The following is a 71,312-nucleotide window of genomic DNA, read 5'->3' on the forward strand; positions in this document are numbered from 1 at the left end:
ATAGGGTTTTTTTTTTATTTTATTTTAGTAAACATAGTCTAAAGCAATGATGAGAAGGTATGACATCGTTTCAAGGGTTATTCCAAACGTAATCAAAAGCCAACCAATTAGATGGACGTCAGTGGCCAGTAGTGCCAACAAAGATGAGGTGAAACCTTTTGAAGAGATCCCAGGTCCTAAAGGACTTTACAATATACCCTTCATTGGATCTGTTCTACATTTCAAGCCTTTCGGTAAGCGCTTACAACATTATTTTATTTTATTTTTATTTGTTGCCGGCACTATACAATCATTGGCTTCATATATATATATATATATATATATATATATATATATATATATATATATATATATATATATATATAATATTGTATATGTGTTGACTGAGCATGAATAAGGTTTGTTATTTAGACATTTATTCTTTTACAAATTATGCATACTGTGCTGTTTTAAATTATTGGAAAATTGCTATGAGTATCTAAATTATACGTATAAGTGGGAATTAAAGGTAGAAGAAGGCATCAGCATTTAGAAATGTGAAGTCAAAGCTGATTTGGGACTGAATCAGTTGATGAAGTGATTGCTGATATGTACGGTCACAGATTAGGGTCTCGGGGTCCACAATGTAATTTTGTTTGTTTCGCATCGTAGATTGTTGGATGTCATTTTGAGAACGTCAAGCTTTTTAATAATGATAGTTGAAGAATATGATCTTAAATGCCCTATGTTATTTACAATTGACACACAATATTTAAAAAAACTTGGTAGAACATACTTTTACGTTTGTTCAGGTCGATTTACACCCCAGACTACACACAAGCTTATAGACAGTTTACACGACAAGTACGGGCCTGTGGTTCGAGTCCAGCTTGGAGGGGAGACGGTACTGTTGGAGGATTTAAAAGACATTGAGACGGTCTTTAGGAATGAAGGCAAATATCCAAATAGACCTGGAATTGATATTTCTAAAATGTTCTTTGAGAGGAATGGATTTAAGCTAGGACTTAGCCAAATGTAATAATATATTGACTTTAATTACCTAACTAGTTAAATTAACATTTATTATTATAACATGAAAATGTTTCTGTTAATCGGGATAGCTAAGTGTAATTATTCAGTAAATTTTATCTGAGTTTCTGAATCAATCTTGATTGCATATGTGTGCGTGAATAGACTTGGTGAAATAAATTCTGAGTTTTTTATATACCAGAGCTTATCTTTCCCTGTGGATTGTTATGTCAATATCAATGCGTAATTCGTATGTATGTGTTATGAATTTATACCGTTGACCTTGACTGCGACACATAGCAACGTTTCTTATTTATTCTATGCCATCAGCCAAGGAGAAGAGTGGCATGCCCTGAGAACTCCAGTCAACAAAAGACTAATGAAAGCTGACTCGGCCCATCATTACCTGGTCCCACAGAACGCCGTAGCTGATGATTTTGTCAACATTTTGGCCACACAAAAGTTAACATCGGAAGAAATGAAAGATCTTTTCTTTCGTTTTGCATCTGAAAGTTAGTATTTGCTTCGACAATAAAAGTATACTCTGAATATATTTAAGAATTTTATTTTTAAACTTTTATCTTATGATTATAGTAAGGTATGATAGTTAATTTAATATTTAATCGTTACAGGCTCCCCACACTTTTTTTTCTAATGTCAAAGTAAAGCAATAATAATATTTTTTAATTTATAGGTTTGTAGAAGAAAAACAAATCAATACTCAGATTTTATTTATTTTAAGGGGAGACGGATAAAAAAATGGTTTTAATAATCTGACGATATTTAATTTATTTTTTATAGATTTTTTTATATTTTTTATAGGCTTTATATTTATATATTTTATTTACACATTGAATTAAATTGATGTATCGTATTATTAAAAGAAATTTGAACTTCCAAATACTTTTTAGTTGCACTGATTACCCATGTTTAGAAATGAAAAAGTAATAATAAAATTTTAGCATAATCATTTTCGAATTACATTCAGGTATCGCAGTGGTGACATTTAACACCAGACTGGGATTCCTGGATCACTCGTGCGATATAGAATCATCAGAGTTTCTTGAAGCAACTAAAAGAGTGTTCTCTATAATCGCTGATACTTTGAGTGGTAAAGAATTCTCCTATAAATTTTACAAGAGCAAGACCTACCTGGATTTGGAGAGATCTTATTTTGCCATACGAAAGTAAGTTGATGATAATTTCTAAAAACGCTCAGTAACATATTTGCCTCATGTTTTATCTAGAAAATCTTTTTTAATTATATTTAATCTATATATATAATTCTCCTCTTCGAGCCGTTAGAAAACAAGCTGCAAACGCTCTCCCTACCTCCCCACCCCTACATGGTTTTAGTGAGCTGTGTTCACTCTAAATGTTTACAAGCAGAGCCAACGATTTTAAACGTAGGGGGGGGGAGGGGGGGGGGAAGGAAAGGGGGGGGGGGTTATGGTCCTTAACGAGCTACTTATAGTGTTTTAAAGAAATATTTTCAGTGTCAGCGTTGGTACTGTCGAATTCACAAATTATGAATTATTGAAAATTAGAAACAACTAAATAGCGGCGTATGTTATGCCGCGGGCCGGCTCGTTATATTTAATTTCAAGTCAAGTTTATTTTATGTATCTCGGCATTATGAAGCCAAAGCAAAAAGTGATAAAGTTGTCAAAATAATATTAAATTATCAAAATAAAAATCATAAACGATAATTTAAAAAAAAAACGTTTTTAATCTGCAATATTATTTTCCCAAGAAATGCGAGGAAACATGCTTTAAAAGCACGTGAAATAATTGAACAGCAGCAGAAAGATGGAACACTGAATACAGAGGAACCAAACTTACTTCTCTCCCTTGCATCAGAGAAAGGTTTGGAGAATGAGGACATCAGTAATTTACTGGACTCACTCTACATGGCTGGTACTGACTCTGTAAGTCTAAAAATGTTATTATTAGTATTTATCTTTTTTTTTCCTAGAGATCGAAATAAGCAAAATATTTTGACCCTAGAATAAAAATAATAATACACAAAGCTTAACTAAAAACTCATTTATTCAAAAACAAGAAACCATCTATTGTAGGGTAAACTACGAAAACTAATTAAACCAATTTACATAATTTACTGTAATTTTAACGATTTACGAAATCATAGTATGATTATGAAAAAAAATGTAATAATAGTTGTTTTTTTTAATTTAATTTTTAATTGAACAGTTCTCTTGTGTCATCATGGTATGTTAATCAATATGAAACTCTCAAACCGTTGCTGATCACACATAAAGCACAATGTAAACTCCTCAAAAACTTTGCACACATTAGGCCCACATGTAAAATCATAAAATGGTAAAAAATACCAAACCAAATCCTGTTAAATTTGGGTGCCCAAATGTAAATAGTGGTCGTTATTCATTTGTAGGGTATACATTTCATGGCCATTGCAATCTACAGACCGACAAAGATATAGTTGAAGACGAAATGTATCGGTTACTTCGTTTCCCTCGGCAATATAACATGGTATTTCAGATTGTGTAAAGACTGGGTATTTTAAAGTAGAAATATAGATATCGATTTTTAACTGTTAACAGACAGCAAAGAACCTGCAAGTTTTCTTCTACAACTTGGCTAAAAACCCAGACAAACAGGAAATTCTTAGAAAAGAAATTCTGGAAGCTGTTGGAGAATCCGGTGTTGTGGATGCTAAAGCCCTGTCAAAAATGTCCTACCTGAAGCATTGTCTAAAGGAATCTTTCAGGTAGATCATTGTTGTAATCAACATCCGCGTGTAAACGTTAACTTTACCCTTTTGTTGGAGACAAGAATGACGGGATCTCACTACTGCTAGATCACTGTCGATATGCCTTGGAGAGTTCTTGTTGATGGTCTATCATCATAGAACAAAAGCCTAACTTCTAAGACGATACTTTTTAAAGTTTTTCTTTTTTAATTCAACAGATTGAACTACCCAACCCTCACGGGTACTTTGAGAATTCTGCCGAAAGATATCGTAGCTAGTGGCTATAACATTCCTGCTGGGGTAATTTTATTTTTCTGTTAATTTTTTTTATATTCTTCCCCTTCATAGATTTTAAAGCTGTATCAAAAGTTATTTCTAATGCTGGTGGAAAAAAAACGTTATAGCATTTTTTTAAATATTGAAACACATTTTCAATAAATTTGAGTCTCTCAATCGACTCGACCTTATATACCAAATCACTGCCACCCTCAATATAGGTTTCACGGGCTCTATTTTTTTGCCACTGATTAAAGTCTTACTTCTGCACGCTATTATTGAATCAATTTCTCACAGACAAGAATAATCATGTGCAACCAAAGAGCCGCCAAGAAATGCTTTGAAGACCCAGACAAGTTTATCCCAGAAAGATGGATGAGAGCAGACGATGGTCGTAAACAGGACAACACAAACAGCATGGCGGTTATTCCGTTTGGTCACGGACCGCGGAATTGTATCGGCAGACGTTTTGCTGTTCAGGAGATTTATTTGGCGGCTGCTAAAGTGAGATTTTATTACGATATTATCTAAAAATAATTAAAAACTCCATTTAAAAAGCGTATAAGAATTTTGATTATGTCCCTATGTTTTTTATAAAGGTTCTCCAGAAACTACATATAGAAATAGAACCCGAATCATGGAACACAGAATTTATCTACACGACATTTATTGACACGGAGAAACCAATCAGATTTAAGTTTACAAAGATTCAGTAGATAAATTTGGAATCTTTTTAGAGTGGTATAACCTGAAACTTTGAAATTAAAAAGTTGTTTGAAAGAACGTTGAAAAAAATATCTAAAAACACTTAAAATTTAAAAATAGTTTGATGATGCATTTAAAATGTTTAAAAAATAATACGAGTTTTAAATCTCTTAATTAGCCACTGTATACATGTTCATAAAAGCGTGGGTCGCTGAAGAAGTTGGGTTAATTAATGGCAAATCTCTCACTATGTCATATATCTGGAAGAAAATTTGTTTTTATTTGTAAATGTGTACTCTAATAATCAATATTATGAATATTTAACCTATTTATACAAATGATGTTTTAAATGTAATACAAGATGTAAACACAAGCTGTTAAGAAATATTTTTTTAATTCTTAAAAATTTGTAATATGTGTTGGTCTATCAGTCATTATGTTTCATATATACAAATAAAAAATGTAAAAAAAAACAACTCTCTTTGAAAATATATTTTATTGCCTTAAATCGATTTAGTTTAATGATTTATCCTCTTTCAGTTTGTGTATAACATGCGGCAGTGGTTGTTTAACAAAAATGTTTATTTCAATTTTATAAAACGTTACTTTTGCTTTAATTTTCCCACTTTTCAGAAAGATTAGTTGAATATCTGGATCCTTCGAGTTCAGACAATACTCGTTCATTTCATCATGATCATCTCCTGTTCGTGCGCAAGACACATGGGCAGATGAATGGATAGTGTGGTCAGCACTATGCCCAGCAACCCTTGTTTATCTAACGTTAGGTACCCATCAGAGTTGTGGGGACTCAGGGATGTTCCACTGATTTCACCCAAGAGAAATTGAAGAGATTGGGCAGTGATCATAAACTTGACAACACAAACAGCATTGCGATTACACAATTTGGTCACAGGCTACATAACTGTATCAATTATATTTCTCTTATCTGCCTACTATTAAATTCTACAATTTTAAATAACGACTGCTTATGTATTGAAATTGGGTTGAATTTTTTTAATGACAAATCATATTGGATACCTAAATTACGTTAAGGAAACAGGCGGCTACGCAAAGTGCTGCCCACGGTATATTGAGGTCCCTGAAGCAGATGAACTTTACTTCTTGTGCCCCAAGTGTCTTAGGAACGAACGGGAAATGATGATGATGAATCATAATTGCGCACTTAGTCAGAAACCGTGTAAAATGTTACTAGCTTCTTGACCCGTGTTTTATTACGTCTGGTATTCCACAGTGTCCCAACCTGTTATTTCGCCACGATTCTTCCCCTTCTGTCTCTATTCTCTCAACAGCTGAACTACACATGTATTCAATTGCTTGTAACCTCCACTGGTACACACATATTAGTGTTACCTTTAACTCTGTTGTTACTGTTCAGCATAGGCGGATACCAGTAAGATATCTTTCTAAACAATATTACATATTCTGAGATTAAAAAAAATATTTTAAAATCGCATTTAGTGCTTATTATTACCAATCAGGATAAATTAACATTAACACGGTTAATACTATTAATAACGAACACGCAAATTTACTCACATTTTTTTACATCATTCAACGGCTAAAGAAACATTCAAAATGTTATTTTGATAAGTGTACGCTTAGAATTATATTAACCCTTAGCGTACCAAAATTCTATTCAATGTAGATTTGATACGTGGAATTTAACAGTCAAAACAGGCTTGCATTCTACATTAAACAAAATTATTTAAATGATTTTTTTAAAGGATCGCATTCTGAACACGACACTGCTGCAATAAACGTAGACGAATTTTACGGTCTGTGCTTCACGGGTCACTGCACATTCGCTGCTGGTGCTGGAGGGTTAGGGATAGAAAATAGGTCAGTGTTAGAATGTTACATAAGAACACTCGATTTAGAACTTTACGTGTTTCATCTTAAAGGTAAGAGTCGTCTTCACTAGTACTTTTTTTTAATACATAAAAGCGTTAGTTATAAACACAATAGAATGAAGGTGTGTACATTCTTTACAATATGTTTTTAAATAAACAAAAAGAATGAATAAAGAAAGATTAAGTTTATGTTTGTTTGAAAGTTTTTTTATAAAAACGAAAAGTAAATATTAATTGTGGATTTTATGAGCTATATTTTTACTTTCACTGTACACGAAGTATAAATGAAGTATTGTAGTCGTGGAAAAAAAATCGACATCAAATTTGACAAGTGTCGACATTTTACACCTCCCTGAGTACGGAAAACTTTGTGCTGCAATTTTGTTTGTATGTGTGTGTGTCTGTGTATGTGTCTGTCGGTGAACACGAGAACTAGATTGGTGCCGTTTAAGTTAGGTTGATTAAATTTCAAATATACCTATTACATTGTATGCACATGTTTCTATCAAATTTTGAACCTTTTCGCGTTAACAGAAGTTGTACTTCATTTCCGTGTAATCACTATTATATTAGTACTGTTTCAGTTAGGTAGACGAAATTTTATATATAAGATCTTATATTTGGATTACTTACATTATTTAGTGACCTCTGATAAACGGAAACGATACTTCAATCTGTTTTTGTTTGTTTTTAAATACCGATAACTAGAGTATCGTTGATTAATATATAGCTTTCTTCTACCGGACCGATTTCTTTAAAACTGTTCATATAGTTCTAGAATCGATTACAATGCATTTTGATATAAAAACAGTCATCAAACCAAGCAAATTAGTTTTTTTAACCACATTTATTATCATAACTACGCACCCGGCTTTTAAAATATTTAATGAACCATTGAAGACTGTTCACGTAAGGGTCTATTCCGTGCCACGAGTCAGCTAACCATTATAGAACGTATTCTTTAACACTGGGCCACGCCATTCCATATATATTTTTCAAAGATTCACCATATTAATAAAAAAGCTTGCATTTGATTTTTTTTTCTGAATTTCTAGTCTAAAACAATGATGAGAAATAGTGCCGTAGTTTCAAGGGTTATTCCAAACTTTATCAAAAGCCAACCAATTAGATGGACGTCAGTGGCCAGAAGTGCCAACAAAGATGAGGTGAAACCTTTTGAAGAGATCCCAGGCCCAAAAGGAATTTACAATATACCCTTCGTCGGATCAGTCCTTCATTTCAAGCCTTTCGGTAAGTAGCCTTTAAGTAATATAACGCTTTTTTTTTTCATTAAATTTTGTAATATGAAGAATAACCTTAGTAGCGTCTCTAGGTCGGGTGTCACTCAACGCCGCCACTCGCGTAGGAGGTTGAAGTGAGTGTAGATTGGGATCGTAACTTACCTGCTCTTCAGATCCAATATCCATTTATAGTTTGGGTGCTCTCTCCACTTTCTTTGTTTGCGTCGGTTTTGTTCCTAACATTAACATAGTTTTGTTGTCTCAGGGCTCCAAGATAAAATGATATGGGACTAACATAGTTGTTAAAAAAAAATCTAATTTTCTTTGGGATTGTGAGGAAGAGGTGCTTAGGTTTTAAGATAATGTTTACCCATGATTTTTTTTTTATCGAACAAGTTAGTCCCGGACTTTTTTATCCTGTAACCCTGATATCATAAACCTGTGGTATACTTGCATGCCTAATGGAGGAAACAGATGGAATATTTATCAGTCGGAAATATTCTCTAGCAGAAAAAACTATGTTATTACTCAGAGGCGTAGCGAGGGGGAGCGGGAGGGGGACGTATGTCCCCGGGCGCCGACCTTAGGGGGCGCCAAAATGGGTTGGAAAAATAAATTGAAAGCTTGAGGTTGGGTGCAAATCGAAATCTTGAGGAGGGGGGGTGCAAATCGAAAGTTTGTCCCCGGGCACCGGGAAGGGTCGCTACGCCTCAGTTATTACTGAAAGAGAATGGCAATAGTTTGGGCTGTAACCAAGTTGGCAAAGTACTTTTTATGAGCACCTTTTACTTTGATGATTGACCACGCACCCTTCGTTGCACTAAATAGGGAAAAAATGTAAATTAACTAGATGGGTATTAATACTACAAGACTACAATTTTCACACGAGAAAAATGGAGGAAGGATACAACGGGCGCTAGGCTGATAGTGCTGTCTCTTTTCTCTAAACTAAAACCAACCCACAAGTCTGAAAGAAACACTGGTGTCGCGCTTAGCCACTACCCGAAGAATTGCATTAAAGAAATTGCAAGAAAACCACTTTTTAGATTAGACACATTAATTAGGCGGTAATTTTATTATAGAATATCGATGAAGAAATTTCTTTTGAGTTAGGGGGGGGAGGGGGCTCAGACGTTCTTACACGGGGGTGGGGCTTCGCCCCTACCCGAAGAATTGTATGAAAGAAACTCTTCACGCAAACCACTTTTAAGATTAGACAAAATTGCCTTTTTATTCAATGTTTACTCGAGAATTAATGACGTCATATTACTGTGTGCACTCTCCGGCTTGAGATTATTTTCTACTCTGTGCTAAATGTGACCGCGTCATACTTCGTTTTTCGAATTACTATGCATGTTTTTAATTTCCTTGTGTTTTCTCTAGAGCGTTCTTGTCAGACAGAGCGTTCTTGTCAGATACATACACAGACAGCGAAACTATTAGTATTAATGTTTTATATCCCTGCCGTACAGAATAAGATAGCCGATACTTTATTTAGGTAATAAGAACACAAATAAAAGCCATGTTATTATACAGAGATAATAACTTAGGTTTTTAACAGCATGACTGGAGGTATAAATGTTATAAAAACTTGATGGGTTAAATAATAAATATAAAATATGAGATGATATATTGGAATAAAATAAAATAGGGTTATATGACGGTGTTGCGAGTTCACAAACATATGAAATGAGGTTTTCAAGAAGGTTTCAAGATATATACTATAATTTAACAAGTTGATTTGTTCACTGAGAAGTTTTGGCTGTCTTATTATCTCATAATATAATATTTGCTCTGCTGCTCCACCAATGTTAGAACTGTGAGATGGTTAAACCAGACGTGATCCAGTACCAAGTAAGAATGTCACTACCATAGTGAGCCATTACAGATCACAAAGATACGGGCGATAATTACTTGACAAAATGCGCATTATTTTCTACTTTAAATATTTATTCAACTACTGGCCTCATTAAATTCGTATACAATTATCATTGATATGGACATCACACGGACTGCTTCTTACATTCACTATCTAGCCCGTACTCACTAGATTTCATTCCACAGCAACCAGTTTCTATCACAAAACGTCACTGTCTTTCATCCACGTCATCATACTATGCATTCAATATCTCTTACGCACCAACATTAATTCTCACCTAGCAAACCCAACTCATAGCAGCTGGGAGTGGGACAAAACACATGATTGCTAATCCATGGGTCACTTGAGTTGTTGAAGGGGGGGGGAGGACATGTAACGTTTATGGATGTGGGGTGGTCAAACGTTCAAACCGAGTGCGACATGTTTTATTGTTATTCCAGGTAAATTTACCCCTCAGACTACTCACAAGCTTATTGACAGTTTGCACGAGAAGTATGGGCCTGTGGTTCGAGTCCAGCTTGGAAGGAAATGTGTCCTGTTGGAGGATATAAAAGACATTGAGGCGGTCTTCAGAAATGAGGGCAAATATCCAAATAGACCTGGAATTGAAATTACCAAAATTGTATATGAGAATAATGGACTCAAATTCGGACTTGGCGACATGTAATATTTGTAACGTGCTTAATAATTGATATTAACGTTTATGATTTTTAACTTGAAAATATATTGACCCATAAGTCGTACATTTACAACACGATCATGCTGTCACTTAATTTTCATAACTTAAAGCAGAGGGTGGTTGAGGAGATAAGCAATAAAAAGCTCACTAGGCATTCTCGAGGCTGGTTTGTTGACATAACTGAGTCAACACAGCTCTGTTTAGTACCTGACATGATTTTGGAAAAGTAAATCTTTATTTCCTACTATTCTTTTTGCAAAAGGGTAGTCACAGTGTTGTTTTCTTTACCACAATATCAATCTAAATGGATTTTTATGTCTTATGTAATGCATATGTATGCATTATGTACATTATAACGTTAAACCAGTCCATTTTTATATTTCTATCTTGTTAAAGTTTTATTTTTATTGTCATCTGTCGCGGAGAAGAGTGGCATGCCATGAGAACTCCCGTAAACAAAACAAAAATGAGAATACAAGCCAACTAGTTTAAAACAAGCTTTAATTGTATTCTTTTTTATCAGACAAGGAGAGCAGTGGCATGCCCTGAGAACTCCAGTCAACAAAAGACTAATGAAAGCTGACTCGGCCCATCATTACCTGGTCCCACAGAACGCCGTAGCTGATGATTTTGTCAACATTTTGGCCACACAAAAGTTAACACCGGAGGAAATGAAAGATCTTTTCTTTCGATTTGCTTCTGAGAGTATGGAGTACAAAAATATTTTATAGCTAAAACTGAAACGTATACTTTTGCTACACTTTTAATTTTTTTAAAGGTTTTACAAGCCATCGCAATAATCATATTTTAAAATAAACATGTTTAATCAACAACTAAATTCAACCATTAAACTGATTAGAATTATAACAGGGTTTTGTAAGAATGTATTTTTTATACTCTTCTTGATATCCAAAACCCAAATTCTATTCCGATATTAGCTTATTTCTACACAGTGAATACAATTTGCAAAATATATCATTTAAAACATTTAAAACTTAAAAAATCAATTATCCCTTAACACGACTAATCTAATTTTGAATTTCTAGAATACTTCAATTCAGATTAAATCAATTTATTATATATATATATATATATATATATATATATATATATATATATATATATATATATATATATATATATAATTTATAAAGGTATAGCAGTGGTGACATTTAATACCAGACTGGGGTTCCTGGATCAGTCGTCAGATAAGGAGTCATCAGAGTTTCTTGCAGCCACTAAAACGGCTTTCACAATACTCTCTGATGCCATCGGTGGTAAATTATTTACTCTCAAATGGTACAAAAGCAAGGCCTATAAGGATATGGAGAAAAGTGTGTGGGCCATTCGAAAGTAAGACAAGCTTACATTTAATTTCTAATTGTTATTTAACTTGTATGTGAGTACGTACTAGTTTCCAAGTTCTCCTTCCCCAATTTGGTTAAACAAATATAGTTTCTAAAGTTTTTTACTATATTTACCAGCTATGCAGACAGATATTGTGGATTAATTTTAAAGATCTGCTATGGTTGCTAATTTAAGTTTTCTAAATTACGTTGACTCCTTTATAATATTTTTTTCATAAGCAATTCGAAAAAACATGCTTTAGAAGCACGAGAAGTAATCGAGCAACAGAAGAAAGATGGGACGTTAAACCCGGATGAACCAAACCTACTTCTCTCCCTTGTATCAGAAAAAGGTCTAGACGACGATGACGTCAGTAACATATTAGACTCACTATATGGGGCTGGAACCGATTCTGTAAGTTAAGAAACAAATGAGTATGTTAACTTTTTTTCTCTTTTGCACAGAGTATAGAGGGAGTATTTTAAATGTGCTGAATAATTTATAGATATTTTGACAATTTTAAACTTTTTTTTTACACCTCCCTACTTTGTTGTTTACGGAATATAAATGATGTGGGCCTACCGCATTTTGCAAAAAGTCTAAATCGAAGATTTTAACAAAGTTAACGTTTCTTAAACTTCTGGAGACGGAAAAGCTTAGTTTTGTAACCCTGACCGTCTGTCTGTCTTTATTGTGTGCACAATAATTTCGTTACCGTTAGGTTGACTAAATTGCAGGTTGGGCAGTGTAAAGCTTTAAAAAAAATTGCTGATTAAGCTTTTAAAAATACATTTTGTAACAGCCGTTTCCACTACTATTCTCAGAAACAAACAGTAGCCTACTCTACCTTAATCTTAACTTTGACAAAATATGCAATAAATTTAGTAATTCTGGGTACAGGGTTGTAAATATAAAAACTGCACCTATGGGTCTGTGTATTGTGTATTAATTTTGCGATTGGTGCAATATACATATACATATCAGATTGAATTATAGTAAAGACACATTGATGAAATGCACGAGGTATTCATAAAACGTAAGTTAAGGTATCATTTTGAACCTAGTGGTATATGGGTCAGATGAAGTAGAGTTAATCTGTTTCTACTACACCACCATATGAAGTGATAGTGTTGTCAGCAGTCAGCCATATGCCCAGCCACCTTTACGTTCCCTAACTTACTGAGGTACCCATCCAAGAAGGATGGACACACTGAGTAACTACAGTCTCAAGCCCTGCATCCTAACTCGTATTAACAGTACAAAAACCCATCTAGGAGAGATAACAATAAAATTACACAATTTCTCTCTTGTTGTTTGTTCTTGGTTGAACAACGACTATGGAAGCAAATTCAAAAAGAAAAGCAGGCGAAAACCGGAGTTTACGGTCTTTATGGCGCATAAAAAGTTAACAGGTAATACTTAGTTATTTTGAAGAAAATCCCTTCAAACTTTTCAATTAAGAAGATGAAGAAAAATGGTTAACAATTATACGGTCTACCACCCGTAGCATTATGTAACGTTGTTTAACAAAATGGTGTTAAAACAAAAATACAAACGTAAGTTCTGACTGTTTACAGACAGCAAAGAATCTTCAAGTTTTGTTCTACAACTTGGCTAAAAACCCAGACAAACAGGAAATTCTTAGAAAAGAAATTTTGGATGTTCTTGGAGATTCAGGTGTAGTGGATGCTAAAGCCCTTTCAAAAATGCCTTACCTGAAGCACTGTCTAAAGGAATCTTTCAGGTAATATAGCATTAAATCTTTTAGGTACGTTTTATCCAATATTGTCACTCAACATTGACCGCTCTATATGTGAAGAAAAATGGGTTAACACAGCGGAAGTTGTAGAAAATTTCTTATTATTGAGATACCTATAAAGTTCTTATCCTCTAACAAATATGTCTGTGATAATTAAGTACAAATTTAACTCAACAGACTAAACTACCCAACCGTAGCAGGTACTATGAGAATATTGCCGAAAGATATCGTTGCTAGTGGCTACAACATACCAGCTGGGGTAAATATAATTTCCCTTGTCATTTTAAATTTAAATAGTTCTGGTTTGAATGCATAAACCTTTTTAGAGGGGTTGCGCAACTTTTTATTAAATTTTAACTGGATAATTTAACTGCAACCAATCGAAAATGTAAACTTAGTGAATCAACAAAAGATACTTACCTGAATGCCATTATCCCGAATGGAAGTTTTTCTAAATACCACTATTGACCAAATGGTCATTTGACCAAATAGGTCGAATGCCCAAAAACCTTTATTGTGATTTTAAATTATTAAATAATATTTAGATTACTTTTGGCAGCTCTAAGACATTTCATTTCCGGCTGAACTGTTGGTTCACCACTGATTACAAGACGTGCACATGTATGCCTAAATCTATTTTCAAACAGACTACAATATTTTTGTGCAACCAAAGAGCCGCCAAAAAATACTTTGAAGACCCAGACAAGTTTATCCCAGAGAGATGGATGCGAGCAGACGATGGTCGTAAACAGGACAACACAAACAGCATGGCGGTTTTACCGTTTGGTCACGGGCCGCGGAACTGCATTGGCAGACGTTTTGCTGTTCAGGAAATTTATCTGGCTGCTTCTAAAGTGAGGTTTTATTACGATATTATCTAATAATAAAACTCCATCGAAAAAGCGTATAAGAATTTTGATTATGTTCCTATGTTTATTTGTGTACAGGTTCTCCAGAAGCTGAAGGTAGAATTAGAACCCGAGTCCTGGAATACAGATTTTATCTACACGACATTCATTGACACGGAGAAACCAATCAGATTTAAGTTTACAAAGATTCAGTAGATCAATTTTGAATCATTTTAGAGTAATATTTCCTAAAACTTTGAAATTTTAAAAAAAAATTTGAAATAACGTTGAAAAAAATAATATATCTAACATCATTTTTAATTGTATACAGTATTTCTATGCCTTAAAAATATTTAAAAATAATAAGATTTTTAAATCTATTAATTAACCACTGTGTTAATGTTAATAAAAACATGACAATGTATCTCTGAAGAGTTTGGATATTCAAAGGCACATCTCTCATTATGTTATATATGGCTAAAAATTTGTTTTTATTTGTAAATAAGTACTTTAATAATCAATATTAATACTAATAGTTTCGCTGTCTGTCTATGTATCTATCTGACAAGAACGCTCTAGAGAAAACACAAGGAAAATAAAAACATGCATAGTAATTCGAAAAACGAAGTATGACGTCGACACATTTAGCACAGAGTAGAAAATAATCTCAAGCCGGATAGTGCACACATTAATATGACGTCATTGATTATCGAGTAAACATTCAATACAAAGGCAAGTTGGTCTAATCTAAGTGGTTTGCGTGAAGAGTTTCTTTCATACAATTCTTCGGGTAGGGGCGAAGCCCCACCCCCGCGTAAGAACGTCTGAGCCCCCCCCCCCCCCCCCCCCCTCCCCAACTCAAAAGAAATTTCCTCATCGATACTCTATAATAAAATTACCGCCTAATTAATGTGTTTAATCTAAAAAGTGGTTTTCTTGCAATTACTTTAATGCAATTCTTCGCGTAGTGGCTATGCGCGACACCAGTGTTTCTTTCAGACTTTTTCCTCCACGGAGAGGGGTGAGGGTACTTGAAATTTTCGGGGGCGGGGGTAGAATTTTCGGGGAGGGGGCGGACACTGGAAAAAGTATATAATTATATTTCGTTGAATGGGACGGTAGACATGTTTTTTAGGGGGGTGAGGGGGGGTGGGGGGTGGGGGGGTGGGGTGGTTTTAATTTAGACTTTTTCCTCCCCGGAGAGGGGTGGGGGTACTTGAAATTTTCGGTGGCGGGGGTAGAATTTTGGGGGGGGGGGGCGGACACTTGAAAAAGTATATAATTATATTTCGTTGAATGGGACGGTAGACATGTTTTTTTTTGGGGGGGGTGGTGTGTGTGTGGGGGGGTGGGGGGGGGGGTGGGGTGGTTTTAATTTAGACTTTTTCCTCCCCGGAGAGGGGTGGGGGTACTTGAAATTTTCGGTGGCGGTGGTAGAATTTTCGGGGGGGGGGCGGACACTTGAAAAAGTATATAATTATATTTCGTTGAATGGGACGGTAGAGATGTTCTTTTGGGGGGGGGGGGGGGTGGGGGGTGTGGTGTGTGTGGGGGGGTGGTTTTAGTTTAGACTTTTTCCTCCCCGGAGAGGGGTGGAGGTACTTGAAATTTTCGGTGGCGGGGGTAGAATTTTCGGGGAGGGGGCGGGCACTGGAAAAAGTATATAATTATATTTCGTTGAATGGGACGGTAGACATGTTTTTTTTGGGGGTGGGGGGTGGGGGGGTGGTGTGTGTGGGGGGGTGGGGTGGTTTTAGTTTAGAGAAAAGAGACAGCACTATCAGCCTAGCGCCCGCTGTATCCTTCCTCAACGGGCTATTTTTCTCATTATGAATATGTACACAATTTCCACAAAGGATGTTTAAAATGTGATATAGGATGTAAACACAAGCTGTTTGAGAAATGTTTTTTTTTAATTCTTATAAAATTTGTAATATGTGTTGGTCTCTCAATCATTATGATTTTGATATATACAAATAAAAATATAAACACAAACTATCTTAGAAAATGATTTTTCAGTCTCTCTTCTACTATTTAACTTTAGATTTTAGACAACTTCCTGTTTACGAATTATGCGTAAGCTCGTTCGTATTAAAGACACATGAGGCAGATAAAGTAGAGTTCATCTGTTTCAGATACCTTAGCATATAGTATGGCAGCACTATGTCCATCCTTTGTTTTCCTTAATTTACATATCAGAATTGTGTTGACGATCTACTTTATTCAACCTGGATTCGAACTCTAGACTCAAGGGTTTGCAGTTTAGCTCTCTACCGCTAGGCCACGCCGTACCTTATGAACTCACTATAACAATCTATTTTTACCTTTTATATTTTCACGTTCATTTTTAATGTATTATTACACGAGCAATCATTTAAAAAAAGATAAAATACAACTATTAAATACTTTTTTTTAAATTTACCTCCTTTAATAAATCGGATTTTAAACAATTACAAAGCTAAAAACCACCGAAATAATAAAATCATAAATATTTATTTTATATATTTATTTTATGAATGTTTTGTTTCTTCCTACTTGCTAAATTGCTTTTAAGAAACCAAAGAGTCTTAATAAAATATTTTGATGACAAATTTATTCATGAGAAATTGAAGAGATTAGGTAGTCACCGTAAACGTAACAACACAATCACCATGGCGATTATACAATTTGGTCAGCGGCCATATAATTGTGCCAATTATATTTTTCTCATTTGCCCATCGGGTAGAATTTTTTTTAATGAATAATCTCAATTGTGCAAGTAGTCAGAAACCGTGTAAACTGTTACCAGCTTCTAGACCCATGTGTTACTAAGTCTGCTAACACAGAGTATCCCAACCTGTTATCTTGCCCACGATTCTTCCCTCTGCCCCCTCTTTCACCTCATCAGCTGATCTACACTTGTTTTTATCTACTTGTGACCTCTGCTTGAGAACGTAAACAAGCGGTTTCGACAGTATTTTTGTTACAGTTCAGCATAGGCGGATACCAGTAAGATATTTTTAAACGCTATTACAATTTATGAATTAAATATACATTTTTTAAATCGTTTCATTGCTATTTTTATTATTTTATAATGAATGAACATACATATTTAAATCGCCACACATTTTTCAATCACCACATTTGATATAGAAACTAATCCATAATCTGGCTATATTAGATAGGCATAAGCTTACACCATAATGAATTCAGAGCTTACTATAACGTTGTAGATTTTATTCGTGGAATTTAACCATTGAAAACAAGCCAGCTTTCAACTTTTAACAAAATTATGTAACTGAATTTTTAGAATAACCACATTCCGAACACGGCACTGCTCGGTAAGATTAGAGGAATTTAATGGACTGTGCGTTACGGGTCACTGAACCCTTGTTGCTGGTGCTAGAGGGTTAAGGCTGGAAAGTCAGGTCCGTGTTAGAATGTAAGATAGACACACTCGATTAAGAATTAAGCGAGGATAATCTTTCAGGTAAGTGATTTCTTCACTAAATCTTTTTAAAATAAAAGTGTAAATTATTGACACTATAGGAGACTGCATGTGTAAGCATTCTTGAAAATATTTGTTTAATTAAACAAACACATAATTAATGTCGGATGAAAAGTGTATTTGTATTTGAATGTGGTTTAAAAACCGAAATGTTGATATTATTTGTGGAGTTCCTAAGCTCTATTTTCTTTTAGAAAGTAAGATGCCAGAACTTTAATACCACATAAATTTAAATTCATCTATTTCTTTAGCATCTACATTAGCTCTGGTATCTTTGGTTTCCCTTTCCCACTGAGTGACATCCTGTTGTGTTACTGAACCACGTAGTTTCATAGACATTGTTTTCACGTTAAAATATTGTGTTCAACATGTTTATAAACAGCTTGCATTTGATTTTTTTTTTGCTGCATTTAGTGTAAAGCAATGTTGAGAAAATATGACCTTGTTTCAAGGGTCATTCCATCATTAATCAAAAGCCAACCAATTAGATGGACGTCAGTGGCCAGTAGTGCCAACAAAGATGAGGTGAAACCTTTTGAAGAGATCCCAGGTCCTAAAGGACTTTACAATATACCCGTTATCGGAGCATTCTTTCACTTCAGGCCTTTCGGTAAGTACAAGGCACAGTGGCGTAGGGGGGGGGGGAGGCGGGGGTGCGGACCGCACCGGGTGACACTATTTAGGGGGGTGACACCAAGGCAAAAAATAGCAAAATAAATAGAAAATAAAATGATAATTCCACTTAATTAATTGATTAATTCGAGTGTTAAGAAGTCTTTTAAGAGCAAATCCTGACAAGGGTGGAGGGGGTGCAAATCGCAGTTTGAGGGGGGGGGGTGGAAATAGAAAGTTTGAAGGGTTGATGCAAATCGAAAATTGAAAGTTTGTAAAGTTTGTCCCCGGTCGCCGGGAAGGGTCGCTACGCCTCTGGGGGGGGGGTGACACCATTAAGTGCCACACCGGGTTACACCCGACCTCGCTACGCCACTGACGAGGTATAATATGGTATGTCCTAATTAAAGAGAGATTTAATTAAAAACTGGACGAAATTTCAACTATAAGTATTTGATTGTATGCAAAGGTAGGCGGAAATGGTACTTTATTTCTACTTTAGTTCAATAGTTACAAAAAGTATTTATTTGTTTATACAAGATTTTGGTAGAAAGATGTTTGTTAAGAACCAAAATAATTTATTGAACTTGGAGTCGAAAAGTATGGAAGTCATTGTAGGGGTGGGGGGTGTGGGTGCTGAGGGTCTGGTTTGTTGTGACGACCTGCAAAGATTAAGCAAGATAAGTGAACAAAAATAAAATAATAGTAAATATGTTTTATGTTTATTCCAGGTAAATTTACACCTCAGACCACACACAAGCTCATTGACAGCTTGCACGAGAAGTATGGGCCTGTGGTTCGAGTCCAGCTTGGAAGGAAATGTGTCCTGTTGGAGGACATAAAAGACATTGAGACGGTCTTCAGAAATGAGGGCAAATATCCAAACAGACCTGGAATTGATATTTCCAAAGTTATCTATGAAAAGAATGGACTCAAATTACCACTTTCCGAAATGTAATATATATAAAGAACCTAATTAGTAATATTAACATTAATTATTTTAAACTTGAAAATATATTGACCTCTACATGCTTTTCCGTAATTTTCATAACGCATCATTATAGCAAGGGGTTGTTGTGTAGGAAAGCAAATATTAGTTAACAGTGAATTCTTAAATTTGATTTGTTGACGTTACTGTGTGCCTGATTTGACTTGAGAATGAAATTTTTTTTTAAAGTGCTACTCATATAGTCACGTTTCTATACCGAAACTCATCTACCCCTATGGATTGGATTGTCAAGTATAAGTCAATGCATATTTACGCTGTTTGGTTTGTTAGAATTTTAAACAATGTACTTTAGTTTATTTGTATTTCGCTATCATTTAATTTTTGTTCTTTTCCATCAGACAAGGAGAAGAGTGGCAAAAATTAAGAACTCCCGTCAACAAAAGACTAATGAAAGCTGACTCGGCCTATCATTACCTGGTCCCACAGAACGCCGTAGCTGATGATTTTGTCAACATTTTGGCCACACAAAAGTTAACACCGGAAGAAATGAAAGATCTTTTCTTTCGCTATGCTTCTGAGAGTATGGAGGATTAGCATATTTAAATTGATCTTGATAATATTGAAGATGATTACATTTTTTAAAAGTTTTTACAAATCATAGCAATAATAACCATTTAAACTTAGAGATTGAAATCAGGTGTTGGTTCCGATATGTCTAAATTTGAAAAAGAGTTATAACGAGGTTTTTTTCATAAGGAATTTTTCATAAATATTTTTAATACTTTCTGTAGCATCCAACACACCAACACACTAATCATTTTTTTGTATATTATTGTCTAGCTACATATAGAATTATATTTAAAAGTATATCTAATTGAAAAAAAAACCTTTTTAAACTGGCTAAAATAGTTAAAAACAAATTATTCTTAACAAGACTTATTTTGGTTTGACTTGCTATAATAGTTTAAATCAGAAGAAATTAATGAAATATATCATGCAGGTATAGCAGTGGTGACATTAAACACCAGACTGGGGTTCCTGGATCACTCGTCAGATAAGGAGTCATCAGAGTTTCTTGCAGCCACTAAAACGGTTTTCTCTATAATAACTGATGCTATCAGTGGTAAAATAATCACCCATAAATGGTACAAAAGCCAGACCTATACGGATATGGAGAAAAGTTTATTGCTCATTCGAAAGTAATAGGAGCTTACATTTTTTGTAATAACTTATCGTTATTCAGCTGGTATTTATGTATTTCTTATTATTATTTAATAAGTAGGCTATGTACGTGTTTCTAAATGCTTCTTCTTTTATTTAAATTTTTCAATGAGTTACGTATTATGACCGTGTTTGTTACATTTCAGGATTTGTAATGTCTAAAAATAAAAAATATTTTTTTCTACCTAGCGATCAATTGGCAGATGAAGTAGAATTCATATGTTTATAGACCTCGGCACATAAAGGAATGGTGTGGTCAGCAGTTTGCCCAGCCGACTTTATTTTCCCTAACGTGAGTAAGGCGCCCATCAGAGCTGAGTGGACTCAAGGACGTTTTACTTGTGTTGGAGGCGTGGTCGAGTCGACAAAAAAGCTCATGGTTGATAAATTCGAACAAAGTCTCGAGTTCAAACCCATTGGCAGATAAATCTCGTTCCCCTTCAACACTAACAATTAAGAACGAAGAAGAAGAAAGAAGACTAACGCGAACATAAACGCCCGGGGCGGAATCACCTGTTTTAGCTTAATGAACGACTATAGTACCCCAACTTATTCATAGTCTTTTGCACTCACTTAAACGAACGCGCCTGTTTCAATTTAATGAACAATTTTAATACTCCAAGCTTATCCGTAAAATACCTACAACATTTGCACTTGATCGATCCCCGCTAATTATGTAATTATTTTTTTTCCCAACACCAATCAAAGTAATAAAAAGTAAATTATTTTCCACTAATGCAATGGTTTTATAAAGGGAAGTAATTGTGTTTTCCTAATTTCTCAAAGGGAAGTAAGTGCTATAGGACTAAATAAAGACATAGTTAGAATTTTTGTAAAAGATGATATTTTTTAAAAACTTGTGTTTAATGAACATGCCGACAATTATTACTATAATTTGAAAAATGAAAATTATTTCCCAACACTTTCAATAGTAATTTTTTAACTCATAAATTTAGACAAATGCGCACGATAATTGTCTAACACTCAAATCCATCCAAGACCAACGACAAACATGCGTTACATACAGAACTGAGCTTTATATATTAGATATATCAGTCCTATTATTTATTTTAATAATTTCTTATTCGATGACAATTCATTTTAGTTTATTTAGTTTCCTGGTAATAGTTTTAATAGATTATTGCTAACCGTTTATTATCAGTACCGTTACCTGTGAGCTAGAATTGACAGTTGTAAAAGATCCCCCAGTTACAACAGCAACAACACCATCAGCAACAACAACACTCCCAGACATGTCAACAGTAGACCCTAGAACCTGCATGCTGCTGAACGCTGAGATATCAAATTTATATTTGTGTTCCTGAGCATTTATATGTTTTATATTGTACAAAAGAATGTTTTTAAAGGGCACTGCCTGTAGGTATAAATAGATCAATAGACATGCTATGCTTGTTCCTAATGTTTTCATGTTTGGCACACATACATTTCCACGGATTATAATTATATATGGCGTTTTTAAAATCACTGCCTTGAATGTTAACAATGTTTAATAATTTATACCATTAAGTGGAAAGTACAACTCAGACTAAGGGAGAGAAAAAAAACATTCGCCAAAAAACAAAATCACACATACGTCAAAATTTTACAGATGTAATAATGGTTTTACAGCATGTAATTTTAGGTTTATGTATAAAGCAAAATATTTAGAAAAAAATTATATTTCATAAATATTTCTTACTCTTTTATAAACAAATTTTAACGCATTAGCCAATGCTTTTAAAATTAGGCCTAGAGTATCCGCACATTATAACAACAAACCGCCAGAACTACAAACATAATAAGCTAATGCTAATTGAGGTTTTTATTAATTGTTAGTTTTTATTTTTAAAAAAATGGTAATGTTCACTATTTGGTCATACATAGATCTAGATCAGATTTTACCATTTCTAAAAGTTCTCCAATTTCTTCACAATTTCTTTCTTTTAGTTCCGGGTATAGTTTAAATCTAATATATAAAGTTCAATTATTTGTTTTTCCATTATAACGAAACGTCTAAATTTTTAATTGACTACTTCTTTCCCTTCTGAACTGTGAAACTGTACTCTTTTACCTTATGACTTTCTCTCTCCCTTTCTTTCTGAGACAAGAGATTTGAATGGTGAGCTTATACGTGATGATGGATGCTTTTTTCTGGGAGATTTTTATCACAAAAGAAGCAACTGAAGTTAGTTTTGTTGTTGCGTTTTTCCGTGTAGTGTCAATGTAAGTCATTGTGGGTTTTTGCATCATTACAGAAGTTGCATTGTTTGAGCTAAGTGTGTTCTGTTCTTTCGTGATTTAGTACTTCCTTAACTGTTTGGTACGAGCTGGGGCAGAAGATGCATGTTAGGTGATCGTGGATTAGTTTCTCGATTTTTTAAAATTTAGTTATTTTTCCTTGTTCTGTGGGACTCGATTGATTTTTCCTTTTTGTTGACGAAGCGGTTTCTATTTCTGAATCCGTGTCTGTTGCTTCTGTCTCTGGGTCTTTTGCTGCGTCTCTGGTTGGAGAGTTTTGGATTTTGCTTGATGATGGAGCTTGTGGTGCAGGTGGCGCAGTATTTTGTGCTGAAGGTTGGTCCTTGGGCGTTGACTCTGGGTTGAAAGCTTGGCATTGGTTGGACCAATGTAGAGTTGAGGAGCAGAATTGGCACGCCTGCCTTCTTCCAGCAATTGCTATAAGAATGTTCAGTGATTTATTTTTGTAATTTAGTTGAATGTAATGTGGGATTGTTGTTGGGTTGTCGGTGTATATAGTGAAGCTGCGGTTACTAGTTTGGGGGATCGTGGTTATGGATGGTTCTTTGTTGCTGTAGGGTTGTAATGCTTGCATGTGAGTGGCGTTGTTGAGTGTAGGGGGTACCCATCTAAGGGTCCCATTGATCTTGTTTTTTTTTTCGTGTAGTGTGAAGTGCAGTGTGTATGGAGTTTTGTGTGTTTTGTGTAACGTGGTAACATCAAAGGCTTGAGAGGTGAAAAACCAAGTATCTGCTCTGCCATAATTTAGAAGAAGGATCTGCTGGTTCTGATTAGTTGTCTCAAGATGTGGTCTCGCAGGTTTGGTTGACCTTTTGAGATGATCAGAACTTGAATAGTGGGTGTTTCTGCTGGGTACAGGTCTCGGCATTGTTCCTCACGTAGGTTCAGGATTGCTGTTGTCTTGGCTGAAAGGATTGGGCCCAGGATTTCATTAAGCCACCCGAACCGTAGTCCGGGTGGCTCCTCTCCAGGTCTCTCGACTCAGAGGGAACAATCAAGAGCGCAACTCTTTGCTGGCGGTGATAATTTTTGCATACATCATCGTACTGGAGGATTACATCGTTCAATTGAGGAAACACGGAAATCTTTAGTAAAAGGCGAAAGATTTACTCGATGTGAAGAGAAACCAGAGTGCTTTTCAGTGCACCGCGGCGTCTTATTAAAGTTCAATTCTGTATGTAAAATGTTTGTAAAATGTTTGTCGTGAATTACAAAGGAATATAACAAAAAACAAAAAAATCGAAACTCTGATGGATTAAATTGTTAGATTATTAAAGTACTTATGGTCTAAATTTATGAGTTAAAAAATTAATACTTAAAGGGTTGGGAAATAATTTTCATTTTTCTAACTGATAGTAGTATTTGTCGGCATGTTCATTAAACACAATTTTTAAAAAAATATCATCTTTTACAAAAATTCTAATTATGTTTGAAAATTATTTTTATTTAGTCCTTTACCACTTACTTCCCTTTGATAAATTAGGAAAACACAATTACTTCCCTTTATAAATCATTGCATTAGTGGAAAAGAATTTACTTTTTATTACTTTGATTTGGTGTTGGAGAAAAATAATTGCATAATTAGCGGGGATTGATCAAGATTGATTCTTAAAATCAATAACAGTTAATAAGCCAGGTCCTATATGTCCTATATGTTTATTTCTTTCCGTTTACGGATAAGCTTGGAGTATTATAATTGTCCTCTGGCGCCCAGACAGGGTGCTACTTGGGGCCCCTGGCCTCCCGTGTTCGATTTGGCGCCTACGTTCGTTTAAGTGAGTGCAAAATATTATGAATAAGTTGGGGTATTATAGTCGTTTATTAAGCTAAAACAGGCGATTCTGCCGGCGCCCCAGCATGGTGCGATTTGGCGCCCCGGGCTAGACTGTGAGCACTTTGCGTTTATGTTCGCGTTTGTGATTTATTTGTGTCTAGGTTGGGTTTGCGTTTTGATTTTGTTCGTTTTTGTTCTTTCTTTTTTGTTTTCGTTTGTGTTTTTTTTTCTTTGAGTTTGTGTTTGTATTTGTGTTTGTGGTTGGTTTTGTATTTGTGGTTGGGTTTGCGTTTGTGTTATCGTTTGAATTAGTGTTCTTTATTTTTGTTTTCGTTTTGGCTGGTGGTGGTTAGGGTGGGCAATGCCGGGTATATGCTGATTACTAAACACACATGTCATGTTTCTTTACATAAAGGTTACAGAAAGCTCTTTTATAGACACCTGCATCAAACTACAAGAAGATATACAATTTTATATAATATTAGCCGTCCCGGTTTGTGTTGTGTTTTGTTTGTGTTGTGTTGTGTTGTGTTTTGTTTGTGTTGTGTTTTGTTTGTGTTGTGTTGTGTTTTGTTTTGTTTGTGTGGTGTTTTTTTTTGTGTTGTGATTGTGATTGTGGTTGTGTTGTGTTGTGTTGTGTTTGAGTTGGTGTTGGTGTTGGTGTTGGTGTTGGGTTAGTTTGTGTTATGTTCGCGGTTCTTTTTTTTTTGTGGGTTTTGGTTTTGGTTGGTTGTGGTTAAGGTGGGCAATGCCGGATATATGCTGATTACAAAACAGACATGTCATGGTCCTTTACAGATAGGTTTTTCCGGGAGGCCAGAGCTCCTTAACAATTATCAGAAACTCTTTATTTAGCAAAACTGTTAAAGTAAACTAAAATGAGTAACATATTTTTTAAATAAATACATTTATTACTCTTTTATAAATATTTTATAAACACTAGGTATTTGGAATTTGGCAAGTAGCTTTCAAATATCATTATCAACAATTTGAATTTTAAAGAAAAAATTTTTAAATTTTAAAACATTGTCTGTTAAGGGTGAGATTTTTTAAATTCTAAAATTTTCAATTTTAATCATGATACAATATTTTTGATTCCGGCTATGGATATTATACGGCCTTTTACTAATTTTCAGAAAACTTTATATTTAAAGCTAAAATAAGTACATTTGGGTCAAATTATTATGTTTACATTTGCGCACCAAATAAACGTAAAACAGACGGGGATTAACCATAGTATATAGATTTTAAAATAAAAATGATTAATTGTTATTTGATTTAAACTTATGATACAATTAGTAATATTTTATATATGTTTCCTAAGAGCCCATTAATTGAAATTAACATGTACTAAAAAAAAGTCAATAAAGATATTTTAGTCTACACATAAAGGCTGGTGCTAGGCGACATAGATTTATTTTAAATATAAATGGAACACAAATAACGAGACATAACAAGTTTCACAAATAAATAATGTAGATGTATTTAAAATACATAAATATAAAGGATAACAAAGGATAAATAAATATGTCAACACATAGTCAAAGAAGTAATACTTGTATGGTTTAGATTAATTGTATTTATACATGATGAATTAACACATTATTACATCCTGTCGCAATTTAAAATGTAATTACACAACTTTTAAAATTAATCCTTACAATATATGGACAAAGCGCTTGTTATCAAACGCCAGCATTGGACAAACCACCTGTAATCAAAGATCCTACATTAACAAACCAACTGTGATCAAAGACCCTACATGGACAAAACACCTGTGGTCAAAAGCGGACACAGCGCTTGTGATTATACACCCGTTGATCAAAGACCCTCTGCTGAGAAAACACCTGTGGTCAATCCCCTATGGTATGTAGTTTCTCCCCACACAATTCTGTAGTTTCCTGTCTCCCCACACAATTCTTTAGTTACCTGTCTCCCCACACAATTCTGTAGTTTCTTCCCACACAATTCTGTAGTTTCCTGTTTCCCCACACAATTCTGTAGTTTTTTCCCACACAATTCTGTAGTTTCCTGTTTCCCCACACAATTCTGTAGTTTCTTCCCACACAATTCTGTAGTTTCCTGTTTCCCCACACAATTCTGTAGTTTTTTCCCACACAATTCTGTAGTTTCATGTCTCCCCACACAATTCTGTAGTTTTTTCCCACACAATTCTGTAGTTTCCTGTTTCCCCACACAATTCTGTAGTTTCTCCCCACACAATTCTGTAGTTTCTTCCCACACAATTCTGTAGTTTCTCCCCACACAATTCTGTAGTTTCTCCCCACACGATGTTGTAGTTTCTCCCCACACAATTCTGTAGTTTCTCCCCACACAATTCTGTTGTTTCTTACCGTCTCAAACATTTTCTGTGTCATTTCCTGCCTGCCTACACAATCACCCTACTACACACCAATCAGTCAATATGCTTTAAGTTGAATACAATCAACTCAGGTAGCCATACATGTAGAATCAAGGGTGTATAGTGGTGGATTATCGTCTCTTGTATTGTGTAAGGGTTGTTTATTACTCATTCTATATTGTGTACTGGTAGTCTTTTATGTTTTTGTTATTATGGTGGTTGATCAGTTTTAAAAATATTATACAGGGGTTGTTAATTAGTTTGGTATAATGTGTAGGAGAGGTTATCACTTTGTTATACTGTGTGGCGGGCATTCTTTTCTTCCAGACGATGGTTGTCTAGTTTGTTATATAGGAGTGGTGCATCTGAATTTTATTTAATATAATATTGAGTAGTGAGAAAATAAAGAGCAATATTTTACAGCAATGATCTTTCTTTCTTTTTAACTTTAAAAAATTGCAAAAGTGTATCTTCTCAATAAGAGCTCGATCCAATTATATCTCGTTCTGGTGAGAAGTTTGGTCAGTGTTTCTTTCACACTTCTTTTCTGGAGTGGGCGGACTAATTTCTCTGAGGCGGGGGTGGAGGGGGGGACACGGGTTAAAGTAAATATTCTCTATAAAAATTGTATCTCGTTCGGGAAAGGGAAAGGGTGCGGTAGACGTGCTTTGGGGTAGACGGTACCGCCGCCTAACAACCCCCCCCCCCCCCCACCCACCCCGTAAGGGCCTGAGAGAAATACCGTGTTTGGTATAGCGGAAGGTAAAGAAAAAATGTTTTACAAGAATGCGTATAACAAGAATACAGAGGGGGGGGGGGTGTAATTTAAACCGGATTAGCCTCAGCTTTAGCGAGATTAGTTTTAACACTACGGATTAGTATTGAACGGCAAAAGGTGCTGGGTCATTGTGTAATAGCAGGTGTGAGGGGGGGGGGGTCAGGAGGGGGTCGAGGTCAGGATAAGAAAAAAAAACCTTTGAAGTAATCACCGGGTGAAATTAGAGGTGGGGCGTAAGACCGAGGTCTTGTGTTAAGATTAAGTTCTGTGTTTTGTGTGAATTGAGAGGTGAGACGTAAGGCCGAGGTCCTTTGTTAAGATTAAGTTCTGTGTTTTGTGTGAATTGAGAGGTGGGCCATAAGGTCGAGGTCTTGTATTAATATTAAGTTCTGTGTTTTGTGTGAATTGAGAGGTGTGACGTAAGGTCGAGGTCTTGTATTAATATTAAGTTCTGTGTTTTGTGTGAATTGAGAGGTGGGACGTAAGGTCGAGGTCTTGTATTAATATTAAGTTCTGTGTTTTGTGTGAATTGAGAGGTGGGACGTAAGACCGAGGTCTTGTGTTCAGAAAGCATTGCGTTCTGTGTCTTGTGTGACGTGATGTGCGACCTGGGTCCAGGTAAAAACAAACCAAGCGCAACCGGCTAGGCACCTGTAACCCGGTACGTCATTCCCCCCCCCCCCCACCACCACCACTCCCTTCAAACGTGCTTCTTACACAATATTCGCTAGTTCAATCAATATTGAAAACCAGCCTAAACATAGAACCCCAGGTCTTAAGTGTGGGTTTTTTTTCATACTTGTAGAGACAAGTTTGTTTTTAAAGTTGACTCTGCTGAATCTTTATCGAACTTTACAAGGAAGCAATATTGGCATTACCTGTCAATAGATTTACGGCTGCATTGACTGCGTATGTCAAGGATTTTTTTTTAATACAGGAACACTTTATCTCTGTTTGACCTTAGAAATATTAGCCGTCACACGCCAAACTCTTTAGCATTCCGGATTGCCTTCCAGGTTTGGGAGTTGATCGAACTAGAGTTCACTCAGTTTTACTGGGTACCTGTCTCGAGATGGGGGAATTTAATAGGACCTAGTCACGTCGTCAGTCACGTCGTCAGATGAACTCTAGATCATCTGCATTTTTTCTTCTTCTTTGTTCTTAATTGTGATATTGAGAGAATTTCTGTTAACACATTTAGGTATTACTTGTGTACATGTTGTCCAGGATGTAGTTATGTAACCCGCTGACTCAATTTCAGTCTGCTTTTCCTTATGGGATTATCCTCATAGCCAGAGGCGAAGCGACGGGGGGGGGGGGGGCAGTGGCGTAGCGAGGTCGGGTGTCACCCGGTGCGGCACTTAATGGTGTCACCCCCCCCCCCCCAGAGGCATAGAGACCCTTCCCGGGGACAAACTTTCAAATTTTCGATTTGCACCCCCCCCCCCCTCAAGTTTTCGATTTTGCACCCCCCCCCCCTCAAACTTTCGATTTGCACCCCCCCCCCCCCTCGAGTTTTTCTCTATATATTTTGCTATTTTTGTCTTGGTGTCACTCCCCTAAATGGTGTCACCCGGTGCGGTCCGCACCCCCCGCCCCCCCCCCCCTCGCTACGCCCCTGGGGGGGGGGGGAGGGTACATATGTCCCCGGGCGCCGACACTAAGGGCGCCAAAATCGGTTGAAAAAAAAGTATAAGCTCTATTTAGCTGCATTTTTAATTATAAATATAAAATATATGTGGGGGGGGTGTGCCAAATTACAAGTTTGTCCCCGGGTGCCGGGAGGGATTGCTACGCTTCTACCCATAGCCGTCGTCCAGCCAAGAACAAACTACAAGGCAGCAGTTGTTAATTTTGAAGTTTCCTTTCCTGGGTGGGTCGCCGTCCCCTTCTACCGAGCCTCGTCTACCCGCGGTTCAAACTCGATGTCCGTATCTTCCGTCCTAAGTGATTATAAGTATAATGATACTAAAATTCATTGCTCAAGTAAATGACACGCATTTATAGCTAACGGGGAGGGGGGGGGGGGGGAGGGTTATAAGTCAGGTAAAACTCGGGACATAAACTTTGTAGCGTCGGGTTTAAAGTAATGCGCTCTACACTTTAACCAAGTTGAGTAAAGTTTTTTTTTCTTTCTGATCAGATGATACCTGGATCAGATGAAGTAGAGTTTATCTGTCTCTGCAACATCAGCATTTGAAGGGATAGTGTGGTGAGCACTAAGCCCAGCTGCCGTAACTCTTTTTTAACGTGAGTCAGGTAAACTTACTCACTTGAACCAGGATTCAAACTCGAGACTTTCAGGTTAGCATATGCTCTACCATTCGACCGCGCTGTTCCATTGAGTGGCATATAGTATGGCTAATATTTCTAAGCACACTACAGGTGACAACGTTTTATAATCATAAGATATTCTTGGAGTATAGCAGCGGTATGACCTGCATTATATGTATACTAATAAACATATAGTTCGTTTATATCGTCGTCAAGAAATGGCATCACAAAATTTTAGACCATCTTTATTCCCTTTCATTAATTGACGCACACATACTTAAACAGACACACTCACACACAGACACACAGAGCGACATACGTACATACCCACACATGCATACATACATGTAGACACACACCCACGGACAGGCGCACACACACATATTCGTCTCGGTGTATTTTAAACAAGTTGAGGTCTTAGTACTTTAACAGATATGTCCCAGTTCCAACGTGACAAAAACATGTTCCTGGATACAAGTTCAAATTTCGGTGTATATGGAGCATGTTCAAGTCTCAGTGTATTGGGGATATGTTCTAAGGAAAGATTTTTAAGTTTCGATGTATATAAAACATGTCGCAGTCTCAGCATTAGGAGGAACCTTCCTGACATAGTGTATAGGGCACATGTTTTTAAAAAAAACATGTGCCCGTCGCTTTGTATATAAAATATGTTCCAATCTTTGCCAGCAATTTAACTGTGTTCTCTACAGCTCCAGAATTATTCAACCTGTAGGTTAACAAACCGAATTGAAATCATATACCCAACCGCTTGATTCAAAATTATATAAAAAAAATTCGTATGTGCTTTTTTCTTTCCGCGAACGTCAACATAGATCCAAAATAACAACCTTTCATATGAATAGAAAGACGGTCTATGTTTAGGGTCGATATATACCGTGACAACACAGGTATGAATAGGAAAAGAACTAGATATGTTAAGGAATGTCGCAATAGCCGGATTGTTGTTTTTTTCCCAGTCTGCTACAGTGGCGTAACCTTAGATATGGCCAGTCAATTTAGCCGTTTAGGCTAGGTGTTGCTTCGGCCCTATTTAGACATGTCTAAATTTGAAACGTCATCTTAAGTTACTAATTACGTTTTAAAAATAGAAGTGCATAAAGCTACGCCCAAAACAGCAGCGCGTACAGGTAATTTTAAAACTAACTTACACATAGCCTGTCATTCCTTGATAACTAAATTCGATTCTTGGTCTACATGAAATATTTGAAAAAAAAATCCGTCAGGTAGAAATGATATATTTTAAGAAATCGGAAAAGTAAAGTACCACTTCCAGTCATCGGTAAGCACTTAAAGTTTTAACAAATCAAGACAATAAGATCTTATACATATTTTAAAAAATTTGTTCATTTAACTGGAACGGTAGTTTTGTTATATGTATTTTAGTGAACGGAAATGGAGTAAAGTGTTACTTCCAAATATTAAACGTCATACAAAATTTGAGAGTAGTCCAAGTATAAGAGCTTTGAGCTTATACTAATATGTGAACTTTCGTTTACCTAAATGAAACAGTAGTCAAGAAAATAGATCAACGATTATAAAAAATCCTACAAAAGGTGAAAGAAACCTTAGCATACAATCTAATACTTATACTTTTGAAATGTTGTCTATCTAGCTTTAATGATACTCAAGTTATCTGCTATGAAGAGACCAAAATTTGAGTACGTATTACTTCCGGTTACCGGAAATCGCTCAAACGTTTAAAGAAAACTACACATTTTATATAATACCCGTATATGAAATGTGTTGAACGTAACTGAAACAGTACTCACGGTATTGTGTATACAGACAGACACACACACACACACACACACACACACACACACAGACGGACACAATAGCAAAACTAAGTTTTTACTGTTATAAAGATTATAAAACGTTGAAATTTGTCGAAATCTCCAATTTGATTTTCGCACAATGACAATGCATCCTTTATATTCCTTATGTGGTACAGTGGGAAGGTTAAAATGATAAAAACTATTACAAATGTATTTTATTTTTCTGCACGATTACAATACTTTACTTGGTATGTGAGAAAATTAAATGAAAACCGGACCCATTTTGGTATAAGATTTATTTAGCGAAACACTGAACTAAAATGTATTCATAAAAAAAAATATTAAATAAAACTGAATAAATACATTGAAAATACCTTTCAGTAAACAAATAAATTTCCTTTCATGGTAAACTTAGCCATATTTTAATTAGTTTTGTATTGAATATGATATTTCCAGGTCAATATTTTTTAAAGAATCACATCAGCTACAGCTAATATTATAATAATAAAAATATTACTTTACTTCATTTCTCCTATAGTATTTTACGCTAGCATTTCGAAGAGCATGATATTTTTACAAGCTTTTATTTAACTAACTTCCTCTGTCTGTCGTCAGTCTGTCTAGATCGAAACGCCGGAGTGAAAATTCGGACACTTCTACTTGACCGATACGGTTCACACTTGGCACGTGGGTCAAGACATGAAGACAATGCATCGTGACATTAAACTTGACTTAATTTGATGCCTAATTAAATTTTTATGAATTAATTAAAATTTGGACCGAATTAATAGGCATGTCTATCGAACCGCACCCTACGCGTCATCACGTTCAATAGCGCGTCACCACGTTTCAATCGGCGCGCAATGGTCTTTAGTCATGGAACTTTATCTATCTATCTATCTGTCTGTCTGTCTGTCTGTCTGTCTGTCTGTCTGTCTGTCTGTCTGTCTGTCTGTCTGTCTGTCTGTCTGTCTGTCTGTCTGTCTGTCTGTCTGTCTGTCTGTCTGTCTGTCTGTCTGTCTGTCTGTCTGTCTGTCTGTCTGTCTGTCTGTCTGTCTGTCTGTCTGTCTGTCTGTCTGTCTGTCTGTCTGTCTGTCTGTCTGTCTGTCTGTCTGTCTGTCTGTCTGTCTGTCTGTCTGTCTGTCTGTCTGTCTGTCTGTCTGTCTGTCTGTCTGTCTGTCTGTCTGTCTGTCTGTCTGTCTGTCTGTCTGTCTGTCTGTCTGTCTGTCTGTCTGTCTGTCTGTCTGTCTGTCTGTCTGTCTGTCTGTCTGTCTGTCTGTCTGTCTGTCTGTCTGTCTGTCTGTCTGTCTGTCTGTCTGTCTGTCTGTCTGTCTGTCTGTCTGTCTGTCTGTCTGTCTGTCTGTCTGTCTGTCTGTCTGTCTGTCTGTCTGTCTGTCTGTCTGTCTGTCTGTCTGTCTGTCTGTCTGTCTGTCTGTCTGTCTGTCTGTCTGTCTGTCTGTCTGTCTGTCTGTCTGTCTGTCTGTCTGTCTGTCTGTCTGTCTGTCTGTCAATTTTGGTTTGACATCGTTCATCCGATAGCCATGAGACTTTGGGGAGTTAATTATAACACTATAGGGAAGGGTTCTGTAAAAAAAAAAAAATTTAATTGCGCAAGGGCGGCGCAACGGGAGGGTGCGATTTTTCTATATATACGGTATGTAAAAATAATATAAGTGAATTGCAGTGACACCATTCATCCGATAGGCATGAAACTTTGGGGATTTCATTACAAAACTCTAGGAAAGGGTTCTGTAAAAAAAATCGGTATATAAAAATAAAAGTCGATTTTGGTGTGCCACCGTTATCCGATAGCCATAAGACTTTGGGGGAGTTGATTGGGACACTCTGGGGAAGGGTTCTGTAAAAAAATCATTTTAATTTCGCAAGGGCGGCGCCACGTGAGGGTGCGTTTTTTCTCTATATACGGTATATAAAAATAATAAAAGTGAATTGCCGTGACACCGTTCACACGATCGCCACGAAATTTGGGAAAATGTTTAGAATATTCCTGGGGAGGTTTCTGTGCTGAAAACATTTTCAAATTCTCAGGGGTGGCGCCCTGGCAAGGCGCGTTTGTTTTCTCTCTCTATATGTTATATAAAAATAAAAGTTGATTGCGGTCTCACGACGTTCATTAGATTGATTAAACCACTCCGGGAAGGGTTCTGTAAAAAAATCATTTTTAATTTTGCAAGGGCGGCGCCACAGGAAGGTGCGATTTTCTCTATATACGGTATATAAAAATAAAAGTCGATTTTGGTTTGACACAATTTATCTGATCGCCATCAAACGTTGGGGAGTTCATTAGAACAATTCAGGGAAGGGTTCTGTAAAAAAAATCCTTTTTTTTAATTTCTCAAGGGCGGCGCCAAGGGAGGGTGCGATTTTTCTCTGTATATGGTTCATAAAAATATAAGTCTATTTCGGTCTCACACCGTTCATCCGTGTACCATGAAACTTTGGGGAGATGATTAGATCACTCAATGGTAGGGTTCTGCAAAAAAAAAATTAATATTGCAAGATCGGCGCCCCCGGGGAGAGCGATGTTTTTCTCTATACACGGTATATAAAAAATAAAACACGGATGCGGTTCATCCGAGTGCCATGAAACTTTAAGGAGTAGATGAGAATACTCACTTGGCACTTGGCATCCGTTAATCGAGCGTCCTGCATTGCGAGTAAGGGGTACTACTATGTTCAGCGGTAAAGCTACAACAGGCTTCTAAAATTAACTTTGTAACGCGAGGAAATCCTTCTGCACAGTTTCGTCACCTTGCGGAAGATGAAAAAATAACTTTTTGAATATGAGGAGCCTATTGTAGAGTTTCGTCACTTTGCGAATGATGCAATAAGCATCTATTATTAGACGATCCAGTCAGAAATTGAGATCGAGCATCTAATAATAGACCATTAGTAACGCTAGCTTATTGCATCAGTCACTGATGTTTAAAACACGTCAAATAATTTGCTTACGTGTTAAAGAAAAAAAAATCCTGTTCATTGGTGTCACTTCAGCGAATGACGAAATCTTCATCATTGTTTACATGATGCTATTTGGTACTCTGGGTTATCCTATGAGCACGATGGCCCCCTATACGGTAGTGTAATCGGGGGGGGGGCTCCTGAGAGCGCCCCTCTACGTCCCTGACACATGGGTGGTCACCGAAGTGTGTTCTACCTCATTATATCGGTGAGTGATTAATGTACAAATAAGGTTTTCACGCGGTAGTGTAGGTAAACCCGTGTCCCGACATTTATGATCCAAGCGCAGGCATTGTTTACATTTAAATAACTCACTTTTAGAAAACAAGGTCATGGGTCTAAGAATATAGGATTGGTAACGCATGGATAAATCACTTCTGATATATTTCGTCGACTGTCTTCTATTCCCGCGGCAACGCGCGGGGACGGGTACGCTAGTGTTATATAAAACCGACACAGCAAAGTCCAAATGACTCTGTTGCAAAGTTGTTTTGATTTAAAGCTATTAGATATTTCACAGGTTAAACGGAAATATTTGAAGGATGGGACATACTTATTTAATCATAATTTGAACAGAATAGAAACTAATCTCAATCTAGCCCTAGTAGTAAAGAATAGCATAACTTCATAAACATATTCCTTAATTCATATACCCTAAGGCTAACGTAAAACTATATCTTGCTCGTACTTTAAGAAAAGTCGAATTTGTCAGCAATAAAGAATATGTTTCTGTGCTCTCGGTAAACGTGGTCATCAAAAAACGACTTTTTCTTTACAGCAAGGTTAGGAAAACGAATAAGAAAATAAAATGAGCCCACATTTCAGACACGCCGCTGCAAGTTCTAAATTTAGTCGAATGTTTAGCTCCGTGTTTGATGGGGTCAACCCATACTTGTTACTGGTGCTAGCAGTGTACGGCTGTAATCTGGATCAGCGTTAGATAGACTCGCTGTAGGATCAAATGCTTCATATCTATCAGGTAAGAATTGTTTTTAGCTGTTTGTTTTTGTAAGTAGACGTTAGTTAATTAAACCATAATATATCGGTGTGCAGACATTTTTAAAAGAATGTTTTAATGAAACTTTAAATGAGTGATCGAATGAAAATAAAAGATAAACATAGAACATGCTGGTATTATAGGTTTTATAAACAGTAGAGTATAGCAAAGTAGGTTTTTCACACCAGATGGTCCAAATCGTAGGTGAAGTAGAGTTTATCTGAACTTCATATGTAAAGTTATAGTATTATTAGTACTTTGCCAAGCCATCCTTTATTTTCCAGTTAGCTATGTGGAGTGAGGACCCATTAATTAAATTGAGATTTTCGGCTAGTGATAAAGTGCTCTACCACTAGACCACGGTGTCTCGCAGTCGAGCTGTTAGTAGGAATAAACTTTGTTTAATATATGATTTCAATACGGGTATAATAAGTTTTTATTTTCAATATTTTATTTCAGCAAACATAATCTAAAGCAATGATGAGGAAATATGCAATCGCTTCAAGGGTTATTCCAAACTTAATCAAAAGTCAACCAATCAGATGGACATCAGTCGCCAGTAGAGCGAACAAAGATGAGGTGAAACCTTTTGAAGAGATCCCAGGTCCTAAAGGAATTTACAATGTGCCCTTCATTGGACCTATTCTACATTTCAAGCCTTTCGGTAAACACGGTTCCCAGAAAGAACCGCAACGGAAAAAGCGCAACGGAAAAAAGCGCAAAGAGAAAAAAAGCGCACACAGAAAAAAGCGCAAAGAGAAAAAAGCGCAAACAGAAAAAAGCGCAAAGAGAAAAAAGCGCAAACAGAAAAAAGCGCAAACAGAAAAAAGCGCAAACAGAAAAAAGCGCAAACGGAAAAACAGCGCAAAGAGAAAAAAGCGCAAACGGAAAAAAGCGCAAAGAAAAAAGCGCACACGGAAAAAAGCGCACACGGAAAAAAGCGCAACGGAAAAAAAGCGCAAACGGAAAAAAGCGCAAACAGAAAAAAGCGCAAACGGAAAAAAGCGCAAACAGAAAAAAGCGTACACAGAAAAAAGCGCAAAGAGAATAAAGCGCAAACGGAAAAAGCGCAAACAGAAAAAAAGCGCAAACGGAAAAAAGCGCAAACAGAAAAAAGCGCACACAGAAAAAAGCGGAAACGGAAAAAAGCGCAAACGGAAAAAAAGCGCAAACAGAAAAATTCGCAACCAGAAAAAACAACGAAAAATGTGCAAAAGAGAAATTTAGCACAAAGACCATATGGACTAGATGACACATTTATACATGACTGTTACGGCTGCTGTGAGAGTGTCGTGTTTGATCACGTGATCTACTACCATTTAAAGCGTACTACTACCATGTTCATTCCCATCACCACGATACAGGCGATAATCACTTTACACAATGCCTATTATTTTCTTGGTCAATAATTATTCAACTACTATTCTCGTATAAATAAACATAAAACTATCCTTGATATCGACATTGCACGAACTACCTAGCTTGCATACCATAACAACCCGTTCCTATGGCAAAACTTCACTCTCTTTCATCAGTGTCATCAAACATGCATTCGTCATATTTCTCGCAACAACATTCATTCGCACCAAAATACCTGATAAAACACACATCATAACAATGATGTATTTACTATTATTTCATAATGACGCACCTACATACCAACCTACCCCACTCCCTCCCAACCTACCTACCAGCCTACCTCACTCCCTCCCAACCTACCTACCTACCTACCTATCTACCTACATACATACCTATCTATCTATCTACCTACCTACCTACCTATCTACCTACCTACCTACCTACCTACCTACCTACCTACCTACCTACCTGCCTACCTACCTACCTACCTGCCTGCCTGCCTACCTGCCTACCTGCCTACATGCCTACCTGCCTACCTGCCTACATGCAAACCTGCCTACCTACCTACCTGCCATGCAAACCTGCCTACCTACCTGCCTGCCTACCTACCTGCCTACATACCTACCTAATTACCTCATATATATATAATTTTATATGTATATATATATATATATATATATATATATATATATATATATATATATATATATATATATATATATATATATATATATATATATATATAGTTTTGATGTATGTTTAAACAAGGATTGGTGTGAGCGAATATTAGTGCGAAAGTTAATGACGCATTGAATAGTTCATTGAATAGTTGCGGTTCGCAAGAATGTGACGTTTTAGTGTAGGTTCGTTGTTGTCGGGGAAAGAAGTTAAAAAGTACCCTTGTTCTTGTTGTGTTAGAGTGATGTCGTAATGTAGTCCAGTCTTAGTATTGTTCTTTCAAGTCGTCCTTTGTAATGCAATAAATAGTCATCCTGTCGAATCATTTGTATACCTTGATGTCGTCGTGCTTTGGGATGAACTACTGAATGGCTAGACAGAATATAATGGTAGTGTTGACCCTCTCATGTAGAGCCCTACATTACATAGTTCAGGGGTCGGCAACCTGCGGCTCGCGAGCCGCATGCGGCTCTCTTGATATCAAGATGCGGCTCTCAAGCTCCTTGCACAAATACTAATAATCTTAATCAAAAAATAAAATATTTGAAATAAAAAAATGTTAGTGGCTCTTTAAAACCAGGGAAATTATGAAAATTGTAACTTTTGGCTCTTCCGCTTCAAAAGGTTGCCGACTCCTGACATAGTTAATCAGTTTAACAATGTAGATGCCATTGGAGTAGGTGTAAGTCAAAGCCTGATGTTATTATAATTCTTCATCTCTCTTTGTTTCTTTATAAAAAGGTTATGGAAGGTTTTTTAAGGTATTTTACTGAAATGTTTACCGAATGCATGCAAAATGATATAAACAGCCATAGCTCTTCTGTTATATAGGCTAAATGCAGTGTTTCTTCCAGACTTCCCCCCCCCCCCCTCAAACTTTCGATTTGCACCCCCTAGCCCCCCCCCCCCCTCCTGCCTACGCCACTGCAAATAAGTATTCGCATAGCTTTAGAGTAGCGTCCCTTTGGTTTACATGTTGTCATTACCCTTCAAACAAAAGTCTGTTTTAGTTATATTGAGATTTAAGAATGTAAATAAATAGTACACACAATTCTGTAGAATAGGAACGATTGGGAGGGAAGTGACATTTAGCGTAAGAAATTTAGAGGATAGGTAGGCTATAATAAATGGTGGGGTTAGGAAAGTTAAGGGGTCCATTCTCTAATAGGCAGTCTATGTCTCTTTCGTACTTTCGTGTTGGTTTATTGTCGAACCTGTCCTCACCTCACATCACAACAGTTGGCTGACGCTTTCCGTGTAATGTTAAAATAAATAACATGTAATTGAGTTAGTTCGAAGTGAGTTTTCATACAAGCCCAACGCACTAATTAAGGTTGTCGCAAAATGTAACATATTTGTAACATATGTCAATGATGTCAATGAATTTTCATTAAAAAAAAAAGATGTCTAGTACAGTTTACGAAACTTACGAACTTCGCCGATACTTTTTTGGTGGGTAGGTGGGTAAGTGGGTAGGCGAGTAGGTGGGTAGGTGGGTAGGTGGGTAAGTGGGTAGGTAGGTAGGTAGGTAGGTAGGTAGGTGGGTAGGTGGGTAGATAGGTAAATGTGTAGGTGGGTAGTAGGTAGGTAGGTAGGTGCGTCATGATGTGAAAAAAATATTAAATACATAAATGTTATTTTGGTGCGAATGAATGTTGTTACAAGAGATATGACGAATGCATATTTGATGACGCGGATGAAAGAGAGTGAAGTTTTGCCCTATGTTATTTACGATCAAAACCAAATATATTTTTTAAATTGATACCACATGTTTTTACGTTTGTTCAGGTTGTTATGGTATGCAAGCTAGGTAGTTCGGACTAGGGAGAATTTGAAAGATACTTCGTGTAATGTCGATAGTTTTATGTTTATTTATACGAGAATAGTAGTTGAATAATTATTGACCAAGAAAATAATAGGTACTGTGTAAAGCGATTATCGCCTGTATCATGGTGATAGAAATGCACATGGTAGTGGTACGCTTTAAATGGTAGTAGATCACGTGATCAAACACGACACTCTCACAACAGCCCTAACATTCATGTATAAATGTGCCATCTAGTCCATATAGGTCTTTGTGCTAAATTTCTCTTTTGCACATTTTTAGTTGTGTTTTTTCTGGTTGCGCATTTTTGTGTTTGCGCTTTTTTCTGTTTGCGCTTTTTTCCGTTTGCGCTTTTTTCTGTGTGCGCTTTTTTCTGTTTGCGCTTTTTTCCGTTTGCGCTTTTTTCTGTTTGCGCCTTTTGTTGTGTGCGCTTTTTTCTGTTTGCGCTTTTTCCGTTTGCGCTTTTTTCCGTGTGCGCTTTTTCCTCTTTGCGTTTTTTTTCGTTTGCGCTTTTTTCCGTGTGCGCTTTTTTTCTCTTTGCGCTTTTTTCCGTTTGCGCTGTTTTCTCTTTTCGCTTCCCTTCCGTTTGCGTTTTTTTCGTTTGCGCTTTTTTCCGTGTGCGTTTTTTTCTCTTTGCGCTTTTTTTCGTTTGCGCTGTTTTCTCTTTTCGCTTCCCTTCCGTTTGCGCTTTTTTCTGTTTGCGCTTTTTTCTGTTTGCGCTTTTTTCACTTTGCGCTTTTTTCTGTGTGCGCTTTTTTTCTCTTTGCGCTTTTTCCGTTTGCGCTTTTTTTCTTTGCGTTTTTTCCGTTTGCGCTTTTTCTGTTTGCGCTTTTTTCTGTGTGCGCTTTTTTCTCTTTGCGCTTTTTCTGTTTGCGCTTTTTTCTCTTTGCGCTTTTTTCCGTGTGCGCTTTTTTCCGTTGCGCTTTTTGTTTTGCGCTTTTTTCCGTTGCGCTTTTTTTCCGTTGCGGCCTCCGGTAAACACATATACAATTCTTTTTTTCTATATACAATCATTGGCTTCACTATATGTATATATATACATATATATATATATATATATATATATATATATATATATATATATATATATATATATATATATATATATATATATATATATATATATATATATATATATGTGTGTGTGTGTGTGTTGACTGAGCATGAATAACGTATGCGCTTTAGACATTTATTCTAACACATTAGTAATAAAACAGATAGTATTATTCTAACACATTATGCAGACAGTGCTGTTTTAAATGTTTGGAAAATGACAAGAATAAAATAGAACGCAGAAAAAAATCAAGCGAGTATCCAAACTATAAGTGTAAGTGGGATTTTAAGATAGAACTAGTATTGAGCATTTTAAAAAGTTACGTAAAATCTAATTTGGGACTGCGTTGGCCATCAGTTGATTGATGACGTGATTGCTAATATGTAGGTCACAGGTTATGGTCTTGGGGTCAACAATTTAATTTTGTTGTTTCGCATCGTTGATTGTTGGATGTCATTTTGCGAATGTCAGGCTTTTTAAGGGCAGGTTAACCCCCCCCCCCCCCCCCCCCCCCCAAAAAAAATACATATTTAAGTCAGAAATGTTGATTTTTGAAAATCTATTGTTTATGAAACTACATTCAATTCTGAACATTTTTGTATAATCATTTTGCAAAATTTCGTAGTGCTAGTATTTTTTATATTTTTTTTAATTAATGAGAGTAATGACGTAATTAACCTATATTAAGCAACATTTAGCAACATACAATTAAAAACTAACTAAAATAGATGTTCTTATAGCTGAGTAAGAGGCTCCAGATGCAATTTATGTAACTTGGAGGTTTTAAAAATAACTTATTTGGTATAGTTTTCGCCTTTTCTCGCTTTTTTTTAAATTTAGTATATTTTTCACTATTTAGCGTTTTTCTCAAAATGTTACTTTTCAACAAAATTATACTAGTTAAATCACTATAACTCAAAAACTACTTGAGATATTTAGCTGAAATTTTGCACACATGTTTACTAAACACTGCTTGCAAAGTTGAACTAAAATAAATTCTATATCTTTGAAACTTCTCATTTTATAAATAAATAGCTAAGTCTACTCCATACTTTTTGGAAAATTTTTAGGTCTCACAATTAAATAAATTGGCTAAAATCCATTTTTTTAAAATTTGTATTTGTTTTAGTTCAACTTTTTTGTAATTGCGTATATTACACTATGTTAAAGATTTGAGTTATTCTGACAAACAGAAGCTGTGTTATTTTGATTTCAATGAGAGGTAATTTTGAGCTATTTTACCCTAAAAATGACACTTTTTAGAAAATATTTTCATAAAACCATAACTTTTTAGTGATTTTTTTGCATTTTTTTCATATACTATGTTAGTTACAACTTGCTTATCACTCAAACAAGTCCTAACACATAAATTTGGGGGTTTAACCTGCCCTTAATTATGACAGTAGGGGTCGGCGTGGTCGAGTCGGTAAACCTCATGGTTGCTAAACCGAAAAGTCTCGAGTTCGAACCCTCGGGCAGATGAGGCTCGTTAGCTGGAGACAGCCACTCTTCTAGGAGAGACAACTCCAAATTCAAACAACTGCTGCCTTGTAGTTTGTTCTTGGTTGGACAAAGGCTATGGAAGCAAATCCAAAAAGAAAAGCAGGCTGAAATCGAAGTCAATGGCCTTAATGGCGCATAACCAGTTGACACGTAATCCTTAATTGTGATGGAAGCATGGTCGAGTCGGCAAAGCTCATAGTTGATAACTTCGAAAAAAGTCTCGAGTTCAAACCCTCTGGCAGATAAGGCTCGATCCCTCCCAACACAAAAAATTAAGAACGAAGAAGAAGAAGAAGAAGAATGACTGAAAAGATCTAAATGCCCTATGTTATTTACGATCAAAACCAAATATTTTTTTAAAAATTGATACCACATGTTTTTACGTTTGTTCAGGTCAATTTACACCGCGGACAACACACAAACTCATTGACAGTTTACACGACAAGTACGGGCCTGTGGTTCGAGTTCAACTTGGAAGACAGAGTGTCCTGTTGGAGGATTTAAAAGACATTGAGACGGTCTTTAGAAATGAAGGCAAATATCCAAATAGACCAGGATTTGATATTTCTAAAATTTTCCTTGACAGGAATGGATTTAAGCCAGGACTTAGCCAACTGTAATACTATTATTGACATCCTAAGTAGATAAATTGACAATTATTTCTATAACATAAAAATATATCTACCCATTGGGATAGCTAAGTGTAAATATTGAGTAAAGTTTATCTGAATTCCTGAATCAATCGAGATCTTATATGTCCAAGAATAGACTTAGTGAAATTAATTCTGATTTTTTTATATACCAGAGCTTATCTTTGTCTGTGCATTGTTATGTCAATATCAATGCATATTTCGTATTTATGTGTTAGACATGTACTTGGCAGCGACACAAAGCAGCGTTTCTTATTTATTCTCTGCCATCAGCCAAGGAGAAGAGTGGCATGCCCTGAGAACTCCAGTCAACAAAAGACTAATGAAAGCTGACTCGGCCTATCATTACCTGGTCCCACAGAACGCCGTAGCTGATGATTTTGTCAACATTTTGGCCACACAAAAGTTATCACCGGAGGAAATGAAAGATCTTTTCTTTCGATTTGCATCTGAAAGTAGGTATTAGCTTTGACAATAACAGTATACTCCGAAATTATTGAGGATTTTATTTTTAAACTTTTATCTTATGATGATAGTTAGCTAGGATAGTTAATTTAAAATTCAAATGATACAGGGTCCCCACATATTTTTCTTTCTTATGGCAAAGTAAAACAATTATGATTTTTTTTTTAATTTATTTAGACTTTTGTATAAGAAAGTCAAATCAACACTCAGATTTTGTTTTTATTAAGTGGAGACAGAAATAAAAATGTTTTTTAAGAATCTATTTTTATGGTATTTGGCACGCTGACGATATTTTGTATATTTTATTTATACATTGAATTATATTTACATAACGTATTATTAAAAGAAATTTGAACCTCCAAATATTTTGTTAGTTGTACTGCTTACCCATGTTTAAAAATTAAAAGTAATGATTAAATTGTATCATAATCGTTTATGAATTACATTCAGGTATTGCAGTGGTGACATTTAACACCAGACTGGGGTTCCTGGATCACTCGTGCGATATAGAATCATCAGAGTTTCTTGAAGCTACTAAAAGAGTTTTCTCTATAATCTCTGATACTTTGAGTGGTAAAGTATTCTCTTATAAGTTTTACAAGAGCAGGACCTACCTGGATTTGGAGATATCTTATTTAGCCATACACAAGTAAGTGGATGATAATTTCTAAAAGCTCTCAGTAACTTATTTGACTCATGTTAAATGAAGAACAACTTTTTAAAATTTTATATTTAATTTCAAGCCAAGTTTTTTTTGGGGACATGCTTTATAAATCCAAAGCAAAAAGTAATAAACTTGTTAAAATAATATTAAATTTTATAAATAAAAATCATAAAAGATAATTTCCAAAACGTCGTTTTTAACTTGCAATACTATTTTCCCAAGAAATGCAAGGAAACATGCTTTGAAAGCACGTGAACGAATTGAACAGCAGCAGAAAGATGGAACATTAAATACAGAAGAACCAAACTTACTTCTCTCACTTGCATCAGAAAAAGGTCTAGAAAATGAAGACATCAGTAACATACTGAAATCACTCTACATGGGTGGAACTAATTCTGTACGTCTAAAAGATAATTATTAGTATCTATTTTTTCTAGAGATCGAAATGCGAATAACATTTTGGCAGTAAAATAAAAATGATAACACACAAAGACTAACCGCAAACTTACGTACTCGAAAACAATTAACTATCAATTGAAAACTTAATCTAAACTACGAAAAAAAAACTAAATCAATCTACATAAAGTAAGGTTGTTGTAACGATTTTTTCAAAATCATAGAATGATTATAAAAATATATAATAGTTGTTAATTTTTAATTGAACAGTTCCCTTGTGCCATCATGGTACTTAAATCAATATAAAACTCTCAAAACGTTGCTGATCAAACATAAATCAAAACGTAAACTCTTCAAAACATTGCACACAGTAGGCCCAAATGGAACTTGATAAAATGATCACCAAAAAAAACCAAATCCAGTTATATTGGGTGACCAAATGTAAATAGTGGTCGTTATTAATTTGTGGGGTATACTTTTCATGGCCACTGCAATCTACAGCCTGATAATGATATAGTTAAAGACGATATGTATCTGTTAATTCTCTTCACTCGGCAATATAACATGGTATTATTTCACATTGTGTATAGACTGTTTTTTTCTGAAAATATAGATGACGAATTTTAACTGTTAAAACAGACAGCAAAGAACCTGCAAGTTTTCTTCTACAACTTGGCTAAAAATCCTGACAAACAGGACATTCTTAGAAAAGAAATTCTTGAAGCTGTTGGAGAATCCGGATTTGTGGATGCTAAAGCTCTGTCAAAGATGTCCTACCTAAAGCATTGTCTAAAGGAGTCTTTCAGGTAGATCATTGTTGTATTGAACGTCTTCTAGCTCACTGTCAAGTTGCCATGGAAAGTTCTTGTTTATTGTCTATCATCAAAGAAAAACAGGCTAACTTATATGTCGATACTTTTAAAGTTTTCTTTTTTTCCATAGACTGAACAACCCAATGGCCACGGGTACTTTGAGAATTCTGCCGAAAGATATCGTAGCTAGTGGCTATAACATTCCAGCTGGGGTAATTATATTTTCCTTTAATTTAAAAAACATTCTTCTTTATCATAGATAAATAATTCATTCTCGATAGAAAGGATGCGTTATAGCATATTTTTAAAACATTAAAACAAATTTTAAAAATATCAAAATAAAACCCGATCAATACATTAATTTTTAATTTATAAAAAATGTGAGTCTCTCAAAAGACTCAACCATCCCTACCCCATCACTGCCACCCACAATAAAGTTTTCAACTGCTCTGTTTTGTTTTTTGCCACTGATTTACGTCTTACTTCTGTACACTATTATTGAATCAATTTCTCACAGACTAGAATAATTATGTTTTTTATTGTATTAAATTTTTTTTTAAAAAGACGACAGTATTGATGAGCAACCCAAGAGCCGCCAAAAAATGCTTTGAAGACCCAGACAAGTTTATCCCAGAGAGATGGATGAGAGCAGACGATGGTCGTAAACAGGACAACACAAACAGCATGGCGGTTTTACCGTTTGGTCACGGGCCGCGGAATTGTATCGGTAGACGTTTTGCTGTTCAGGAGATTTATCTGGCCACGTCTAAAGTGAGGTTTTATTATCTAATAATAATTAAAATCTTCATTCAAAAAGCGTATAAGAGTTTTGATTATGTTTCTATGTTTATTTGTGTACAGGTTCTCCAGAAGCTAAAGATAGAATTAGAACCCGAATCCTGGAATACAGAATTTATCTACACGACATTCATTGACACGGAGAAACCAATCAGATTTAAGTTTACAAAGATTCAGTAGATACATTTGGAATCATTTTAAAGTGGTATCACCTGAAACTTTGAAATAAAGAAGTTGTTTGAAATAACTTAGGAAAGCAGTATATCTAAAAACGTTTATAATTTTAAATAGTGTTATTAATACATTAAAAAATAACCCGGGAGTGATCTCCCCTAAACTTTCTCGAATATTCTTATATAAAATAACAGGGGATGGGAACTCGGGCTATAGACATGATTTTTAATCCATTTTAAATACTTAAAATTTTAAAAAAATTCATAAAAAAACGTTTTAATTACAAGCTTTTATGTAATGATGCACTAAAAAGTAGAAAATAAATTATAGACTACTATTTAAATTACTATAAAGAAAAGCGTGGGTCACTTTAGTATCTATTGGATACCTTTACTAATGTTAAGGAAGACACCCACGCTTTTCTTTATAGTTATTTAAATAGTAGTCTATAATTTATTTTCTACTTTTTAGTGCATCATTACATAAAAGCTTGTAATTAAAACGTTTTTTATGAATTTTTTTTCAGTACTTTACATGTTTTATTTACAATAGAGTTACATGACTAAAAACCATTGCGCGCCTACTGAACATCACGTTCAGTAGGCGCGCAATGGTTTTTGAACGCAGCCATTACGTGATGGCGCTGCTATTGAAGGTGATGACGCGTGTGGTGTGGTCGGCTAGACATGCCTACTAATTCAGTCCAAATTTTAATTAATTCATAAAAAATTAATTAGGCATCCAATTAAGTCAAATTTAGTTTCAGAATGCATTGTCTTCATGTCTTGACCCACGTGCCAACTGTGAATCGTATCGGTCAAGTAGAAGTTTCCGAATTTTCACTCCTGCGTTTCCATCTAGACAGACTGTCGACAGACTGTCGACAGAGGAAGTGAGTTAAATAAAAGCTTGTAAAAAAAATTCATAAAAAACGTTTTAATAACAAGCTTTTATGTAACAATGAACTAAAAAGTAGAAAATAAATTATAGACTACTATTTAAATAACTATAAAGAAAAGCGTGGGTCACTTTAGTATCTATTGGCTACCTTTACTAATGTTAAGGAAGACACCCACGCTTTTCTTTATAGTTATTTAAATAGTAGTCTATAATTTATTTTCTACTTTTTAGTTCATTGTTACATAAAAGCTTGTTATTAAAACGTTTTTTATGAATTTTTTTTTCAGTACTTTACATGTTTTATTTACAATAGAGTTACATGACTAAAAACCATTGCGCGCCTACTGAACATCACGTTCAGTAGGCGCGCAATGGTTTTTGAACGCATTGAACGTGATGGCGCAGCTATTGAAGGTGATGACGCGTGTGGTGTGGTTGGCTAGACATGCCTACTAATTCAGTCCAAATTTTTATTAATTCATAAAAAATTAATTAGGCATCCAATTAAGTCAAATTTAGTTTCAGATTGCATTGTCTTCATGTCTTGACCCACGTGCCAACTGTGAATCGTATCGGTCAAGTAGAACTGTCCGAATTTTCACTCCTGCGTTTCCGTCTAGACAGACTGACGACTGACGAGGAAGTGAGTTAAATAAAAGCTTGTAAAAACAGAATAAAATCTCGTAGACAAATTAATTGCACACCAAGTGAACGCCAAATAAAAAAGCGCTTAATAGTGCGCAATATTATTAGTACTTTTAAAATTTACATTAGTTTTTTGAGAAATCGGAAGTAGCGTAAAGTACTACTTTCAGTCAACAGAAATTACTCAAAATTTAACAGAATGTAGAGAATTAGATCTTTTACATACATGTGAAATTTCATTTATCTATCTGAAATAGTACTCAAGTTAACGGCTTTTGAAAAATTCAAAGTAGGAAAAGTACCACTTCCGGTTATCGGAAATCGCTCAAAAGTTGATACGGATCTACGATTTTGATAAAATACTTATATATGAAGTTTCATCAACCTAGCTGTGACGGTACTCAAGTTATCGTGTTTACACATGGACAAACAGACAGACAGACACACACACAGACATACGGACAAGATTGCAAAATTATGTTTTTCCGTATCAGTGAGGTGTAAAACGTCGAGATTTGTAAAAATCTCGATTTTTTTTTTGCACGATTACAATACCTTCTCTATACTTCGTATATTCGAGAAAGTGATAATGTTATTTTTAAATCAATTAACCACTGTGTAAATGTTAATAAAAGCATGGGTCGCTGAAGAGTTTGAATATTTAGTGGCACATCTCTCAATATGTCACATATCTGATAAATTTGCTTTTATTTGTAAATGTGTACTCTAATAATCAATATTATGAATATTTAACACAATTTCTACAAATGATGATACAAGATGTAAACACAAGCTGTTTTATAAATGTTTTTTTTCAATTCTTATAAAATTTGTAATATGTGTTGGTCTCTCAGTCATTATGATTTTGAAATATACAAATAAAATATAAACACAAACTATTTTTAAAAATAATTTTTCATTCTCGCTTCTACTGTTTAACTTGAGGCTTGAGGCGAGTCCCTGTTATCTCTATAGAATTATGCGTTAACTCGTTAGTACCCAAGACACATTAGGCGAATGCTTCAGAGACCTTAGCATATGAAGGGATAGTATGATCAGCACTATGCCCAGCATTTGTTTCCCTTATTTAAATTAGGTACCTATCTAAATTGGGCGGACGATCTACTTATTTCAACCAGTATTCGAACTCTAGACCCTCGTGTTTGCAGTTTAGCTCTCTAACGCTATTCTACGCTGTACATACGAATTCTCTATAACAATCTATTTTTCCTTTTACATTTGCACATTGAAGTGTAATTTATTATTACACTAGCAATCATTTAGAAAAGGTAAAATACAACTATTAAATACAAATTTTTTAAAAATGTACCCCCTTTAATAAATCTGATTTTAAACAATTACAAAGCTAAAAACCACCGAAATAATAAAATCATCAATATTTATTTTATATTTTTATTTTATGAATGTTTTGTTTTTGCTAAATTGCTTTTCAGAAGCCAAAGAGTCTTAATAATAAATTTTGATGACATATTTATTCATGAGAAATTGAAGAGATTAGGCAGTGGCTGTAAACGTAACAACACAATCACCGTGGCGATTATACAATTTGGTCAAAAGCCACATAACTGTGCCAGTTATATTTTTCTCATTTGACTACTACTAAATTTTACAATTTTAAACACCGACTGCTTAGGTATTGAAATGAGGTAGAATTTTTTTAATGAATAATCACAATTGTGCACGTAGTCAGAAATCGTATAAAATGTTACTAGCTTTTTGACCCGTGTTTTATTACGTCGGTTACCCCACAGTGTCTCAACCTGTTATTTCGCCCACGATTCTTCTCTCTACCCCCCCCCCCCTATAACCTCATCAGCTGATCTACACATGTTTTTACCTACCTGTGACCTCTGATTGTGAACGTAAACAAGCGGTTTCGACAGTATTTTTGTTACAGTTAAGCATAGGCGGATACTAGTAAGATATATTTTAAACGGTATTTTAATTTATGAATTTTAAAAAAAAATCTAAAAATCGTTTCACAGCTATTTGTTATTTTATAATGAATGAACATACATATTTAAATCGCTACACATCTTTAAATCACCACATTTGTTAAAGAAACAACTCCATAATCTGGCCCTTGTCTTATAGATAGGCATAAGCTTACACCATAATGAATTCAGAGCTTACTATAACTCTATGCGTTGTAGATTTGATTCGTGGAATCTAACATTGAAAACAAGCCAGCTTTCGACTTTTAACAAAATTATTTAAATGAATTTTTAGAATAACCACATTCCGAACACGACACTGCTCGGTAAGATTAGAGGAATTAAATGGACTGGGCGTTACGGGTCACTGATCCTTTCTTTGTGTGCTAGAGGGTTAGGGCTGGAAAATAGGTCCGTGTTAGAATGTAAGATAGACACACTCGATTAAGAATTAAGCGTGGATAACCTTTCAGGTAAGTGATTTCTTCACTAAATCTTTTTTAATAAAAGTGTAAATTATTGACACTATAGGAGACTGCACGTGTAAGCATTCTTGAAAATATTTGTTTAATTAAACAAACACATAATTAATGTCGGAAGAAAAGTGTATTTGTATTTGAATGTGGTTTAAAAACCGAAATGTTGATATTATTTGTGTAGTTCCTAAGCTCTATTTTCTTTTAGAAAGTAAGATGCCAGAACTTTAATACCACATAAATTTAAATTCATCTATTTCTTTAGCATCTACATTAGCTCATGTATCTTTAGTTTCCCTTTCACATTGAGTGACATCCTGTTGTGTTACTGAACCACGTAGTTTCATAGACATTGTTTTCACGTTAAAATATTGTGTTCATCATGTTTATAAACAAAATGCATTTGACTTTTTTTTTGCTGCATTTAGTGTAAAGCAATGTTGAGAAAATATGACCTTGTTTCAAGGGTCATTCCATCATTATTCAAAAGCCAACCAATTAGATGGACGTCAGTGGCCAGTAGTACCAACAAAGATGAGGTGAAACCTTTTGAAAAAATCCCAGGTCCTAAAGGACTTTACAATATACCCATTATTGGAGCATTCTTTCACTTCAGGCCTTTCGGTAAGTACAAGGCACAGTGGCGTAGCGAGAGGGGGGGGACGGGGGCTACTGACCGCAACAGGTGACACCATTTAGGGGGGTGACACCAAGGCAAAAAATAGCAAAATATATATAGAAAAAATGATAATTCCACTTAATTAATTGATTAATTCGAGTGTTAAGAAGTCTTTTAAGAGCAAATCCTGACAAGGGTGGAGGGGGTTGCAAATCGCAGTTTGAGGGGGTGGAAATAGAAAGTTTGAAGGGTTGATGCAAATCGAAAATTGAAAGCTTGTAAAGTTTGTCCCCAGCCGCCGGGAAGGGTCGCTACGCCTCTGGGGGGGGGGGGTGACACCATTTAGTGCCGCACCGGGTTACACCCGACCTCGCTACGCCACTGACGAGGCATAATATGGTATGTCCTAATTAAAGAGAGATTTAATTAAAAACTGGACGAAATTTCAACTATAAGTATTTGATTGTATGCAAAGGTAGGCAGAAATGGTACTTTATTTCTACTTTAGTTAAATAGTTACAAGAAAGTATTTATTTGTTTATACAAGATTTTGGTAGAAAGATGGTTGTTAAGAATCAAAGAAATGTATTGAGTCAAAAAGTATGGAAGTCTTTGTAGGGGTGGGGGGTGGGGGTGCTGAGGGTCTGGTTTGTTGTGACGACCTGCAAAGATTAAGCAAGTTAAGTGAACAAATATTAAATCATAGTGAATATGTTTTATGTTTATTCCAGGTAAATTTACACCTCAGACCACACACAAGCTTATTGACAGCTTGCACGAAAAGTATGGGCCTGTGGTTCGAGTACAGCTTGGAAGGAAATGTGTCCTGTTGGAGGATGTGAAAGACATTGAGACGGTCTTCAGAAATGAGGGCAAATATCCAAACAGACCTGGAATTGATATTTCCAAAGTTATCTATGAAAAGAATGGACTCAAATTACCACTTTCCGAAATGTAATATATATATAAAGAATCTAATTAGTAATATTAACATTAATTATTTCAAACTTGAAAATATATTGACCCATCAGTTGTGCTCTCTACATGTTGTCCCGTAATTTTCATAACGCATCATTATAGGAAGAGGTTGTTGTGTAGCTAAGCAAAGATTAGTTAACAGTGAATTCTTAAATTTGATTTGTTGACGTTACTGTGTGCCTGATTTGACTTGAGAAAGAAAATCTTTTTTTTTTCAAAGTGCTAATCATATATATACCGAAACTCATCTACCCCTATGGATTGGATTGTCAAATATAAGTCGATGCATATTTACGCTGTTTGGTTTGTTAGACTTTTAAACAGTGTACTTTAGTTTATTTGTATTTCGCTTTCATTTTAATTTTCGTTCTTTTCCATCAGACAAGGAGAAGAGTGGCAAAAATTAAGAACTCCCGTCAACAAAAGACTAATGAAAGCTGACTCGGCCTATCATTACCTGGTCCCACAGAACGCCGTAGCTGATGATTTTGTCAACATTTTGGCCACACAAAAGTTAACACCGGAAGAAATGAAAGATCTTTTCTTTCGCTATGCTTCTGAGAGTATGGAGGATTAACATATTTAAATTGATCTTGATAATATTGAAGATGATTACATTTTTTAAAAGTTTTTACAAATCATAGCAATAATAACCATTTAAACTTAGAGATTGAAATCAGGTGTTGGTTCCGATATGTCTAAATTTGAAAAAGAGTTATAACGAGGTTTTTTCATAAGGAATTTTTCATAAATGTTTTTAATGCTTTCTGTAGCATCCAACACACTAATCATATTTTTTTAATATTGTCTAGCTACACATAGAATTATATTTAAAAATATATTTAATTGAAAAAAAAAATTTTAAACTTGCTAAAATAGTTAAAAACAAATTATTCTTAACAAGACGTATTTTGGTTTGACTTGCTAGAATAGTTTAAATCAGAAGAAATTAATGAAATATATCATGCAGGTATAGCAGTGGTGACATTTAACACCAGACTGGGGTTCCTTGATAACTCGTCAGATAAGGAGTCATCAGAGTTTCTTGAAGCCACTAAAACGGTTTTCTCTATAATAACTGATGCTATCAGTGGTAAAATAATCACCCATAAATGGTACAAAAGCCAGGCCTATACGGATATGGAGAAAAGTTTATTGCTCATTCGAAAGTAAGAGGAGCTTACATTTTTTATAATAACTTATCATTATTCAGCTGGCATTTATGTATTTCTTATTATTATTTAATAAGTATGTACGTGTTTCTAATTGCTTATTTTTTTATTTAAATTTGTCAATGAGTTACGTATTTTGACCGTGTTTGTTACATTTCAGGAATTGTAATGTATAAAAATAAAAAAATATTTTTTTTTTCTACCTAGCGATCAATAGGCAGATGAAGTTGAGTTCATATGTTTATAGACCTCGGCATATAAAGGGATGGTGTGGTCAGCAGTATGCCCAGCCATCTTAACTTTCCCCAACTTAGGTCAGGTTCCCATTAGAATTGGGTTGACTCAGTGAACTTGCTATATGAATATAATTAAAAAGAGAAAACCTTGTTAAATAATTGCAAAATAGATTAAATACATATTTAAAAACCACATTTATCTCTTTCTAAAATATTAAATAATATATTCCTAAGAAATTCGAAAAAACATGCTTTAAAAGCAAAAGAAATAATCGAACAACAAAAGAAAGATGGGTCATTGAACCCAGAGGAGCCGAACTTACTTCTCTCCCTTGTATCAGAAAATGGTCTAGACGCTGATGACGTTAGTAACATACTGGACGCACTTTACGGTGCTGGTACAGATTCTGTAAGTTTTAATAATATTATTTTGTATCTTTATTCCTTTATGTTTTTAAAAAATCTGACAGTAATGTTTTTTTTTAAATGATCATACCTGCCTCATCCCACTTCAAAACAAATAGCCCTCTAGTGAAATCTACATCATTACCTATCAATTATTAAGATGATTTAGAAATTATAATAACACTAGCCGTCGCGGCCAGGCCAGGTACTGTACTGGCCTCTGTGAACAACTTGTCTGTAAAGGACAATGTTATGTATGTTTTTAAACAGCATACGCCCGCATTGCCCGGGTTTTGGAAATGTATTACTTTTCAAATTAACGCTAACCACAACCAACCAAACCAAAATCACACCAAAAAAAAACATAACGCAAACACATAAAACATAACGCAAACACAAATACATACACATACACAAACGCAAACAAAAAAACCCAAACACATAGACCTTCATATTAGCAGTCAAGTAATCTGTCACAATATGTATAAGATTTATTTTTAAAAACAAATATACAAACGTAGATTTTAATTGTTCACAGACAGCAAAGAATCTTCAAGTTTTCTTCTACAACTTGGCTAAAAACCCAGACAAACAGGAAATTCTTAGAAAAGAAATTTTAGATGTTGTGGGGGAATCCGGTGTTGTGGATGCTAAAGCCCTTTCAAAAATGCCCTACCTGAAGTATTGTCTAAAGGAATCTTTCAGGTAATATAAAATCAATCTTTTAGGTGCGTTTTATTCAACATTGACAATCAAACACTAAAACCGTATGCTCATTGAGGACAAGAAAGAAACATTTTGACAGTTGTAAAAACTTTCTGGCTATCAATTTACCAGAAAATTTCTTATTTCTTAATGAGAAAACAAGGTGACAACTATGTCTGTGATTTAAAGGTATTATTTTAACTCAACAGACTCAATTACCCAACCGTAGCAGGTACTATGAGAATTCTGCAAAAGGAAATCGTTGCGAGTGGATACACCATACCAGCTGGGGTAATGGTGTTTGTTTATTTTTATTTATTTTTTTTGTTGTTTTTTTTGTGTGTAAATTTATCAATTAATTTGCATATCATTTTTTCCTCGTTCGTGCTAAGGACACATGGGGTAGTTGAAGTAGAGTTCATCTCTTTGAATGAACTCAGCGTATAGGGAGATAGTGTGGTCAGCACTATGCCCAGCCGCCTTTGTTTCCTTAATGTGGGTTCACTCAAGGAAAATTTAAACTTAGTGGATCTACAACAAACACACAAATGAAAATGTGTGACAAATTCCCAAATGGACGCTTGCTCAAATAGGACAAATGTCAGAAAGCCTTCATTGTGATTTAAGCTGTAATTAAACATATTTAATAATTTTCGAATTATATTTGGTACTAGATACGAACGTTTAAACCTAAATATATTTTCAAACAGACTACAGTATATTTATGCAACCAAAGAGCCTCCAAAAAATGCTTTGATGACCCAGACAAGTTTATCCCAGAGAGATGGATGAGAGCAGACGATGGTCGTAAACAGGACAACACAAACAGCATGGCGGTTTTACCGTTTGGTCACGGACCCCGTAACTGTATTGGCAGACGTTTTGCTGTTCAGGAAATTTATCTGGCAACAGCTAAAGTGAGGTTTTATTACGATATTATCTAATAATAATTAAAAACTCCATCCAAAAAGCGTATAAGAATTTTGATTATGTTCCTATGTTTATTTGTATACAGGTTCTCCAGAAGCTAAAGATAGAATTAGAACCCGATTCCTGGAATACAGAATTTATCTACACGACATTCGTTGACACGGAGAAACCAATCAGATTTAAGTTTAAACAAATTTAGAACCAATATTCTGCCATTATTTTCACTGAAAGTTATGCTACAGTAAGCAAATTGTTTGCCACTTGAGTGATAACGCTACAGATAAAACTGCCATGACATTAGGATAGCTGTACAATTTTTCATTTAATATTTTTTAAAAATATTTAAACAAACAAAAAATGCTCACTTTATACGCTGTCCAAATTAAGCACATTTGAAGCTCGTGATAGAAATTGTTTGAATCTCTCTTATCTCCAATGATTTTGAATCCACGCTAATTTTTGTTGAGACTCTTATAGATGTATACTATTATTTTAATGAATAATCATCTTAGAGAATAAAATAATGAAATTTTAATTTATTTATTAGCATAATTAGTTTCGTAGGCTTTTAATTTCACTCTAATTTAAATTAAGCATTCTATTATTTATAAATCTGAATTGAATATTACGTATTATTTTCTCATTATAAAGCATGCCTTATTTCTCTGTACTACTACACGTATCTATATATATAATTATCTTCTTGGAGACCCTAGAAAACAAGCTGTAAGCGCGTCTTGCAGTCCCCTCTCTTCTTCACTAGGCATAAATCAATCTCCCCCACCCCCCCCCCCCCCCATGGTCTGGTGAGCTGTGGTTCACTCTAAATGTTTACAATCGTAGAGACTGGTTTAGTGACGGCTATTTGGGGCAGAAAATTTAGTTTGAAACTATTTTAAACTTAGGGGAGGTAACTAAGAGGAGGCTGCTTTCACGGGGGGGGGGGGGGGGTGTAGGGTAGGGGTTGGGGAAAGGAGGGTGGGGGTTGTATTGTCCTCAACGACCTACTGATAGTGTTTTAAAGCAAATATTTTCAGTGGCAGCATTGGTACTGTCGAATTCACAAATTATTAATTACTGAAAAGTAGAAAATAAAACAACTAAATAGCGGCATAAAAGCACGTAAAGTTAGCAGATATAGACATCCAAGTTAAGTTTTGGATAATTTAAGCTATTAAAAATTTTTAACAAAATGTTAAGGAAAAAGAGACGCAGAAACATAAGGCTAGATGGTAATCTATCGAAGATGTAAATACTTGGACTATTTATTGTATTACACGAATGTTGCTATGGACAATGTGAATAAACTTTGTGTATAAAGGTAACAGTTTTAATGATGTATTTACGCTTTCGATACATATTTACTTATTTATTTTGTAAATGTTTATGTACATTAAACATTTCAATAATCCCCTTATCAATTTATTTGTTTTCGCCCCTTGACAAACATTTCTAGTTGTGTTGTGTACCAAAATGACTTTTTGTAATCAAATGTACTTTAAGATAATGAACTGACATTTTGCACTAAGACTTGGCTGCTCCATAATACAAGCACGAAATAGATTAAGTATTTGGTACGTGTTGTTGATGGTGTTTTGTTCAATTTATTTGACACACTTTATTAAGTAGAGCAAAATTACGTATGTCGATACATTTTTACAACGTTGGTTTAAGTGAGTTTATTTACCTGAGGAAAGGTTACTTAAAAACAATATTTTTATCTGCAAAAAAATAATCATTTGAACATTGTAAAGGGAGAGTGGATAGTGACAACAAGATGGAAAAACTGAGTCCCCAAAAATTATTTTTATTTCTATGTATGGGGGTGGGGGTGGGTTAATTTGACTATTGTGCCGGTAAGAGCCATCGAAGTACTATACTGAAAAGGAGGGGGCCTCGTGATCATTCAAGGTTGTATGAATATCTAGGTCATCTGATAACGTCACTTGTGGACTAGCTTGTAAAGGGTAGGGGGGGGTTTAATTGTCATCTCAACAGTAAACATTTGATGTATTAGGGAGGGGTCACTTTATTATCTATTGGATACCTTTTTTAATATTTAGAAACAGAGCCACGCTTTTCTTTATAGTTATTTAAATAGTAGTGTATTATTATAGATAGAGATAGTGGTTAACGTGAGTTAGGTACCCATCAGAGTTGGGTGGACTCAGGGACGTTCTACTGACTTGAACCCGGATTCGAACTCGAGACTTACGGGTTAGCAGTCCAGCTCTCTACCGCTAGACCACTCCGTCCCGAGCTATCGTGCTCACAAGAAAATAAAATAAAGTAGAACTTCCGGTTTGAAAGAAACACAATTTAACACTTATATGTAAAACTTCGTCTACCTATCTTAAACAGCATTCAAGTTATTCGTGTTAACAGACACACATAGAAACACATACACATACACACAATCATACACACACTCTCTCTCTCTCTCTCTCTCACACACACACACACACACACACACAACATAGGTTTGAAAACATTTTTTTTAATGGGACAGGACGGTTTTAAAAATTTGGTCAAGTCTCGATTTAGATGTGTGCACGATTACAATGCGTCGTTTTATATCCCTCATACGATACGCAGGTGTACAATGGCGAAAACTATCAAAATATTTAATTTTTGTGCACAATTACAATACTTTCTCTATGCTCTATATACGAGAAAAAAAAATTCATTTAAAAAAACGTTTTAATAACATGCTTTTATAATTTTGCACTAAAAAGAAGAAAATAAATGATTTTCTTTAAGGTATGCAAATGTATCACTATTTAAATAACTAAATAGAAAAGCGTAAGTCACTATATTATATATAGAATACCTTTGCTAAAATTTAAGAAGCTATCCACGCTTTTCTTTATAGTTATTTAAATAGTGATGCATTAGTATACCTTAAAAGATAATCATTTTTTTAGTGCATAATTATCATGAGAGCTTGTTATTTAAAAAAAATTATTACTAATTTATTGTCGACTCTTTAAAAAAAATTCTTTATAGTATTAGTTTTACATCGTTCATTGTTATCCCCACGTTCATAGATTAATTTTAATGCCGTATGAATATATTTTTAAATATTTTTTTTAAAAATCTTTTAATGATGAAATCACTTGAAATGTAGTGTTTTTTTAAATCAATCTTAAACACTCATGAAAAAATATATAGAGTAAATTAAAGTATACCATACACAGAGTTTCTTCCAGGCCATCCGCCCCTCCCCCCCCCCCCCCCCCCCGAATAAAGGCCAACCGTCCCCCGTCCCCCCCCCCCCCCTCCGAATGAAATGAAATGTATATAATTTATGTAGAAAATATATACTTTTAACAGTGTCCGCACCCCCGAAGAAAGTCTACCCCCCCCCCCCCCCGAAAATTTCAAGTGCCCCCCCCCCCGGAGAAAAAAGTCTGGAAGAAACACTGACCACACACCACCGGGGAGATGCCTGAAATAAACTACAAGACAGAGAGCCACATTTTGTTCACTGAACTGCGTATATAAACATCAGGACGCAAACACCTTGCTGTTTTGATAAGAATGTATTTTAGGGTTACCTCCTTTTTTCGAACTCTCCATTTCCATCTTATCTAAAAGTTCAGAGTAATCATCATCTCCCAGAGATGTATTTGTGTCAAAGATAGCCTCAGATGATAAGTGATAAAATGGCCCGCTTTATTTTCGATTTTTTATTATACATAAGTTTGAAGGTATGTAAACATTCAAGTTTTAAAAATATATTTAACTAACATTAGTCTTATATAGCTGATCATGCATTTATTTTCTAACATTTTTATTATTAGATTTCAAAAATTTTAATTAATTTAAGTACTGCTTTGCAAAATAATTTTTTTTTCACTAAAGCTATACAAAAGAATTAAGGGCGTGTTTGTTGGTTTAAGACGTTATAATAAAAACATGTCTAAATGTGTTTTATGAAACCATCCACAAGAAAGCGGGGTGACTCTTATGAGAAAATTGCTTTTCACACATCCTTTGAAGTGAAGCCCCATGGAAATTAAATAATTAATCATAGCTTAATTTTTTATTAAGCACATACTAGATTATTTTTTTAAATATTAAAAGAAGTAATTGAAGCCAGATTTATAAAAAAAAAACAATTGCTTAATTAATTGTTGCTTAGAAAATCAGTTATATTTAGATATTGCCTATACGGGTTGAATTGCATAATTTCTGACATTTTTATAGTTAATTTATATTGACTGGCAACGTCTGCACCGCCTGACTTAGTGACTGGCACCATCTGACTTAACCAGTGAAGTAGAGTTGACTGAAGTAGAGTTCAGCGGTTTCTGTATCCTCAGCATATGAAGGGATTGTGTAGTCAGCGCTATGCCCAGCCGCTTTTACTTTCCATAACGTGAGTTTGGGCTGTGTGGATTTAAGGACGTTCTACTGACACAAACCTGGGATTCGAACTCTATACTTTCCGGTTAGCAGCTGCTTTCGAGTGTCCGGTCATAAAGGAATCGGTCAAGAACAATTTTTAAAGCTAAATTGTTTTCGGCATAAACAATGATTTATTTTAATAAATATATGTTGTTTTTTCTTTCTTACAGTACAAATAATTTAAATGCTGGAATGGATTTAATTTATTTTTTTCCCCCGTTTCGCCAGCTTTTAGCAATAGAGTTTTGGTGAAAAATGTTCAGCAAACTCAACTTCCTTGTAAGGTCAGCGCCTGGTTTTATCAGCCACCAGCCTCTCCGATGGATCTCAGTGGTCAGTAGCGTCAGCAAATATGAGGTGAAATCATTTGAAGAGATCCCAGGACCTAAAGGACTTTACAACGTTCCGTACATAGGGCCTGCCCTTTTTTTCAAACCGTTCGGTAAATGTGACTATCAAATAAGAGTTTAGTACACAAAAATGTATTAAATTTAAACATATTTTTTTATTGCTATAGGGTCATCCATAAATGACGTCACGATTTTTTGACGATTTTTACCTCCCCCCCCCCCCTCCCCTCCGTCACACCCCTAAAATGACGTCACACCTCAACCTACAACCCAGCTCAAAATTGCAGTTGAATTTTTTAAAACATCGATATTTTTCTAAAAACTTGTCTAAACTATTACAATTTATATAAAAAGTTATCTAAAACGCGAAATAACGTCTAAAATTCGTTTTCTAATATTGCTTTTTTATAATGCAATAGTGTGACGTCGCAAAATCTGAACCCCCTCCCCCTCATCACACATCGTCACAAAATTACGGACCCCCCCTCCCCCCTACGAGTGTGACGTCATTTATGGATGACCCCTATGATCTATTTACAAATAAACTTTAAGACTTTAACTTAAAGAATTTAGTACTTTGTCAATAAAAAACATTTTTTCTCAGTGGATAGATTACATAATTAAATAATAATTAAATAAACCGACATCCTATAGCCAAACTAAAATCTACACATGAACATGCAAATGCAAAGCAACGCACACATATACAATACGTTATGCATAGCAGTTAAAACCAAACGCTAATACCAAAAGCAATGAGAACTAAATTAAAGTCTAAATTTGTCTTCATTTGCAGGTAAATTTACAACCCAGACCATTGACAAATTGTTTGAAAGCCTACATGACAAGTACGGGCCAGTGGTTCGTGTCCAGCTTGATTACCCATACGTAATGGTTGAGAACCTCAAAGATATCGAGGCTGTCTTCAGAAACGAGGGCAAATATCCTTTCAGAAATTCGACTGATATTTTCAAAGTTGTTTATGAGAGAAATGGATACAAACCGGCGCTGAGTCATACGTAAGGTTATCAGTAAATTGCGTTTAGTCCTATGTATGTAAATTTATGTGCAAGTAAATGTTTATTAAACATGCACTTATAAATATACGTATACAAAAATTAAGGGTTATTTTATTGGAAGCCTGAAATTAAGTGAAACTTTATTGCGTATGTGCATACTTCTGATGACATAAATTCAATGTATGCAAAGGTATTAAAAATATATGAAGATATCTTCTTTCTTGGCCTTTGGGTTTGAAATTTTACATAATTTAAAGTAACGTTTGCCAAAAGCGAAGGTTGGCCTAAACCAGGGGTCGGCAACCTGCGGCTCGTGAGCCGCATGCGGCTCTTTTGATGTCAAGATGCGGCTCTTCAGCTACATGCACACATAATAATTATTTTATTTTATTTTTATAACTCATTAAAATATTAGTCTGCAACACTCGGTAATGAACAATATAATAATAAATATTAACAATAAACACTCGCTATTCTATTAGAATATTTAGTTACTTTCAATGTACTTCCTTGTTTTCAAAAACTGAATTATTTCAAAGTAAAGAATGCCTGTTCTTGGAACATATTTATCGCGGCACGGGTTTACCTACACTACCGCCCAGCATGCCTTTAGTTTGAGTTAATCACTCTCTGTAATATCACGATTAATCACTCATCACTTAGGTGTCAGGGGCTTAGATTGGCGCTCTCGAAAACCTGATTACACTACTTCAGGGGCACCGTGTATGGCTCCTACCTCGGTTTAATCGTCGAATGTCGTGTGCCGCATTATCAATATTGTAGGGTAGTCCTTAAAAATAACGTAGACGCGTAGTGCTCGCGGGATAGCCCAGGGCGCCAAATCGCACCCTGCAGAGATGCCAGAGGACGATCCCAATTCGATTTAGTGAGAGACTGTATTGTATCCATTGCCTATCGCGCTGTTTGAAATAAACTATTTGGCCAATCGTGTCTTTAGTGCATAGCCTTTTTTAAAACGAACGTAGGCGCCATAGTGCTCGCAGGTGAGCCCGTGGCGCTTCGGGTCGCGAAATTGACAAGAGGCCGGCGGTTGCGCTTGTTGCAGTTTTGCCGCTGAATATACTAATAGCCTACCCCTTACCCGCTATGTAGGACGTACGATTAAAGGATGCCAAGTGCTAACATACCCGCTCTGGAACTCTGGGCGCCAAACCGTGTATTTACGAAAATCGCACACTCCCGGTCGCCGCCCATGAGTTTTTGTTTTCGTACAAATATTCTCTGATTATTCTCATCTACTCTCCAAAGTTTCATGGAACTCAGATGAACAGTGTCGAATCGCATCCTCCCGGGGCACTGCCCTTGCGAAATTAAATAAGAATTTTTTTCGAGAAACCTCGCTTGGAGTGTTCTAACCAACTCCCAAAGTTTCATTGCAATCGAATGAAAGGTGTGATAATGAATAAAAGATAAACAGACACACACACATACATTGCTTTGATATATATATATATATATATATATATATATATATATATATATATATATATATATATATATATATATATATATAGAGAGAGAGAGAGAGAGAGAGAGAGAGAGAGAGAGAGAGAGAGAGAGAGAGAGAGAGAGAGAGAGAGAGAAAAAGAGAGATATATATATATATCGTAATATTGAAAATGTTAGTGGCTCTTTAAAAACTGGGACATTTTGTTAATTGTTATTTTGGCTCTTCTGTCTTAAAAGAATACCGACCCCTGGCCTAAACATTCTTTGCCTCGAAAATGAGAACATAAGTCAAATAATTGTAAACATGTTTTAATTATATTTTCTTATATCAGCCAAGGAGAAGAGTGGCATGCCCTGAGAACTCCAGTCAACAAAAGACTAATGAAAGCTGACTCGGCCTATCATTACCTGGTCCCACAGAACGCCGTAGCTGATGATTTTGTCAACATTTTGGCCACACAAAATTTAACACCGGCTGAAATAAACGATCTTTTCTTTCACTATACTTCTGAAAGTAAGGAATAACCCTTGATAATTAAAACTATGTTCGTGATCCAACTTCTTGTGTGCCTTTTCAACTCTCAATTCATCATAGGCCATTTAAAACATAACTCTATGTTTTTATGATTTTTTTTTGCAGTTCTTTCCAACTATTTCCAATAATTATTTTCTATGTCTATTTCTCAGGTGTTCTGTCTCCCTCTTCTTCTTGATTACATGTTAAATCTTGTCTGTAAGTCTTCTTCGAAGTATGTTTACGTTTACTCCACTTGTATTTGATTATTCGTTTACCGTATTGTTGTATTAAGTATTTCGTCAAGCCACTTTGTATTCAATATTCGAAGTAGGTGGCTTTTTTGTGTAGCAACATTTATTTAAAAACTGTTCCTGCCACATTTGTTGGCTGCGAGAAGTTGCACTCCGAAAACACAAAACAGTACCCAGTCTAAACCATCGAAGTTCGAAACTTTCAAGCTACATTGTATACTTTTCTTAGACCTCATCTTAGCAACCTGCTGACAACCTGCTCTCAATATCACAACAACCTCTTATCAATCTACTATCAATGTTCTAACCATTCTCTTACCAGCCTGCTAACAACCTGCTATCAATCTCGTAAGCCTGCTGACAACCTCCTAACAACCTGTCGTCTAAATAATTTATCTTTCACGTGACATTTTACAAACAAGTTCAACTTAGGAAAAAATAAACTAAAACTCAAGGATGAACACAACTAAAATATTTTTTATCGCAAGGGTTCAAACCTTTGTCATCGTTGTGAATGACAGCTCAAATCTTCATTCAGTTCGGACAAGAAATAATATAATAATATACAAGGGTTAGATTATAGGATTAGGATCTGAGCTACGTTTTGTGGATTAAGTTGTAATATAACTAAATGCGGGATTTGAATAACGTGTGATAAAATTTTCGTAGCAACATTTTTTTTTAAATAGTTCTACAAACTTTGGAATTTTTTCAGGCATTGGCGTGGTGGCCTTCAATGACAGACTTGGCTTCTTGGATCGGTGTTTAGACAAAGAGAAGTCAGAATTTCTTGCAGCCACGAAAGATTTTTTCTCAGTCATAGCTGCAGGGTTAAGTGGCAAAATTATGACGTACAAGTGGTATAAGAGCCGGGTATACAGAAAGATGGATAACTGCTTGCGGACAATAAGAGAGTTAGTTCATGTTAAAACTTATTATTGCATTATTTTATTAAAAAATATAAATGTTTTTAAAAAATATTTCACTCAAAAAAACATAAGTTTGCTTCTTGTTTAGAAATAAAATCAAATAGAAGTGTGTATAAACATTTTTTTTCGATTCTCAATATCGAGATATTTTAAAAATAAATAAAACATAATGATATTATATTTGAAATTTCTATCATTAAATTCAACATAATATATTTAATAATACATAATTAATATTATATTTCACATATAGATGAAAGAATGTTTTATATTAAAATTTACTTATTTTTTTAACAATCTTTTATAATAAACAATTAAAACTGTTATTTTTCGTTTATTAGACGAACAATAATAAATTGATCAAAATTGTTAACCAACCAAAACCTCATTTGTTACCGTAATATTTTTTATGAAGTCTTTATTATTGTCACAAATACAATTTAAACAAAACAGTTTTAAAACAGGCTGGTATGTGTAGATTTCTGTATTTTATTTATATTGCTTGATTATGCTAACTTGTCTAATGTTATAAGCACTTTGTCCGGATAAAGCTCAATAAATATAGTATGTAACATGTTTTAACATCATATTATTTTAAATAACAAATGTTAACTGTTTAAGAGCTTGTAAAACATTCAGTAACTACGAATTATTTTAAAATTTTACAGCTTTAATTTTTATAATTGTAAATCTGTTCTTATATTCATTGTGTTCTGTTGTGGTTTAAGAAACTCAAGAAAGCATATTTCAAAAGCGCGCGAAACAATTGAGCAACGAAAACGGGAAGGAACTTTTCATCCAGAAGAACCAAATCTACTTCTCTCCCTTGTAGCAGAAGAAGCACTTGACGATGAAGACGTCAGTAACATACTGGACGCTCTTTACTTGGCTGGTACTGACTCTGTGAGTTCTTGTCAAACTGACCAGCTTTTTAAATGAGAAAGTGAAAGCTTGGGTGGCTTATCGTTGTTATTATATTTCAATTTATTGGGCGGGTGGAAATCAAATCAAAATTTTAAAACAAAAACTAAATTTGTATTTTAAATATTGAGATGAGTTGACATCGTCCTTTGACAAATTAATAATAAAAATCAGTAAATCTAAAAAAAAATAAAAAATAAACAATTAAACCTGTTTTTTTTTTAAATTATCACTGCAGGAAGTTTATGGGATATTGATCCTAAAATCTGTCCTTTTATTGTTGACATAACTGGCAAATGTAATTTTATTTCAATACATTATCAGGGTTTACAATAATTACTAAAAAAACATACTTTTATTATGTAAAATAAAGTTTTTAAAAGTAAGAAAAATAAATAAAGCAACGATTAAAAAGTGTATTTTAGTCTTTAATCTTTGTATGCATTAGCAACCTACGTTAACATTTTAGAGTCTGTACTCTGCATATAAATATTATTTTTTGCCAATTATTTTACGATAATTAACAACAATCAATAATGTGAGAGGCCAGGTAGTGTGTCAGTCCTTCCTTCATTCCTCCTTCATCGCTATAGACTTGGAACTATAAAAGTAAACATCCATGCATGCAGTGATTTTACGTGCTTCGCATTGTCTAAGTAATGGAGTGGGGTCAATTTATGTAACGAATTTAATCTTTGAGGAAGTTTTTACTCTTTCTAATACGTCAAAAAAAAAAGAACGTGAAGAAAATATTAAAGACATTGCTAAAACTTATTTAAACAGGTCAAGGTCAAATAATATTTTCGCGTTTGCGGTTTTGTTTGTGTTTTTTGCGTTTGCGTTTGCGTTTGCGTTCGCATTTGCTTTTGCGTTTGTGTTTGCATTGTTTTGTGTTTGAGTTGGTGTTGCGCTTTGTTTGTGTTTGTGTTTTCATTTGTGTTTTCTTTTGTGTTTGCGTTTGTGTTTGTGTTTTTGTGTTTGCGTTGGCCTTAGCATTTGAGTTGTTGTTTGTGTTTGCGTTTGTGTTTGTTTTAGTGCTTGTGTATGTGTTGTCTTTCGCTGTTTGTTTGTTTGCGTTTGCGTTGTGTTTGCTTTTGTGTTTGTTTTCTTTTGTGTTTGTGTTTGGTTTTGTTCTGTTCCCAATTTGGGTATGCAGCTAGTACCAATATAACGGTATAATAATAGCGCAGTGTTTTAAATACATCAAATTCTAAACAAAGATCACACTCTGCTGCGTCAGGTACTTTTAGATCAGTCGTTTGAAACATATCAGAAATCTCATAACTAGACATTAATTTTTTATAATTCAGACAGCGAAATCACTTCAAGTTTTCTTCTACAACCTGGCTAAAAACCCAGACAAACAGGAAATTCTTAGAAAAGAAATTTTGGATGTTATTGGAGACTCGGGTGTTGTGAATGCTAAAGCCTTGTCAGGGATGCACTACTTAAAGCACTGTCTTAAGGAATCATTCCGGTACTATAAATCCGTAACCTTAAAATATATTAAAACGTTATAATTATTTATTATGTTATAAATGGGTTATTGTGATGAAGAGATATGAAATATTAAATAGCTTTTTTTCTAATATATCATTTTAAAATTATTCTTAAATTCTCAGATTAAACTACCCAACACCCTCGGGTACCGTAAGAACTTTACCCAACGACATTGTCGTCAGTGGCTACAGGGTTCCAGCTGGGGTAGTTATACATTTTCACATTTTATATTTGTATTGTAAAGTTGATGTGCATTATAAAATATAAATAAAGTAAAAATTGATGTTTTAAAACTATTTTAGAATACATATACCGTTCTTTCTATATTTCAGAAACGGTTCTTTTAACTACAAATAAATGTTAAAATCAAACTATACTATAAAAATGATTTTCATTCATTTTCACATGAGCTTTTTTTGTAAAGAAGGTTAAAAGTTTCTTCCTTTTTACCTTCTCGTATACAGAGTAGGGCTATAGAGGAAGTATTGTAATCGTGCACAAAAATCACATGAAATTTTGACAGTTTTCACCGTTTTACTTCTCATAAGACCTATTCATCATATACGGACAGGGGCGTAGCGAGGGGGGGGGGGGCGGGGGGTGCGGACCGCACCGGGTGACACCATTTAGGGGGGTGACACCAAGGCAAAAAATAGCAAAATATATAGAGAAAAACTCGAGGGGGGGGGGGTGCAAATAGAAAGTTTGAGGGGGGGGGTGGAAATCGAAAGTTTGAGGGGGGGGGGGTGCAAATCGAAAGTTTGAGGGGGGGGGGTGCAAATCGAAAACTTGAGGGGAGGGGGGGTGCAAATCGAAAGTTTGAGGGGGGTGCAAATCGAAAATTTGAAAGTTTGTCCCTGGGAAGGGTCTCTATGCCTCTGGGGGGGTGACACCATTAAGTGCCGCACCGGGTGACACCCGACCTCGCTTCGCCACTGTATACGGAGTATAGGGAACTTAATTTAATCGGGCAAAAATTATAAATCCAGATTTGACAAAATTTCGGCATTTTACGCGTAATGGAGTCGGGAAAACCTGGACTTTGCAATTCTGTACGTACGTCTGTGTGTGTGTGTGTGGATGTGTGGATGTCTGTGAACACGATAGCTTGCGTACCGTTACAGCTAAAATGATAAATTTTCGTATATAAGTATTATATCAAATTTGTAGGTTTATTAAAAAATTCAGCGATTTCCGATAACCGGAAGTGGATTGATTACTTTTTCACATAGATAAACGAAATTACATATACAAGTCAAAGATCTCATTTTTTTTTTGCCTTCTATCAAATTTTGAGCAATTTCCGTCGTTGACTGGAAGTAGTACTTTACGCTATTTCCGATTTCTCAAAAAAACGCATATGAATTTATAAAGTACCAGTTTTCCACACTATTATGCAAATATTGGTTGACGTTCACTTGGTGCGCGATTCTTTTTTCTACGAAATTCTATTCCATTTTTTTTTAAGTTTAAGTATGTAAAAACTCATTAAAAATCATGTCGATATCCTGAGTTGCCATCTCCGTAGTGTTATATAAGAATATTCGAGAAAATTTAGGGGGATGGGTCACTTCATTGCATATGCAATCTGTATATTAGAAATGCAAATTGTATATTAGGCTAATGTAGTGCAAAGTATTTATTGTGGATATATTTTCGATTGCTTAATAAATGCTACTTGCAAAACAGCTCATGCATTTTTCACAGATGTCCATTGTCCATATATTGGTATAAGACAGACTATTCCATATTTATTGAAATATAACAAAGAAGTTCAGATATAATTTGACATGTTGCCATCTAAATATGTGTGAATTCATTTTGAGTGAGATACATTTACATACAATTGTATTATAAAGAAATAAATTCAGAATATTTACAAACGAATCGAACAAAAAGATGTTGATTTTACATTTATGGTTGTTTAAAGTTTTGATAAGCACACCATAATATACTATTTTGAAATTACTACTAGTTATGATCATCAATTTATAACTAAATGTTTTTCTATGCTGTTTTTTAACCAGTTTTTCTTCTTCAAACCTCAGTCAGAGGGTTATTTTCCTGAGCACAGTTATCAATTAGATTAAAAAAACAACTGCTCGCAAAACATAAACAGTACATAATAGTTCTTAAAATTAAAGAATTTTTTTTCATCCACAAATCCCTATCTAGGCTATATGTTGGCATTTTTCCACAGACCACGTTCCTTTTAAGCAACAAAAGAGCCTGTAGGATTTATTTTGAAGACCCAGACAATTTTATCCCAGAGAGATGGACAAGAGCAGACGATGGTCATAAACATGAAAACACAAACTGCATGGCGGTTTTACCGTTTGGCTACGGGCCGCGGAATTGTGTTGGTCAACGGTTTGCTGTTCAGGAAATTTATCTGGCGACAGTTAAAGTAAAATGAAAACTTTCAAATACATATTGTCTACCGATCTCATTTCAAATTAATGTTCTATATTAATTATTACTTAGTTCATCATTGTGCACTAATTTTTCTGACCAGGTTCTCCAGAAGCTGAAGATAGATTTAGAACCAGAGTCCTGGAATACAGAATTCATCTACACAGCTTTCATTGAATCAAAGCATCCAATCAGATTTAAGTTCACAAAAATTTAAAATTAAAAGCAACCTATATGACATTCTGAGTGCGGCAAAATGATGTGTTTTTTTACATGATCCTGTATATATTAATTAAATTAACTATTTTTGTCTACAAAACATGGCCGAGAAGTATTTTAAACTAGAAAAAAATGAAAATAAAGAAATAGAAATGTGGTGTTTCATAAAATGTTTCATACATGTAATTAAAACAAAATTTAATTATTTTACTTTCTTACTATAATATAATGTATATATAAATGTTATTGTAAATGTTTTTGTTGCACTTGGATATTTTATTCATTAGAAACTGAAATTGCATGATTAATTATTAATTTTCATTCCACGACAATTTTAATTGAGACTATTTTAAAATAATGCCATTATTTTATTTTTTAAATATTTTCAGAAAATGAAATTTTTGTGTGTAACCCTTGTAAACGATATTTTTCGTGCACGTTGTTAATATAATCGATATTAAGTTTGTTAGCTGTCTATTTTCATTTCTTTTTTTCTTATAATGAGTACTTTTAGGTTCAGTGTTTTCGACGCATTAGAGAAGACTACAAACAACAAATAGGAAAGAAAGATTATAGTTTTGAGCATGTTGTCAGTTTTGTACATAAGCATTTTTTTTTAGTTTTATAATTCAAACGCCTAAGAGAAAAAAAAATTACTTACGTGGTGAATGATAATATACATTGAACGTTTTACTTCATCATTATCTAAGTGTTTGGTACATTCATTGACCAGCAATTGTAAGTACGTTGTGCTCTTGAGTTGGTTTGTTCATATCAAATGTACTTTAAGATAAAACAGAGACAACCTGCTGAAACATTCAGCTGCTCTATAAAAACAAACATGAATTTGGGAAGCATGTATCTAGGGCGTAGCTCTAATGTGGTAACTTGATTTAATACGATTTATTGTTAGAAATAAAATAAATAAAGCGTGAGCTATCTCACCTAAAACTTTCTAGAATATACTTTTATGGCACTACGCGGGATGGCAACTCGAGATAAAGACAAGATTTTTAATCAATTTTTAATTACCTAAACTTTTAAAACAGAATAGAAGCTCGAAAGAAAAATAATTGCGCACCAGGTGAACAGCAAACAATGTGTATATAATAGTGCGGAATAATAGTGATTTATAAATTAATATGCCTTTATTTGAGAAATATGAAACAGCATAAATTAATACTTCCGGTAACAGGCAGAGAATTAGATCTTTAACTTATATGCGAATTTTCGTCTATCTATTTTCTCACTCAAGTGTAGGCTTTTGAAATACCAAAAGTATAATAAGTTGCAATACCGGTTACCGGCAATCGCTGAAAAGTTGATTAGGAACTACAAATTTGATATAATATTTATATATGAAATTTCATCAACCTAGTTGTAATGTACCCAAGTAATCGTGTTCACAGTTATACAGACATACACACACACACACATAGGGGCAAAATTGCAAAACATGTTATTTTTTCGATTCAGAGAGGTGTAAAATGTCGAGATTTGTGAAAATCTCGATTTCGAGGTTTTTCACGATTATAATACTTCCTCAATACTTCGTATACAAGAAAGTAAAAAGGAAAAAAATAGTGTTGGTACGACTAATTTATTCAGCACGAGGAACGAAATAAAGGGATTCCTAGATCTGCAAATAGTAACTTACGAAAAGCCATCTGAAGACTGTATATGGGAGATGGTCTTATGAGAAAAAAATGCAACATAAGGAAAATCACCTGCATGCGCAACTAAAATTTAATTTATCGGAAGGGTTTGCAAGTAGGTTCATCCGCAGATGGGTTAGGGTCACTTTCATTGTACAAAATGAAGTAGGTTAAATAAGAATAATACAGAGACGGGGTTGCCTGAACTTGTTACTTATAATCTTTATAGGGAGGAGGGGGAGTATCTGTACACTGTATATGAGAGAGGGTGACCTTAGTAATGAATTAATGTGGTGTTAGATACTTGAGGATTTATTTAATCGGGTCAACGTGTTTAAACATAGTACAGATAACACTCTAAGAAAGGCAAAACTTTGATTTTGTTTGACACCCACAAGACGGCTACGCCACTGAGTAGGTAAACA

General features: G+C 34.9%; 6 protein-coding genes and 1 pseudogene across 8 annotated transcripts in view; 6 read left to right on the forward strand and 1 right to left on the reverse strand.

Annotated features, from left to right (window-relative positions):
• Window positions 1-5,083, forward strand: part of LOC131956492 (putative cytochrome P450 12a5, mitochondrial) — a 5,623-nt gene extending 540 nt beyond the window's left edge. For all 3 annotated transcript variants that reach the window (XM_059320962.1, XM_059320963.1, XM_059320964.1), the window contains 9 exons: window positions 29-233; window positions 792-1,014; window positions 1,339-1,520; window positions 1,997-2,195; window positions 2,762-2,936; window positions 3,591-3,757; window positions 3,958-4,039; window positions 4,313-4,519; window positions 4,615-5,083. In XM_059320962.1, coding sequence (XP_059176945.1) covers window positions 47-233; window positions 792-1,014; window positions 1,339-1,520; window positions 1,997-2,195; window positions 2,762-2,936; window positions 3,591-3,757; window positions 3,958-4,039; window positions 4,313-4,519; window positions 4,615-4,731 — 1,539 coding nt within the window. In that variant the 5' untranslated portion in view covers window positions 29-46 and the 3' untranslated portion in view covers window positions 4,732-5,083. The remainder of the gene's footprint in view (window positions 1-28; window positions 234-791; window positions 1,015-1,338; window positions 1,521-1,996; window positions 2,196-2,761; window positions 2,937-3,590; window positions 3,758-3,957; window positions 4,040-4,312; window positions 4,520-4,614) is intronic.
• A 1,461-nt stretch (window positions 5,084-6,544) lies between these two features.
• LOC131956491 (putative cytochrome P450 12a5, mitochondrial) lies at window positions 6,545-15,135 on the forward strand. Its single transcript, XM_059320961.1, has 10 exons — window positions 6,545-6,642; window positions 7,647-7,842; window positions 10,152-10,374; window positions 10,914-11,095; window positions 11,545-11,743; window positions 11,977-12,151; window positions 13,315-13,481; window positions 13,674-13,755; window positions 14,144-14,350; window positions 14,444-15,135. Exons 2-10 carry the CDS (start codon window positions 7,656-7,658, stop codon window positions 14,558-14,560), a joined length of 1,539 nt encoding a protein of 512 aa, XP_059176944.1. The 5' UTR covers window positions 6,545-6,642; window positions 7,647-7,655; the 3' UTR covers window positions 14,561-15,135.
• A 3,119-nt stretch (window positions 15,136-18,254) lies between these two features.
• On the forward strand, window positions 18,255-21,938 carry LOC131956497 (cytochrome P450 10-like). The gene is made up of 5 exons (XM_059320971.1): window positions 18,255-18,441; window positions 19,175-19,397; window positions 19,791-19,972; window positions 20,393-20,591; window positions 21,776-21,938. Exons 1-5 carry the CDS (start codon window positions 18,255-18,257, stop codon window positions 21,936-21,938), a joined length of 954 nt encoding a protein of 317 aa, XP_059176954.1.
• A 2,010-nt stretch (window positions 21,939-23,948) lies between these two features.
• LOC131956508 (uncharacterized) lies at window positions 23,949-23,990 on the reverse strand (annotated as a pseudogene).
• An 11,730-nt stretch (window positions 23,991-35,720) lies between these two features.
• On the forward strand, window positions 35,721-46,447 carry LOC131956494 (putative cytochrome P450 12a5, mitochondrial). Its single transcript, XM_059320968.1, has 10 exons — window positions 35,721-35,817; window positions 36,295-36,499; window positions 42,648-42,870; window positions 43,178-43,359; window positions 43,820-44,018; window positions 44,256-44,430; window positions 45,069-45,235; window positions 45,372-45,453; window positions 45,806-46,012; window positions 46,103-46,447. The coding sequence occupies exons 2-10, from the start codon at window positions 36,313-36,315 to the stop codon at window positions 46,217-46,219; spliced, it is 1,539 nt and encodes a 512-aa protein (XP_059176951.1). The 5' UTR covers window positions 35,721-35,817; window positions 36,295-36,312; the 3' UTR covers window positions 46,220-46,447.
• A 3,652-nt stretch (window positions 46,448-50,099) lies between these two features.
• On the forward strand, window positions 50,100-55,433 carry LOC131956498 (cytochrome P450 10). The gene is made up of 9 exons (XM_059320972.1): window positions 50,100-50,186; window positions 50,618-50,813; window positions 51,540-51,762; window positions 52,168-52,349; window positions 52,757-52,955; window positions 53,429-53,603; window positions 54,138-54,304; window positions 55,041-55,221; window positions 55,320-55,433. Exons 2-9 carry the CDS (start codon window positions 50,627-50,629, stop codon window positions 55,431-55,433), a joined length of 1,428 nt encoding a protein of 475 aa, XP_059176955.1. The 5' UTR covers window positions 50,100-50,186; window positions 50,618-50,626.
• Window positions 55,434-59,899: 4,466 nt separating this feature from the next.
• LOC131956499 (putative cytochrome P450 12a5, mitochondrial) lies at window positions 59,900-69,230 on the forward strand. Its single transcript, XM_059320974.1, has 9 exons — window positions 59,900-60,086; window positions 60,791-61,013; window positions 62,816-62,997; window positions 63,967-64,165; window positions 64,909-65,083; window positions 66,412-66,578; window positions 66,724-66,805; window positions 68,802-69,008; window positions 69,117-69,230. The coding sequence occupies exons 1-9, from the start codon at window positions 59,900-59,902 to the stop codon at window positions 69,228-69,230; spliced, it is 1,536 nt and encodes a 511-aa protein (XP_059176957.1).
• The last annotated feature ends 2,082 nt before the right edge of the window (window positions 69,231-71,312 follow it).

Source organism: Physella acuta, unplaced genomic scaffold, assembly GCF_028476545.2.
Source record: "Physella acuta isolate Inbredline_101_S28 unplaced genomic scaffold, ASM2847654v3 ptg001156l, whole genome shotgun sequence".
NCBI classification, from domain to species: domain Eukaryota; kingdom Metazoa; phylum Mollusca; class Gastropoda; family Physidae; genus Physella; species Physella acuta.

Excerpts from the sequence above, each read along its gene's own strand:
- LOC131956498 (XM_059320972.1), top strand. The coding sequence starts at position 50,627 with ATGTTGAGAAAATATGACCTTGTTTCAAGGGTCATTCCATCATTATTC. Across the intron at positions 50,814-51,539 it reads CTTTCACTTCAGGCCTTTCG|GTAAATTTACACCTCAGACC; the intron begins GTAAGTACAAGG and ends TGTTTATTCCAG. Across the intron at positions 52,956-53,428 it reads AGTTTATTGCTCATTCGAAA|AAATTCGAAAAAACATGCTT; the intron begins GTAAGAGGAGCT and ends TATATTCCTAAG.
- LOC131956499 (XM_059320974.1), top strand. The coding sequence starts at position 59,900 with ATGTTCAGCAAACTCAACTTCCTTGTAAGGTCAGCGCCTGGTTTTATC. Across the intron at positions 66,579-66,723 it reads TGTCTTAAGGAATCATTCCG|ATTAAACTACCCAACACCCT; the intron begins GTACTATAAATC and ends TTAAATTCTCAG. Across the intron at positions 69,009-69,116 it reads TTTATCTGGCGACAGTTAAA|GTTCTCCAGAAGCTGAAGAT; the intron begins GTAAAATGAAAA and ends TTTTCTGACCAG.
- LOC131956491 (XM_059320961.1), top strand. The coding sequence starts at position 7,656 with ATGATGAGAAATAGTGCCGTAGTTTCAAGGGTTATTCCAAACTTTATC. Across the intron at positions 11,096-11,544 it reads CTTTCGATTTGCTTCTGAGA|GTATAGCAGTGGTGACATTT; the intron begins GTATGGAGTACA and ends TAATTTATAAAG. Across the intron at positions 13,482-13,673 it reads TGTCTAAAGGAATCTTTCAG|ACTAAACTACCCAACCGTAG; the intron begins GTAATATAGCAT and ends TTAACTCAACAG.
- LOC131956494 (XM_059320968.1), top strand. The coding sequence starts at position 36,313 with ATGATGAGGAAATATGCAATCGCTTCAAGGGTTATTCCAAACTTAATC. Across the intron at positions 42,871-43,177 it reads AAGCCAGGACTTAGCCAACT|CCAAGGAGAAGAGTGGCATG; the intron begins GTAATACTATTA and ends CTCTGCCATCAG. Across the intron at positions 44,019-44,255 it reads TCTTATTTAGCCATACACAA|AAATGCAAGGAAACATGCTT; the intron begins GTAAGTGGATGA and ends TATTTTCCCAAG.
- LOC131956497 (XM_059320971.1), top strand. The coding sequence starts at position 18,255 with ATGTTGAGAAAATATGACCTTGTTTCAAGGGTCATTCCATCATTAATC. Across the intron at positions 19,398-19,790 it reads AAATTACCACTTTCCGAAAT|ACAAGGAGAAGAGTGGCAAA; the intron begins GTAATATATATA and ends CTTTTCCATCAG. Across the intron at positions 20,592-21,775 it reads AGTTTATTGCTCATTCGAAA|TACCGTTACCTGTGAGCTAG; the intron begins GTAATAGGAGCT and ends GTTTATTATCAG.